The sequence below is a fragment of the Bufo bufo genome, chromosome 1 (genome assembly GCF_905171765.1).
Source record: "Bufo bufo chromosome 1, aBufBuf1.1, whole genome shotgun sequence".
NCBI classification, from domain to species: Eukaryota; Metazoa; Chordata; class Amphibia; order Anura; family Bufonidae; genus Bufo; species Bufo bufo.
Genome location: NC_053389.1, coordinates 35,273,762 through 35,345,850, shown reverse-complemented (window position 1 = coordinate 35,345,850; position 72,089 = coordinate 35,273,762). Strand labels below are relative to the sequence as shown.

The window sequence follows — 72,089 nt, the reverse complement described above, 5'->3', positions numbered from 1 at the left end:
CGGTCACATCTTGCACTCCAAGGATACCGGCACATGGCTCCACAGTGTGGGCTTTTTTTTAACGTTTCAGCTGCTGACGATATTGTTGCCATCTGCAGCCTGTGCTGTCAATGCATAAGTCGCGGTAAGCCCAACACTCACCTAGGGAAGACCGCCTTAAGAAGGCACCTGGCCTCCCATCTCTGAGCCCAGTGGGAGCAATTCCGTCATAATGTACAAAGCCACACTCCCGGAGCTCCACATCCTTCCTCTTCTCCTTCTTCACCTCTCTCCTCCCATTTGTCCTCCACTCCACCTTCCACCATGCCATTGTCGCGTTCATCTGGCAGAAGGCAGGCTTTCGTGGCCCAAATGTTTGAGCGTAAAAAATTGATGACGCCGGATAACCCTCTTGCCCAACGGATGACCGCTGGCTTGTCGGAACTGCTAGCCTGCCAACTACTGCCATATAAACTGGTGGACTCAGAGGCCTTTAGAAAATTTGTGGCCATTGACACACCGCAATGGAAAGTCCCCGGAAGGAAATATTTCTCCCAGAAGGGCATCCCAGAGCTATATGGCCACGTTCAGCGGCAAGTGAATATATCTCTGGCAAACAATGTCGGTTCCAAGATACATCTGACCACAGACATGTGGTCTAGCATACACGGGCAGGGAAGGTACATAACTTTTATTGCCTACTGGGTGAACCTTCTGACGGCCGTCAAGCATGTAACCCGTGGCACCCGTGTGGAATTGGTGTTACCGCCAAGGATTGCATGAAGGCCGGCTTCTTCTTCTCCTCCTCCATCCTCCGTCTCCTCCTAGGCTGACTCCTCCTTTTCCACTGCTACCGCATCTTCCGCTGCACCCCCCAAGCTCCCCAGAACCTATTCAACGTGCCAGGTGAGATGTTGCCATGCTGTGCTGCGGCTGTTGTGCCTGGAATCCAAGAGCCACACCGGTCCTGCTCTGCTTTCAGCTCTGCGGTCACAGGCTGATCAGTGGCTATCCCCGCTCAATTTGACAGTTGGTAAAGTGGTGTGCGACAAAGGTGGTGGCAATTTGCTGAGAGCGATGAAACAAGGCAAAATGACACACGTGCTATGCATGGCACACGTCCTGAACTTAGTCATGCTGCGATTCGTTGCCAAATGCCCTGGGGTCCAGGACGTCTTGCAGCAGGCCAGGAAAATCTCTACCCATTTTAGATTTTACAAGGCCAAGGCTCGCCTTGCTGACGTTCAGCGGCGATACCACCTGCCAATCAGACGTCTGATTTGTGACTGCCCGACGCGCTGTAACTCCACCTTGTATATGCTTGATAGGCTGCTCCATGCAGCAACATGACGTTAACGACTACCTGTACGAACTCTGCAGCAGGACAGAATCTGGGGAGCTTGGTTTCTTTTCACCACGCCAGTGGCTGCTCATGCGTGACGCATGCAGACTTCTGTGGCCATTTGATAAGATCACAAAACTGGTCAGTCGCAGCCAGGGTGCCATCAGTGACATCGTACCTCACGCCTTCTTTCTGGAGGCGTGCATTGCGTTGTGTCATTGATCAAGCCATCGAGGAGCAGGAGCTGGAAGATGAGGACGTCACAATGCTGAATGAATTCGACCGAGGACGACATTCTCCTGTGCAATGAGCAGGAGCCAGAGTGCTCCACCGCTTCCAATTTAGTGCAAATGGGGGCCTTCATGCTCCAGTGTTTAAAGAGGGACCCCTGTATAAAAAGCATAAAGGGCAAGGACCAGCCTCAGGGAACGCCTAGACCGACAGGTGTTCGACTACATCGGGTTAACGGCTGATGTGGACGCTCTGAGAAGCAAGGAACCCCTGGACTACTGGGTGTGCAGGCTTGACCTGTGGACAGAGCTGGCACAATTTGCCATGGAACTCTTGGCTTGCCCCTTCGTCGAGTGTCCTGTCCGAAAGGACATTCAGCGCAGCAGGGGGGATCGTGTCCGATAAGCGCACTCGCCTAGTTCATGACAGTGTGGACTACCTCACATTTCTAAAAATGAATGAGGCATGAAACTCGGAGGAATTCAACACCTGTGACGACCACGTGTAATTGAATTTCCTCATGCCAGCCCACACATATCCGCCACCACCCAGAACAAAGAATGGTCCTTGTCTTACGTATATATAGCGGCATAAAAGGCCTTTTCTGTCAGATGAATGCCTAATTTTTGGGGTCTTTACTCCAGTGGCCTACAGTAAAATTTTTATGCATTGACCGCCTAATGTACTCCAGACACATAATCACCAGTTCTTTTCTGTCAGGTGAATGCCTAATTTTTGGGGCCTGTACTCCCGTGGCCTAAAATACAAATTTTCTAGGCTCCAGCAGGGCACATTTTTGAGAGTTTCCCTTTAAGACGCCAAAAAATTGCCCCTGATTAAAATACATATTTTTTGTGGGAATTTTTGCCATTGATCCCCCTCTGGTATGTCACTGTCCATGTTATTGGACTATTTGTGGACTTCTAGTAAGTATTTGGTGGCTGCAAATATGACCTGAAGGTTTTTCAGCTTCGCCTGCCATTAAAGGGAATGGGGCCCACTGCGAATGCGCGGTTCGCAAACATTCGATCGTGAACGTCCCGGCCGATGTTCGTCCATCACTAGTTATTAATATTATTATTAATGTCAGAGTGACATATATGGCTGTGGGCAAACGAAAAGTAGCTGATCATAATAAACAGCCTGTTTAACCCCTTGGTGATGACCAATACGTATTTTTACAGTGGTTACTACGGGGCATTAGGCTAGGTCACCGCCTGTTTCCAGCGGCCTAGTTTGAGCGCTGTACAAGTCTCCTGTGCAGCAAAGAGCAGGAGATCGGCTTTCACTTTAGAGACAGGTTCCTGTTCTAACAGTTCAGGTCAACAGAAGCATTGATTCAGGCTGTTTAACCCCTTTTATTCAATGGCTAACAGTGACCACAGCCTCTAAGTGGTTTAGAGACAGGGAACTTCTTCTCTCAGGCATCTGCAGCTGGGAGCCTTAACATGGCAGCTGGGAGCCTAATGAAAACCCCCTAGGTCTGTCTACAGTGTACGCCCTAGAAGGCTGTGTTAGAAGCACAACCTGATAGATTGCATGTCAGAATAGTAATGACAATATAATACATTGTACTGCAGAGTTGTGACGGAACTCAATACCGGAAAAGAAAAAACGCTAGTGTGAAAGTACCCTAACAATTACAACTGACTGAACAGCTCTGCATAACATAATATCCCTGAAACAAAGGTAGATCTCCCACCAGATATGCATTTACAAGGATGGTGGAGTTTGAGAAGGAGATATGCATAAGGACAGCTCTGCTGATGTGCCCTGGTGACTGGAGACTTCTCTTTCCCAGGATGCTTTGCACTCCCACAATGCTTTGCACCACCCACAATGCAGCAGTCTTTGTAACAAGAAAAACAAAATGTATTACAACACCACTAGATGGTGCTATAACCACACTAATCACTACAGAAATACCAAAACTGAGGCAGACGTGATCTGTAATGATTCTCAAACTCTTCTAGGCAGAAAAATACCAATGAAAACTACAGGTTGTCTCGCAAAAATCAAGTCCATAGAAAGAAACTGAAAAAAAAAAGTGAACAAAAAAGTGATAAAAAAGTTAAAAAAAAGTGGAAAAAATAAAGTTTTCCCCAAAAAATTAAAAGTTTCAAGTAAAAATAAACAAAAACGTCATTTTCCCCAAATAAAGTAAAAAAAATTTGGTAATAAAAAATAGGGGGGGGGGGGGGGGGGGGGAAGTATACATATTAGGTATCTCCGTGTAAGTATCTACCGGCTCTATAAACATATCACATGACCTAACCCCTCAGATGAACACCGTAAAAAATTAAAAATAAAAACTGTGCTAAATAAACAATTTTTTTGTCACCTTACATCACAAAAAGTACAACAGCAAGCGATCAAAAAGGCGTTTGCCCACCAAAATAGTACCAATCTAACCATCACCTCATCCCGCAAAAAATGAGCCCCTACCTGAGACAATCGCCCAAAAAATAAAAAACTATGGCTCCGAATATGGAGACACTAAAACATCTTTTTTTTGTTTTAAAAAAGCTGTTATTGTGTAAAACTTACATAAATAAAAAAAATATACATATTAGGTATCGCCATGTCCGTATCGACCGGCTCTATAAAAATATCACATGATCTAACCCCTCAGATGAACACCGTAAAAAATGTAAAATAAAAACTGTGCTAAATGAACCATTTTTTGTCACCTTACATCACAAAAAGTGTAATAGCAAGCGATCAAAAAGTCACACGCACCCCAAAATAGTGCCAATCAAACCGTCATCTTATCCCGCAAAAATCATACCCTACCTAAGATAATCTCCCAAAAACTGAAAAAATTATGTCTCTCAGACTATGGAAACACTAAAACATGATTTTTTTTGCTTCAAAAATGAAATCATTGTGTAAAACTTACATAAATAAAAAAAAAGTATACATATTAGTAGAGTTGAATGGACACCTGGATGTTTGGGTTCGGCAGGTTCGGCCGAACTTGAAAAAAAAAATCGGGTTCGTAACCCGAACCCCATTGAAGTCAATGGGGAACCGAACTTTTGAGCACTAAAATGGCTATGAAAATGTCATGGAAAGAGCTAGAGGGCAGCAAAATTTGCTTAAGAGCATGGCAAATAGGGAAATGAATTAAAAAAACATAAAAGACCTTAAAAAAATACAAATTAGGAATGATGTAGGAGGAAGAGGTTGAGGAGGCGGTGACTGGGTGGATGTGGCCGTGTAGACTCAGGTGGCGGTCTAGGTGGAAGCGGCGGCAAAGGAGGAATAGGTAGCCAACACAGATGTGTGTTATTTTGCATTTTTACATAGGGGTATCTCTTCCTCCTCCCCTGCCTTCGCCTTGTGCTTCCACTTGTCCCCCGGCGTCAGTCGAGAATGCTCTCATGAGCACGTCTACCAGCGTGAGCCAGTAGTCGCGCATCTTCCGATCACGCTCCAGTGAGGGAATTAAGGACGGCACATTGTCTTTGTAACAGGGATCCAGCAGGGTGGCCACCAAGTAGTCAGCACACGTAAAAATGTGGGCAACTCTGCAGTCGTTGTGCAGGCACTGACTGTGTGCCAGGCTGCCCAGAGGTAAGGACAAGCTGTCCTCTGTGGGAGGCGTATCGTCTGTGTCCTCTGTATCCCCCCAGCCACGCACCAGTGATGGGCCCGAGCTGCGTTGGATGCCACCCCGCTGTGAACATGCTTCATCCCCATCGTCCTCTTCCTCATCCTCCTCCTCCTCCTCGTCCTCCAGTAGTGGGCCCTGGCTGGCCAAATTTGTACCTGGCCTCTGCTGAGCCACTTCTAAAAGACCGGCCTGAAAGTGTTAGAGATGACCCCTCTTCCTCCTCCTCATCCTGGGCCACATCCTCTTCCATCATCGCCCTAAGTGTTTTCTCAAGGAGACATAGAAGTGGTATTGTAACGCTGATAACGGCGTCATCGCCACTGGCCATGTTGGTGGAGTACTCGAAACAGCGCAACAGGGCACACAGGTCTCGCATGGAGGCCCAGTCATTGGTGGTGAAGTGGTGCTGTTCCGCAGTGCGACTGACCCGTGCGTGCTGCAGCTGAAACTCCACTATGGTCTGCTGCTGCTCGCACAGTCTGTCCAGCATGTGCAAGGTGGGCACGTCGCATATGAGGCGGTGAGCGGGAAGGCCGAAGTTACGCTGTAGAGCAGACAGCTGAGCGGCGGCAGGATGAGAACGCCAGAAGCGTGCACAGACAGCCCGCAATTTACGCAGCAGCTCTGACATGTCGGGGTAGTTGTGAATGAATTTCTGCACCACCAAATTCAGCACATGCGCCAGGCAAGGGATGTGTGTCAAACCGGCTAGTCCCAGAGCTGCAACGAGATTTCGCCCATTATCGCACACCACCAGGCCGGGCCTGAGGCTCACTGGCAGCAACCACTCGTCGGTCTGTTGTTCTATACCCCGCCACAACTCCTGTGCGGTGTGGGGCCTGTCCCCCAAACACATCAGTTTCAGAACGGCCTGCTGACGTTTACCCCTGGCTGTGCTGAAGTTGATGGTGAAGGTCTGTCGCTGACCGGATGAGGAGGTGGTAGAAGAGGAGGAGGAAGCCGAGTAGGAAGAGATGAAGAGGAGGCAACAGGAGGCAAAGAATGATGCCCTGCGATCCTTGGCGGCGGAAGGACGTGCACCAAACAGCTCTCCACCTGGGGCCCAGCCGCCACTACATTTACCCAGTGTGCAGTTAGGGAGATATAGCGTCCCTGGCCGTGCTTACTGGTCCACGTATCTGTGGTTAGGTGGACGTTGCCACAGATGGCGTTGCACAGTGCACACTTGATTTTATCCGATACTTGGTTGTGCAGGGAGGGCACGGCTCTCCTGGAGAAGTAGTGGCGGCTGGGAACGACGTACTGTGGTACAGCAAGCGACATGAGCTGTTTGAAGCTGTCCATCTCCACAAGCCTGAATGACAGCATTTCAAAGGCCAGTAGTTTAGAAATGCTGGCATTCAGGGCCAGGGATCAAGGGTGGCTAGGTGGGAATTTACGCTTTCTATCAAAGGTTTGTGAGATGGAGAGCTGAACGCTTCTGTGTGACATGGTGGAGATGCTTGGTGATGGAGGTGGTGTTGGTGGCACATCCTCTGTTTGCTGGGCGGCAGGTGCCAACGTTCCTCCAGAGGCGGAGGAAGAGGCCGAGGCAGCAGCAGAAAAGGGAGCAGGAGGGGCCTGAGCGCTTTCTTGGTTTTGAAGGTGCTTACTCCACTACAACCCGTGTCTCGTATGTAGATGCCTGGTCATGCAGGTTGTGCTAAGGTTCAGAATGTTAATGCCTCGCTTCAGGCTCTGATGGCACAGCGTGCAAACCACTCGGGTCTTGTCGTCAGCACATTGTGTGAAGAAGTGCCATGCCAGGGAACTCCTTGAAGCTGCCTTTGGTGTGCTCAGTCCCTGGTGACGGTGGCCAGTAGCAGGCGAACTGTTTTGACGACGGCTGCTCTGCTTTTGCACCCTGCTCCCGCTTTTGCTACGCTGTTGGCTCGGTTTCACCACTGCCTCTTCCTCCGAACTCTGAAAGTCAGTGGCACAACCTTCATTCCATGTGGGGTCTAGGACCTCATCGTCCCCTGCATCGTCTTCCACCCAGTCTTCCTCCCTGACCTCCTTTTCGGTCTGCACACTGCAGAAAGACGCAGCAGTAGGCACCTGTGTTTCATCATCAGAGACGTGCTGAGGTGGTATTCCCATGTCCTCATCAGGAAACATAAGTGGTTGTGCGTCAGTGCATTCTATGTCTTCCACCCCTGGGGAAGGGCTAGGTGGATGCAGGGCCGGCCTTTAGGGTGTGCGGGCTGTGCGGCCGCACAGGGCGCCATAGCAACAGGGGCGCCGGGCGGCCGACAGCTCGCAATGTAATATGCGGCAGGCGAGGCGGCACTTGTGTTCTCCCTCGGGGCGGGCCCCCCGCCCCCTCCATCTCCCCCTCCCCAATATTTAGCAGGGGGCGCCCGTTGCGGTTTAAAAAAAAAAAAGTTGCTTATATAAGTTCGGGCGGCCGGCGGCGCCCCTCATGCTGCGCCGCCTGAGCGGCTGAGGCTGAGCGCTTGCCGCTCTAAAGAATCCTGCCTGCGCCTGCTGTTAATGTAGCGTGGCCGAGCTCTGTTCGATCCGCGGTACAGGAGCTTTTGTTTCCTGTACCCGGCCGGACTGACAGGAAGTGCTCACTAAGTGAGCACTTCCTGTCAGTCCGGCCGGGTACAGGAAACAAATGCTCCTGTACCGCGGATCGAACAGAGCTCGGCCACGCTACACTAGAGGTGGAGGTGGGAGTAGAATGAGAGTGACAAGGGGGTAGGGGGGAGGAGGAAATAATGAGAGTGAAAAGTGGGGAGGGGGGAGGAAATAATGAGAGTGACAAGGGGGGGGGAATAATGAGAGTGACAAGGGGGGAGGGGGGAATAATGAGAGTGAAAAGGGGGGAGGGGGGGGAGGAAATAATGAGAGTGACAAGGGGGGGGGAATAATGAGAGTGACAAGGGGGAGGGAAATAATGAGAGTGACAAGGGGGAGGGAGGGGGGGGAAATAATGAGAGTGACAAGGGGGGAGGGAGGGGGGGAAATAATTAGAGTGACAAGGGGGAGGGAGGGGGGAAAAAAATGAGAGTGACAAGGGAGAGGGGGGGGAATAATGAGAGTGACAAGGGAGGGGGGGGGAATAATGAGAGTGACAAGGGAGGGGGGGTGGAATAATGAGAGTGACAAGGGAGAGGGGGGGGAATAATGAGAGTGACAAGGGAGGGTGGGTGGAATAATGAGAGTAACAAGGAAGAGGGGGGGATAATGAGAGTGACAAGGGAGAGGGGGGGGATAATGAGAGGGACAAGGGAGGGGGGGAATAATGAGAGTGACAAGGGAGGGGGGGTGGAATAATGAGAGTGACAAGGGAGAGGGGGGGGGGAATAATGAGAGTGACAAGGGAGAGGGGGGGAATAATGAGAGTGACAAGGGAGAGGGGGTGGAATAATGAGAGTGACAAGGGAGGGGGGGGGAATAATGAGAGTGACAAGGGAGAGGGGGGGAATAATGAGAGTGACAAGGGAAGGGGGGGGGGGGGGAGAGAGTGACAAGGGAGGGAGGGAGATAGGGAGGGGGGGGGGAGAAGAGAGTGACAATGGAGTCCCCAGAGCCAGACTGCAGCCAGAGTCCAGATCATCTTATTGTCCTAGTGGTAAGTAGACAATGCAATATGTTTATTATTTAATTGTTTAGTTATTAATACTACATTGGAAACTAATTTACCTCACATTTAGGGTCCATTCACACATCCGTGTGTGTTTTGCGGATCCACAAAACACGGACAGCGGTAATGTGCGTTCCGCATTTTGCGGACCGCACATTGCTGGCACTCCCGGTGCATGCGCAATGTCGGCCAGTGTCCAGCTGAGAACATCCATCCGATCACTGCGCCTGCGCATTGGCCCATAGTTTTTCCCTACCCTAACCGCCGGCGAGGCTCCTGGCGCATGCGCACTCTGCTGTGAAATTTCCCTAACCTGTCGTTGTGCGCCTGCGCGGCGCTGCACACCTCCTCACGTCATGTTCGGTGAGACCGGAAGTGACGAGGGTAGGGAAATCTCACAAAGTAGGGAAGTATAACATTACACCGGCCTTTGGGGTGTGTGGGCTGGTAACTACTTGGTTGGATAGTCAGCCAGCCTATGCCATGATGCCAGCAACAAGCAGTGTTTTTTTTTTTTTGGGGGGGGGGGCGCCACAAGGTTAGCTCGCACAGGGCGCCTGAACACCTAAGGCCGGCCCTGGGTGGATGCCCTTGGGAAACCCTGCCAGCAGAGTCTTCAAACAGCATAAGAGACTGCTGCATGACTTGAGGCTCAGACAGGTTCCCCTCTATGCACGGAGGTGATGTGACAGACTGATGGGCATGGGTTTCAGGCGCCACCTGTGCGCTTTCTGCAGAAGACTGGGTGGGAGATAATGTGAACGTGCTCGATCCACTGTCGGCCACCCAATTGACTAGCGCCTGTACTTGCTCAGGCCTTACCATCCTTAGAACGGCATTAGGCCCAACCAAATATCGCTGTAGATTCTGCCGGCTACTGGGACCTGAGGTAGTAGTTTAAGTAGGACGTGTAGCTGTGGCAGAACGGCCACGTCCTCTCCCTGCACCAGAGGCTCCACCAACACCACCACCACGACCGCATCCCTTATTAGATGTTTGCCTCATAGTTAGCGTTCACAAAGCAAAGTAAAAAGTGGTTAAGTCGGTTAAAAATAATTAACCGCCAATAAAAACCCTGATGTAGGGTATTGCACTAAAAAAAAATTTTTTTAACTCTATATGGCAGCGGTATTTGTGGCCTAAATTTCACAGTAACTTATGCACGTCTAATCCCAGATGTGCAGCATATCAGAGGGTTTTTTCACCCCAGTAACCAAAAAGCCGTATTTCTGGCCTAAATGTGACAGTCACTTATGCACGTCTTATCCTAGATGTGCACTATACTAGAGGGTTTTTTCACCCCAGTAACCAAAAAGATGTATTTCTGGCCTAAATGTGACAGTCACTTATGCACGTGTTATCCCAGATGTGCAGTATATCAGAGGGTTTTTTCACCCCAGTAACCAAAAAGCCGTATTTCTGGCCTAAATGTGACAGTCACTTATGCACGTCTTATCCTAGATGTGCAGTATACTAGAGGGTTTTTTCACCCCAGTAAGCAAAAAGATGTATTTCTGGCCTAAATGTGACAGTCACTAATGCACGTCTTATCCCAGATTTTGCAGTATATTAGAGGGTTTTTTCACCCCAGTAACCTAAAACATTTATTTCTGGCCTAAATGTGACAGTCACTTATGCACGTGTTATCCCAGATGTGCAGTATATCAGAGGGTTTTTTCACCCCAGTAACCAAAAAGCCATGTTTCTGGCCTAAATGTGACAGTCACTTATGCACATCTTCTCCTAGATGTGCAGTATACTAGAGGGTTTTTTCACCCCAGTAAGCAAAAAAAATTCTGGCCTAAATGTGACAGTCACTAATGAACGTCTTATCCCAGATTTTGCAGTATATTAGAGGGTTTTTTCACCCCAGTAACCAAAAAGATGTATTTCTGGCCTAACTGTGACTAATCTGGGCCTAATCTGGGATTAGACGTGCAGTATATATTAGAGGGTTTTTTCACCCCAGTACCAAAAAGATATATTAAATGTGACAGTCACTTATGCACGTCTAATCCCAGATGTGCAGTAAAATAGAGGGTTTTTTCACCCCAGTAACCAAAAAGATGTATTTCTGGACCTGCAGACATGCAGATAGCTTATGCTGGTGCACTATCGTTGCATAAAATGGCTGCCGATTATGTATTGATATTGACAAACTGAAGTAAAAAAAGTTCGTTTTCAGCAGTAGTTGGCTCAGGGCAGGCTTAAAAAAATTGTGCACTGCACCCACAAAACACTTTTTCTGTAGATCGCTGAGTAAAAAAAGCAGTTCTTGATAAGATTTCTCCCTGATCTCTCCCTCACAGCAGCTACAGCCTCTCCCTACACTAATCCGAGCAGAGTGACGGGCGGCGCTACGTGACTCAAGCTTAAATAGAGGCTGGGTCACATGCTGCAGTTGGCCAATTACAGCCATGCCAATAGTAGGCATGGCTGTGATGGCCTTTTGGGACAAGTAGTATGACGCTTGTTGATTGACTGCTGTGCAGCCTTTCAAAAAGCGCCAAGAAAGCGCCGAACACCGAACCCGAACTTTTACGTAAATGTTTGGGTTCGGGTCCAGGTGCCGAAAAACCTAAAGTTCGGTACGAACCCAAACTTTACAGTTCGGGTTCGCTCAACTTTACATATTAGGTATCGCAGCGTCCGTAATAACTTGCTCTATAAAAATATCACATGACCTAACCACTCAAAAATAAAAATAAAAACGGTGTAAAAAAAACATTTTTTGACACCTTACATCACAAAAAGTGTAATAGCAAGCGATCAAAAAGTCACACACACCCCAAAATAGTGCCAATCAAACCGTCATCTCATCCCGCAAAAATCATACCCTACCCAAGTTAATCGCCCAAAAACTGAAAAAATTATGGCTCTCAGACTATGGAAACACTAAAACATGATTTTTTTTGTTTTAAAAAAGAAATCATTGTATAAAACTTACATAAATAAAAAAAAAGTATACATATTAGGTATCGCCACGTCCGTGACAACCTCGTCTATAAAAATACCACATGATCTGACCTGTCAGATGAATGTTGTAAATAACAAAAAATAAAAAAAACGGTGCCAAAACTGCTATTCCTTGTTACCTTGCCTCACAAAAAGTGTAATATAGAGCAACCAAAAATCATATATACCCTAAACTAGTACCAACAAAACTTCCACCCTATCCCGTAGTTTCTAAAATGGGGTCACTTTTTTGGAGTTTCTACTCTAGGGGTGGGACATGGTGTCAAAAAAACAGTCCAGCAAAATCTGCCTTCCAAAAACCGTATGGCATTCCTTTCCTTCTGCGCCCTGCCGTGTGCCCGTACAGCAGTTTATGACCACATATGGGGTGTTTCTGTAAACTACAGAATCAGGGCCATAAATATTGAGTTTGGTTTGGCTGTTAACTCTTGCTTTGTAACTGGAAAAAAAATATTAAAATGGAAAATCTGCCAAAAAAGTGAAATTTTGAAATTGTATCTCTATTTTCCATTAATTCTTGTGGAACATCTAAAGGGTTAACAATGTTTGTAAAATTAGTTTTGAATACCTTGAGGGGGTAGTTTCTAGAATGGGGTCATTTTTGGGTGGTTTCTATTATGTAAGCATCGCAAAGTGACTTTAGACCTGAACTGGTCCCTAAAAATTGGGTTTTTGAAAATTTCTGAAAAATTTCAAGATTTGCTTCTCAACTTCTAAGCCTTGTAACTAGGGATGAGCGAACCCGAACTGTATAGTTCGGGTTCGTACCGAATTTTGGGGTGTCCGTGACATGGACCCGAACATTTTCGTAAAAGTCCGGGTTCGGTGTTTCGGCGCTTTCTTGGCGCTTTTTGAAAGGCTGCAAAGCAGCCAATCAACAAGCATCATAATACTTGCCCCAAGAGGCCATCACAGCCATGCCTACTATTGGCATGGCTGTGATTGGCCAGTACAGCATGTGACCCAGCCTCTATATAAGCCTGGGTCACGTAGCGCCGCACGTCACTCTGCTGATACAAGTGTACGGAGAGGTTGCAGCTGCGACGTTAGGGCGAGATTAGGCAGTGATTAACTCCTCCAAAAGACTTCATTCAGTGATCGATCTACAGCTGTGGATCATTGAACTGCTGCTATTCAATTGCTCACTGTTTTTAGGCTGCGCAGAGCGTTTTTCAGTCACTTTTTTCTGGGGTGATCAGCGGCCATTTTGTGGCTTGTGGTGCGCCAGCACAAGCTGCCACCAAGTACATTTAACCATCAACAGTGTGGTTATTTTTTGCTATATCCTACATCAGGGTCAAACTGTCATCAAGTGCATTTAACCATCAATAGTGTGGTTATTTTTTGGCCATATACTACATCAGGGGCAAGTTGAGCCTGTCACTAAGTGCATTTAACCATCAATAGTGTGGTTATTTTTTGGCCATATACTACATCAGGGTCAAGCTGAGCCTGTCACCAAGTTATTCTCAATAACTTCACACACACGCTACTGTTCAATTCCAAGTCTAATTCTGTGTGTAAACGTATACCTGTCACCCAGCGCCTAAAAAATAGGCCTCACATTTATATTCATCCACATCTGTCATTACTGCTTTAGCTGGTCAAGTTATTTAGTGTCCGTCAAAGCACAGTTTTTGTTCTGGGTTGAAATACAATTCACAATTTTGCAATTCTCTAAATTAGTGGTTTCTGCTGTATCAGGCCTACTTTAAATCTATCCCTAAAAGGGTATATTAGATTCAAGGTGCTGATAGGGTAATTCTCAATAACTTCACACACACGCTACTGTGCAGATCCAAGTCTAATTCTGTGATTAAACGTATACCTGTCACCCAGCGCCTAAAAAATAGGCCTCACATTTATATTCATCCAAATCTGTTATTACTGCTTTAGCTGGTCAAGTTATTTAGTGTCTGTCAAAGCACAGTTTTTGTTCTGGGTTGAAATACAATTCCCAATTTTGCAATTCTCTAAATTAGTGGTTTCTGCTGTATCAGGCCTACTTTAAATCTATCCCTAAAAGGGTATATTAGATTCAAGGTGCTGATAGGGTAATTCTCAATAACTTCACACACACGCTACTGTGCAGATCCAAGTCTAATTCTGTCCGTAAACGTATACCTGTCACCCAGCGCCTAAATAATAGGCCTTAAATTTATATTCAGCTAAATCTGTCATTACTGGTGTGCCTGTATTAGTGTAATACGGTACCTAAATAGATAGCCAGATAGTGTTAGGTGTCTGTAAAAAAAGGCCTGAATTTGAATTCAATACATTGGCCCGAATAATATTTTTCTTATTGTGGTGAACGGTAACAATGAGGAAAACATCTAGTAAGGGACGCGGACGCGGACATGGTCGTGGTGGTGTTAGTGGACCCTCTGGTGCTGGGAGAGGACGTGGCCGTTCTGCCACAGCCACACGTCCTAGTGTACCAACTACCTCAGGTCCCAGTAGCCGCCAGAATTTACAGCCATATTTGGTGGGGCCCAATGCCGTTCTAAGGATGGTAAGGCCTAAGCAGGTACAGGCATTAGTCAATTGGGTGGCCGACAGTGGATCCAGCACGTTCACATTATCTCCCACCCAGTCTTCTGCAGAAAGCGCACAGATGGCGCATGAGAGCCAAGCCCATCAGTATGTCACATCACCCCCATGCATATCAGGGAAACTGTCTGAGCCTCAAGTTATGCAGCAGTCTCTTATGCTGTTTGAAGACTCTGCTGGCAGGGTTTCCCAAGGGCATCCACCTAGCCCTTCCTCAGGGGTGGAAGAGATAGAATGCACTAACGCACAACCACTTATGTTTCCTGATGATGAGGACATGGGAATACCACCTCAGCACGTCTCTGATGATGACGAAACACAGGTGCCAACTGCTGCATCTTTCTGCAGTGTGCAGACTGAACAGGAGGTCAGGGATCAAGACTGGGTGGAAGACGATTCAGGGGACGATGAGGTCCTAGACCCCACATGGAATGAAGGTCGTGCCACTGACTTTCACAGTTCGGAGGAAGAGGCAGTGGTGAGATCGAGCCAACAGCGTAGCAAAAGACAAAGAGGGAGCAGTGGGCAAAAGCAGAACACCCGCCGCCAAGAGACTCCGCCTGCTACTGACCGCCGCCATCTGGGACCGAGCACCCCAAAGGCAGCTTCAAGGAGTTCCCTGGCATGGCACTTCTTCAAACAATGTGCTGACGACAAGACCCGAGTGGTTTGCACGCTGTGCCATCAGAGCCTGAAGCGAGGCATTAACGTTCTGAACCTTAGCACAACCTGCATGACCAGGCACCTGCATGCAAAGCATGAACTGCAGTGGAGTAAACACCTTAAAAACAAGGAAGTCACTCAGGCTCCCCCTGCTACCTTTTCTGCTGCTGCCGCCTCGGCCTCTTCTGCTGCTGCCGCCGCCTCGGCCTCTTCCTCCGCCTCTGGAGGAACGTTGGCACCTGCCGCCCAGCAAACATGGGATGTACCACCAACACCACCACCTGCGTCACCAAGCATCTCAACCATGTCACACGGCAGCGTTCAGCTCTCCATCTCACAAACATTTGAGAGAAAGCGTAAATTCCCACCTAGCCACCCTCGATCCCTGGCCCTGAATGCCAGCATTTCTAAACTACGGGCCTATGAAATGCTGTCATTTAGGCTGGTGGACACAGACAGCTTCAAACAGCTCATGTCACTTGCTGTCCCACAGTATGTTGTTCCCAGCCAGCACTACTTCTCCAAGAGAGCCGTGCCTTCCCTGCACAACCAAGTATCCGATAAAATCAAGTGTGCACTGCGCAACGCCATTTGTGGCAAGGTTCACCTAACCATGTAGACCAGTAAGCGCGGCCAGGGACGCTATATCTCCCTAACTGCACACTGGGTAAATGTAGTGGCGGCTGGGCCCCAGGCGGACAGCTGTTTGGCGCACGTCCTTCCGCCGCCAAGGATCGCAGGGCAACATTCTTTGCCTCCTGTCTCCTCCTCCTCCTACTCAGCTTCCTCCTCCTCTTCTTCCACCTGCTCATCCAGTCAGCCACACACCTTCACCACCAACTTCAGCACAGCCCGGGGTAAACGTCAGCAGGCCGTTCTGAAACTCATATGTTTGGTGGACAGGCCCCACACCGCACAGGAGTTGTGGGGGGTTATAGAACAACAGACCGACGAGTGGTTGCTGCCGGTGAGCCTCAAGCCCGGCCTGGTGGTGCGCGATAATGGGCGAAATCTCGTTGCAGCTCTGGGACTAGCCGGTTTGACGCACATCCCTTGCCTGGCGCATGTGCTGAATTTGGTGGTGCAGAAGTTCATTCACAACTACCCCGACATGTCAGAGCTGCTGCATAAAGTGGGGGCCGTCTGTTCGCGCTTCCGGCGTTCACATCCTGCCGCTGCTCGCCTGTCTGCGCTACAGCGTAACTTCGGCCTTCCCGCTCACCGCCTCATATGCGACGTGCCCACCAGGTGGAACTCCACCTTGCACATGCTGGACAGACTGTGCGAGCAGCAGCAGGCCATAGTGGAGTTTCAGCTGCAGCACGCACGGGTCAGTCGCACTGCGGAACAGCATCACTTCACCACCAATGACTGGGCCTCCATGCGAGACCTGTGTGCCCTGTTGCGCTGTTTCGAGTACTCCACTAACATGGCCAGTGGCGATGACGCCGTTATCAGCGTTACAATACCACTTCTATGTCTCCTTGAGAAAACACTTAGGGCGATGATGGAAGAGGAGGTGGCCCAGGAGGAGGAGGAGGAAGTGGGGATATTTTTAGCACTTTCAGGCCAGTCTCTTCGAAGTGACTCAGAGGGAGGTTTTTTGCAACAGCAGAGGCCAGGTACAAATGTGGCCAGACAGGGCCCACTACTGGAGGACGAGGAGGATGAGGATGAGGAGGAGGTGGAGGAGGATGAGGATGAAGCATGTTCACAGCGGGGTGGCACCCAACGCAGCTCGGGCCCATCACTGGTGCGTGGCGGGGGGGAAACGCAGGGCGATGACGATATGCCTCCCACAGAGGACAGCTTGTCCTTACCTCTGGGCAGCCTGGCACACATGAGCGACTACATGCTGCAGTGCCTGCGCAACGACAGCAGAGTTGAACACATTTTAACGTGTGCGGACTACTGGGTTGCCACCCTGCTGGATCCACGGTACAAAGACAATGTGCCCACCTTACTTCATGCACTGGAGCGTGATAGTAAGATGCGCGAGTACAAGCGCACGTTGGTAGACGCGCTACTGAGAGCATTCCCAAATGTCACAGGGGAACAAGTGGAAGCCCAAGGCGAAGGCAGAGGAGGAGCAAGAGGTCGCCAACGCAGCTATGTCATGGCCAGCTCCTCTGAGGGCAGGGTTAGCATGGCAGAGATGTGGAAAAGTTTTGTCACCACGCCATAACTGCACCACCACCTGATACGGAACGTGTTAGCAGGAGGCAACATTTCACTAACATGGTGGAACAGTACCTGTGCACACCCCTCCACGTACTGACTGATGGTTCGGCCCCATTCAACTTCTGGGTCTCCAAATTGTCCACGTGGCCAGAGCTAGCCTTTTATGCCTTGGAGGTGCTGGCCTGCCCGGCGGCCAGCGTTTTGTCTGAACGTGTATTCAGCACGGCAGGGGGCGTCATTACAGACAAACGCAGCCGCCTGTCTACAGCCAATGTGGACAAGCTGACGTTCATAAAAATGAACCAGGCATGGATCCCACAGGACCTGTCCATCCCTTGTGCAGATTAGACATTAACTACCTCCCCTTAACCATATATTATTGTACTCCAGGGCACTTCCTCATTCAATCCTATTTTTATTTTCATTTTACCATTATATTGCGGGGCAACCCAAAGTTGAATGAACCTCTCCTCTGTCTGGGTGCTGGGGCCTCAATATATGACAATGGACTGTTCCAGTGGTGGGTGACGTGAAGCCTGATTCTCTGCTATGACATGAAGACTGTTTATTTGCTGACATGAAGCCTGATTCTCTGTTATGGGACCTCTCTCCTCTGTCTGGGTGCCGGGGCCTAAAAATATCTGACAGTGGCCTGTTCCAGTGGTGGGTGACATGAAGCCTGATTCTCTGCTATGACATGAAGACTAATTCTCTGCTGACAGGAAGCCAGATTCTCTGCTATGGGACCTCTCTCCTCTGCCTGGGTGCCTGGGCCTAAATATGTGACAGTGGCCTGTTCCAGTGGTGGGTGACGTGAAGCCTGATTCTCTGCTATGACATGAAGACTGATTCTCTGCTGACATGAAGCCTGAATCTCTGTTACGGGACCTCTCTCCTCTGTCTGGGTGCCATGGCCTAAATATATGACAACGGACTGTTCCAGTTTTGGCTGACGTGAAGCCTGATTCTCTGCTATGACATGAAGACTGATTCTCTGCTATGACGTGAAGCCTGATTCTCTGCTATGGGACCTCTCTCCAATTGATATTGGTTAATTTCTATTTATTTTATTTTTATTTTAATTCATTTCCCTATCCACATTTGTTTGCAGGGGATTTAACTACATTTTGCTGCCTTTTGCAGCCCTCTAGCCCTTTCCTGGGCTGTTTTACAGCCTTTTTAGTGCCGAAAAGTTCGGGTCCCTATTGACTTCAATGGGGTTCGGGTTCGGGACGAAGTTCGGGTCGGGTTCGGTTCCCGAACCCGAACATTTCTGGGAAGTTCGGCCGAACTTCTCGAACCCGAACATCCAGGTGTTCGCTCAACTCTACTTGTAACATCCCCAAAAAATAAAATATCATTCCCAAAATGATCCAAACATGAAGTAGACATATGGGTAATGTAAAGTAATAACAATTTTTGGAGGTATTACTATGTATTATAGACGTAGAGAAATTGAAACTTGGAAATTTGCAATTTTTTTTACAAATTTGGGGTAAATTTGGTAATTTTTTTATAAATAAAATTAATTTTTTTTACTTCATTTTACCAGTGATATGAAGTACAATATGTGACGAGAAAAACAGTCTCAGAATGGCTTGGATAAGTCAAAGTGTTTTAAAGTTATCACCACTTAAAGTGACACTGGTCAGATTTGCAAAAACTGGCCTGGTCCTTAAGGTGAAATAGGGCTGAGTCCTTAAGGAGTTAAAGGGAAAAAAAAGTTATAGCTCTTTTAATGTTTTGATTAAAAAATTGTTTGGTCAATAAGGTCCAAATCAAATTTGGGTAACACACTGCTCTGTTGTATTTATGATATTGGGGGCAGATTCACACCTGTACTTATCCAAAGTAGTGTAAGAAGCAATGGTTTGTTTGTAACAAACAGTACAAAATTATCCCTTTTTGGGGACAACAGATTTGCTATTATTAAAATATATATATATATTGTCCTTGAAAACTATCAATGGTTTTAACAAAAGCTGTCAAAACATTTTGTCATTTTTAGGAACAGTTATAGATTTATTATTCCGGAAACGCAACAGAGCCCATATTAGTCAATGTGGATCTGGTGGTGTCTGGATATGGTACGGTAATTCTGGTAGTACGTTCCTCTACAGGAACAGACTACTGAAATATGGTAACGCAGATGTGGACATTGCATAAATGAAAGGTATTGTGACTGGTTTATCACTGAATTTTATAGTGACAGACCCCCTTAATGGATCTCTTCTCTAATTATCCTCATATATTCTGAATGAAGACATGGGAAGGACGTGCCCAGCCTAAACTAGACCAACACTTTAAATCTCTCTCAATAAATGTACGTGTTGCAAAATTTCATATGCAAAGCCGAGCACTGACATCATTGCAGAAGTAGCACAGAGCAGGAAGAGAACTGAGTGTTGCATTAATTATATGATGTCATATAGCAAAATTAATCTGATATGCAAAGTACAAGCCTACGACACTGCAGACTCAATCATTGCTCTCATGTACAAGGGTTATTACTAGACTATCTTATTATGCACCAGAATATGCAATGTATATTATATTTATATATATACAGTATATTATTATGTCTCCTTATCTCTATTGATGAAACCTGCAATGGAACATCCTGTGAACCTCTCTGTCACCCCTGTACTGGAGTACAAAAATGGGTAGGTGCGCCTAATATACCTTTTCCTCTACCCAAGGTACGGACAAGTCCTGAGGGATCCATGCCTGGTTCATTTTAATGAATGTGAGCTTGTCCTCATTGGCTGTGGACAGGCGGCTGCGCCTGTCCGTGATCACCATCCCTGCCATTCTAAAAACACGTTATGACATTACACTTGCCGCAATGCAGGCTAGCACCTCCAAGGCGTAAAATGGCAAGCTCAGACCTTGTGTCCAATTTAGAGACCCAGAAGTTAAATGGGGCAGACCCATCAGTCAGTACGTGAAGACTTGTGGACACGTACAGTTCCACCATGTTGCTGAAACACTCTTTCCTGCTACTACGGTCCGTATCAGATGGTGGTGCTGGATGTTATGGCTTGCTGACAAAGGTTTTCCACATTTTGGCCATGCTAACCCTCCCTTCTGAGGTGCTGATGGTGCCCCTGCTGCATTGGTGACTTCCTCCTCCTCCTCATGCTTCCACTGAGCCCCCGCTGTCAGGTTGGAACGCCATCAGTAGTGCGTCTACCAGTGTGTGCTTGTACCAATAGTTCGTCTACCAGTGTGCATGCATCTTTCTCCAGTGATGGAAGTAAGGATGGCACGTTGTCCTTGTAGTGGGGATCCAGCAGGGTGGCCACCCAGTAATCAGCACTGGTAACAATCAGGGCAACTTGCCAGTTATTGCGCATGCACTGCAGCATCTACTCGCTCACGAATGCCAGACTGCCCAGAAGCAATAACAAGCGGTCCTCAGTGGGAGGAGTATTGTCTATGTCCTCTTTATCCCCCCAGCAACACTCCAGTGATGCCCGTGAGCTGAATTGGGTGCCACCCTGCTGTGAACACGGCTACTCCTCCTCATCATCATCATCATCATCCTCTTCATCCTCCAAAACTGTGCTCTGGCTGGACAATTGTGTACCTGGCTGTTGTTGGTGCAGGAACCCACCAACTGAGCCACCTGTGGACGACTGGCCTGATAACTGTGTGAATGAACCCTGTTCCTCCTCCTGTGCCACCACCTCATCCATCATCACATAAAGCGTTTTTTCAAGGAGGCATAGAAGTGGGATAGTAATTCTGATGACGGCGTCATTAGCTCTGGCTATGTTGGTGGAGTACTTAAAACAGCGCAACATGGCACACACATCCCGCATGGAGGCCCACTCGGTGGGGAAGTGGTGCTGTTCCGCAGAGTTGGTACCAGCGGCCGATGTGTGCTGCAGCTGAAACTCCACTATCGCCTGCTGCTGCTCACCATGTGCAAGGTGGAGTTCCATCTTGTGGGTACGTCGCATATAAGGCCTTGAACGGGAAGGCAGAAGTTACGCTCCAGCGCAGACAGGCGAGCAGCATCAGGGTGAGAATGCCGAAAGCGCGCGCGACGGTAATCAATTTCTGCAGCAGCTCTGACATCTCGGGGGAATTTTCCAGGAACCTCTGCATCACCAAATACATCACATGTGCAAGGCAAGGGATGTGCGTCACACCGGCTAGGCTCTGCTATTGCACACCACCAGGCCTGGCTTGAGGCTTAGTGGCACAAACCACTTATCTGTCTTTTCTTCTATGCCAGTCCACAGACCCTGCACGGTAGAGGAGGAGGAGGCAACAGGAGGCACAGCAAAACATCCAGCAATGCTTGGTGGTGGTAGGACATGCGCCAAATCGCTTTCCACCTCGGTCCCAGCCACCACTACATTTACCCAGTGGGCAGTTAGGGAGATATAACGTCCCTGCCGTGCTTACTGGTCCACATATCGGTGGTTATGTGGACCTTGCCACTGATGGTGTTGAGCAGTAGTGTTGAGCACGAATATTCGAATAGCGAATATTAATCGCGAATATTGCAACTTCGCAATATTGGTGATGAATCATGTGACGGACCATGTGATGAACGTAGTGACGTTATATAAAAGAAGACAGACGAGATGCCGGCTGTGCGAACAATGGATTAAGGTGAGTTAAATTTTTTTTAATTTTTTTTAACCCCTCCAGCCCTATTGTACTATGCATTCTGTATTCAGAATGCTATTATTTTCCCTTATAACCATGTTATAAGGGAAAATAATAATGATCGGGTCCCCATCCCGATCGTCACCTAGGAACCGTGCGTAAAAATCGCACCGCATCCGCACTTCCTTGCGGATGCTTGCGATTTTCACGCAACCCCATTCATTTCTATGGGGCCTGCGTTACGTGAAAAACGCACAAAGAGGAGCATGCTGTGATTTTCACGCAACGCACAAGTGATGCGTGAAAATCACCGCTCATGTGCACAGCCCCATAGAAATTAATGGGTCCGGATTCAGTGCGGGTGCAATGTGTTCACCTCACGCATTGCAGCCGCGTGGAAATCTCGCCCGTGTGAAAGGGGCCTTAGGTTCCCATCTTATAGAGATCGCCTTGACGTTTGGCAGATGGGCCCAAATAATTTTGTACAAAATGTATTTGCCAAGAATCTCAAATCTGCAAAATAAGTGTAGCATTAGCGCCAGAATGTTTTCTATAATTATGGCATTATTGTACTTTATTTGTGTTTGCAGAGTGCTGCTGCATTGCCTTTTTTTTCTTTTTGTCCCTACACTAGTTAGAGTAGAATGGCGGCACCACACGTGGTCCTGCCTTTATGCAGGCCAGGTCATGTGCTGGGCTGGCCAATCACAGCTATGCCATTCCGATCCCGGTTCACTCATCCCTACTTACATAGAAACATAGAAACATAGAATGTGTCGGCAGATAAGAACCATTTGGCCCATCTAGTCTGCCCAATATACTGAATACTATGGATAGCCCCTGGCCCTATCTTATATGAAGGATGGCCTTATGCCTATCCCATGCATGCTTAAACCCCTTCACTGTATTTGCAGCTACCACTTCTGCAGGAAGGCTATTCCATGCATCCACTACTCTCTCAGTAAAGTGATACTTCCTGATATTACTTTTAAACCTTTGCCCCTCTAATTTAAAACTTTGTCCTCTTGTAGCAGTTTTTCTTCTTTTAAATATTCTCTCCTCTTTTACCTTGTTGATTCCCTTTATGTATTTAGCAGTTTCTATCATATCCCCTCTGTCTCGTCTTTCTTCCAAGCTATACATGTTAAGGAAGACTGCTAGCCATTTATGATTTTGCTGGCTGTGGTTCCAGATGGTGACTATAGATGAAAGGAAATAGCTGGAACCACAAGGGGCCGTGCAGCAACCAGTGTGAGGAAGAATGGTCAGATTAGGTAGCACAACATTAGGAAGCAAGAACCCGGGATGGAAATAGGAACAACTGAGATATTGAGTACTCAGCACTAGGATGTCTGAACCAGGGATGAGCTTGGGACAAAAGTAAGACAGTGTAAACAGTGTAGACACCTATTTGTTGGCTTAGTTTCACTCCAAGAATGCACCTACATTTTGGTGCATTATTTGGCTCATGGCAGTGCATTTGTCATGAGAGAAGTTATAAGGTTAGTAAAGTATTTGAAACATTTGATAATTTAAGTGCCAAGCATATACACCAGATTTTAGTGCAAATGGTAAAACGAAGTGGCACATTTTCAATAGCAAATCTGCCTCAGAATCTTTTTGGCCCTGATTTTATGTACGGCTCTCCATTCTAGGAGGATTGAAGGAAGAGACACAAACATAGTTGAAACAAGGACACAAAAATAAGGTCTCTGGTCTCAGTAATGAAAATGGCTATAACTGCAGTTGTTACCACAGCTATCTCCTTGGCACATTACAGCACAGTCTGCAGTGTATCGGTTGCAGTAGTCTACCTCCCACAGTACAGCACACATTATCGCAACGTATCGTGTTCAGCCTTTCTGGTCTTTAATACAGACCCTGGCACCTTTCTAAGACAAGGCTCTTTTCAGGATGTGGGGGTTGGTTGGCTTCTTTGGTCCCTTATGCCTAACCCTCATCTCCTATGCAGTGCTCAGCAACATTTTATTTCTCTAGGCTTTGAGGCAGTGGACCCTTTTAAATAGTGCTGCTCACCTCTACTTCTAGCTAACTATATGCAGCAATTGCAGCATCTTCCAGCTCAATCTCCCACTGGTTTGTCAGATGCCTCCAACTTCTCCTCCATCTCCTTTGCATGATCATGAGGTAATCTGCACTCTTATTTATTCCCTCCCTTTCCTCCTCTCTCCCAGGGAATATTCAGCTAGCATGACAACGCCAGATACATTGCTCTGATGCTGACCCTATTACTCTGCCCTGCATATTATGTATATCCAAGGCAGTTAACTCTTTTACTGCCATCAATATAAAATTATTTTTAGATTCCTTCCCTCAATGGTAAAAGCCCAGCATGCCAAGAGATTGCAGTGCTTACCCACCCTTGGCACTGCCCCACTGAAAAACAGTAATCCATATTTTCCCTATGTCATCACAAGACATTTACTAGGTATTCAATATTACTAGCAGGAACTTCCTACAATCTAATCTTGGTAACATGTAATTACAATATGTTAATCTGTTTTGAAATTGCTTTTGTACATGTACTTTGCATATCTTATGACTGTTGACTTTTAAATTTCTTGGTCTAATTAGAAAACAATTATATATATATATATATATATATATATATATATATACAGTACAGACCAAAAGTTTGGACACACCTTCTCATTTAAACAGTTTTCTTTATTTTCATGACTATGAAGGCATCAATACTATGAATTAACACATGTGGAATTATATACATAACAAACAAGTGTGAAACAACTGAAAATATGTCATATTCTAGGTTCTTCTAAGTAGCCACTTTTGCTTTGATTACTGCTTTGCACACTCTTGGCATTCTCTTGATGAGCTTCAAGAGGTAGTCCCCTGAAATGGTCTTCCAACAGTCTTGAAGGAGTTCCCAGAGATGCTTAGCACTTGTTGGCCCTTTTGCCTTCACTCTGCGGTCCAGCTCACCCCAAACCATCTCGATTGGGTTCAGGTCCGGTGACTGTGGAAGCCAGGTCATCTAGCGCAGCACCCCATCACTCTCCTTCATGGTCAAATAGCCCTTACTTTCAACGTTTTCCCAATTTTTCGGCTGACTGACTGACCTTCATTTCTTAAAGTAATGATGGCCACTCGTTTTTCTTTACTTAGCTGCTTTTTTCTTGCCATAATACAAATTCTAACAGTCTATTCAGTAGGACTATCAGCTGTGTATCCACCTGACTTCTCCTCAACGCAACTGATGGTCCCAACCCCATTTATAAGGCAAGAAATACCACTTATTAAACCTGACAGGGCACACCTGTGAAGTGAAAACCATTTCAGGGGACTACCTCTTGAAGCTCATCAAGGGAATGCCAAGAGTGTGCAAAGCAGTAATCAAAGCAAAAGGTGGCTACTTTGAAGAACCTAGAATATGACATATTTTCAGTTGTTTCACACTTGTTTGTTATGTATATAATTCCACATGTGTTAATTCATAGTTTTGATGCCTTCAGTGTGAATCTACAATTTTCATAGTCATGAAAATAAAGAAAACTCTTTGAATGAGAAGGTGTGTCCAAACTTTTGGTCTGTACTGTATATGTATATTTGCTGTGTGTATACAGTAATTAGTGTAAGTGCCTATAAATGCTCCTAAATGAGTGATATAAATAGAAGAAAAAACTGCCGGCAGGCAATTAATGCCATTGGTGAAATATGAAACTGAGAATATCTCTATACTAACTTTCACGAAAGGATGTCTATCATATTGCCTAATATTCCTCACTAGTGCTGGTGGTTCAGGCCAGTTAACAGCCCGACCCTTTAAGTCTCGGCTCCAGTCAAGAACTTATGTACATGAATTCCTTATCCTGTACTGATCCTGAGTTACATTCTGTATTATAATCCAGAGCTGCACTCACTATTCTGCTGGTGGAGTCACTGTGTACATACACGTACATTAAATTCCTTATCCTGTATTGATTCTAAGTTACATCCTGTATTTCTTTTATTCAATTTTTAAAAAACAAATAAATAAATAAATACATAAATCCCACTATAATATAACACAACCCAAACCAAATATACAGAACATAATGCAAATCAGCACGGTACAGACAACACTGGTCCAACCCAACTCTCACTCCCCCACAGAACACCAACTATATACAGTATTTACAATTTCAATGTACTAACATTCCTGATCCGGTTGCATTTTACCCACACACAAGAAAATACAACAAAATACAGAAATTTTACCACAATACAAATCAACACACATATAATTAATTTTTATTTTTTTGGGACCTCAGCAGGTATCGCATCCCATGCCCTCAGTACATGATAACAGATGTCCATGAAACAGCCCAGGATTTTAACCACCACCGAACCTAACACTACACCCAACAAAACTAAAATTATTAAATATATAAATCACTATACAAATATACAATATATATACACTACATACCAATATATACATATAAACTAAAATACATGGCAGACCAACCATACCACCCATTGTTAGGCTTTTCAGCCACACAAAACCACTTAAGCCCAAGTTCGGCACCTGCAAGTCCTATATCCTCGTACAGCCACCAAAACAAAACAAAAATCTAGAGAGTTAGCATCAGCCCACCACCGGGAAGGGAGACAACAGGCTAGGGTACCCCAAAGACAAAAACCCTCCAGAGGAGAGAGGCTCTACCCACCCCAACCTCTCATACTCTAGAGAGCGCACCTTCAAAAGGGCTCCGAGAATACGTCTAACTTCCTTATCCAAAGAGAGGATTTTGCGTTGCTTCGAGACTAAATATCGTGCATGCCACGTGTAGTACCTAACCATTAAGTTGACTAGGAATAAAATGCAGCAGTCCTTACCACCCAGGTGTCCAAATGCTCTATAGGCCCATTCCGCACTCACTATTCTGCTGGTGGAGTCACTGTGTACATACATTACATTACTTATCCTGCATTAATCCTGATTTACATCCTGTCTCATACTACAGAGCTGCACTCACTATTCTGCTGCTGGAGTTACAGTAGCCTGAGTGTGACCAGAGTCAATGCCTCACCCAGAGCCTGTTATTAGGATTACGTATATACCACTAACTTGTGATGAACTTTGAATGGATTAGAACTACCGCTTTGCATTGCAATGATTTGTACATCTACTTCAAGCCAAGTTATTCACAAGGGGATGGCAACCTGAGGATTGGCTGGCCGCACAACATTATTTGTGATCTTGCAATATGAGGCTTCTCTCCTCTACACTTACTTTCACTTTCTAACACGTGCAGCCGCCATTTAGGAAAATATGATTCATTACCACAAAGCCCGAGAAAATTTGAATTAATTTAAAATCAAAGTTTTCCTAAACTTTGGACTGAATTCTGCTTCAGATGCTTCGCTTCACTCAACACTACTTATTTACATAAAGTTGCACCAGCTCTTAAAGATCATAATGTTCATGTATTCCTGGTAAAATAATTGAATATTACATAATGACATCAATGACACATTATACACCAAAACTAGGTCACCGATCACACATCCTGAACACACCCATACCCTCAATGTATATATAATAGCGCACCAGTAAGATCCCTGCATCACCAGAAGACAATACACAGTACATCATCCAGGTATGTGCCAAAGCTTCTACTCTTATCTGGAAGAAAAGATATTATATTATTTCACCAATATGATAGGTTTGTACTAACATCACAAAGGGGCCTCACTTTGGGGCTGGTTCATACCTCTACATGCACTTCAATACGAAGGATCCAGAGATTGGTTCTACCAACTCTTAGAGTAGAAAGCAGGATCAGGCTCCCATTGCTGATTCTTATCCGTTATTTTCATCTATTGCCTTTCAAATGAGGAGACAAAGTCCTTTCTAAATTCCTATCACCAACTGGAAAGCAAATTGAAGCCAACCAGAGCTGATAGCTGACTTGTCTTTTCTTGTTTCATTGAAAGGTTTGTCCCATCAGTTGGGGAATATGGATAACATGGAGACTTCTTCATTATGGGGGACTCAGCATGTCCATGTGTTACATGGATGCATATTCACTTGTATTGCTGACATGTAATACCCCATTTCTCCTGAAGTGGCCACTGCAGGGAAACTGAGCGGCCACATTGTGCTTCCCCTACAGATCACCAGAGATTAGAGAAGCTGCACCCACATCCATCAGTAGATTGTGGATGTGACTTCAATCTGAAATGAAGTTGTCATACTTTGAAAATATCCAACTGATTTACTCAAATGTGCCATCATTGTGTGTGTGTTGGGAGTGGGGAAGCAACTTGGTTCAAGAACAAACAAAGTGTGAATCCTATAAGTATATTTGCAGACCTCTGATAATGTTTGATCACTCTAATCAATTCAATTCATTATTTACAGGAAAAAAGTTAGACCTCCCAGTTAAACATGACACGAACAATCACATTGCTGCTGATATCCCTAAGTGAGTTGCACATATGATATATTTGTATACTATTGGTTTCTTACTGCAAATTACATCCCCAAGTAAAAGCATTGGTTTTTACTTTTTATTTTACTAGTATTTCATTGTCACTCGGGTCTCTGTAGATAATGAACAGTTTAGATTTCAGACTCTAGCAGCTCTTTCTCTCCCTTTCAGAGCAGGAAGTCTTAGCACAAACTCAAGAACAATTTATCTGCTAAACTATATGATACCAATCAGCTACATACAACTAAACCCTTACCTCTCTATGTTTCTGAAGCTGATGAATCTTCCTTAGTACTAGCTAGGACCAGCAAGGAATACAGCAGTGTCACCAAGTAGATTGTCCTCAAAAGGTGGAACCCACAAAATCATGGTGAAACTCGATACATTGTAGGAACATATAGTGATGTCCCTTAGGTCATTACCATCTGCTGTAAGAGAAATTTAAGCCTTCCCGTAACAGACCATAGTCGCTCAAAATTTCTAGTAAAATGTTTGCATCCTTACTGGCAGTGGTACAGTCAACGTCTGGTCCTTGGTGGGCAATGAAAGTATTCAGTAGTCTCATCTCTACTGTCTGCTCATTAGAAGACAGATACTTCCAAATTATTATTTAAGGTGAGGCAGGGACATAGCATTATGGATAATTTGCTAACTTTTAACGAGGACCCCTGTGGTGACCAGACCCCATTGTATCTCCTACCTCAGTAGTCCCTCTCATAGCTTTCACTTGTTGGACTGCTGACAGCACTAGGTACCGGTTTCTTAGAAACTCCTTGTGTTCTATATGTTCTTTGAATTTATCTTTACATGAACTTAGCATTTTTATTTTCATTTTGCAGGTGTGCTCCTTGCTCTGGTAACAGCACAATCAATAACTGGTAAGGATTTGTTACTATAAGTATTCGATTTTACTTTCTCTATATCGAGTCTATAGTCCCCGGGTAACAGTCCATTAGTCAAAGTGACAGCTGCTGCTCCGGCCATAAAATGGGCTCAGAATTGTTGTTTCTTCAAATTGAAACCATCATTCCCAATGAGACTTTCTATTAGTGGTGACATTGTAACATACCAATAAACCATTAACTCGCCCTCACAAAACAACAGATGGGATAAAGGCAACCAGTGTATAATACTAAACTATATTATACTATACTGAGTTGATGAAAGTGTCCAAAGAACAAGACTGAATCTTCTACATTATAGTTTAACCACCTCAGCCCCCCTAGCTTAAACTCCCTTAATGACCAGACCACTTTTTACACTTCTGCACTACACTACTTTCACCGTTTATTGCTCGGTCATACAACTTACCACCCAAATTAATTTTACCCCCTTTTCTTCTCACTAATACAGCTTTCTTTTGGTGGTATTTGATTGCTGCTAAGATTTTTTGTTTTTCCGATATTAATTTAAAATAGGCAGCAATTTTCTCAAAAAAGTGTATTTTTAACTTTCTCTGGTTAAATTGTTCAAATATAATTAAATTTCTATAAAAGTTTGTGTCAGAATTTATTGTGCTACATGTCTTTGATAAAAAAAAATCCAATAAGTGTATATTTATTGGTTTGCGCAAAAATTATAGCATTTACAAACTATGGTACAAAAATGTGAATTTCCGCATTTTGAAGCAGCTCTGACTTTCTGAGCACCTGTCATGTTTCTTGAGGTGCTAGAATGCCAGGATAGTATAAATAACCCCCAAATGACCCCATTTTAGAAAGAAGACACCCCAAAAAATTTGTGGTGGGGCATGGTGAGTTCATGTATGATTTAGGCTACTTTCACACTTGCGTTCAGAGCGGGTCCGTCTGATGTCTGCACAGATGGATCCGCTCCTCAAATGCAGATGTTTGGATCCGTTCAGAACGGATCCGTCTGCATTATAGTTTAAAAAAAATTCTAAGTGTGAAAGTAGCCTGAACGGATCCGTCCAGACTTTACATTAAAAGTCAATGGGGGACGGATCCGTTTGAAAATTTAGCCATACTGTGTCAACTTCAAACGGATGCGTCCCCATTGACTTACATTGTAAGTCTGGACGGATCCGCTTGTCTCCGCACGGCCAGGCGGACACCCGAACGCTGCAAGCAGCGTTCAGGTGTCCGCTCACTGAGCGGAGCGGAGGCTGAACGCCGCCAGACTGATGCATTCTGAGCGGATCCGCGTCCACTCAGAATGCATTAGGGCAGTACGGATGCGTTCGGGGCCGCTTGTGAGCCCCTTCAAACGGAGCTCACAAGCGGAGCCCCGAACGCTAGTGTGAAAGTAGCCTTAATTTTTTTTCACAAGTTAGAGGAAAAAAATATTTCTGCTAGCTTCTGGCAAAAAAAATAAAAAATATTTCTGCTACGGACTCACTATGCCACTCAGTGAATACCTTGGGGTGTCTACTTTCCGAAATGGGGTCATTTGTGGGGTGTGTTTATTGTTCTGGCATTTTGGGCGGGGCTAAATTGTGAGCAACCCTGTAAAGCCTAAAGGTACTCGTTGGACTTTCGGCCCCTTTACGCACCTAGGCTGCAAAAAAGTGTCACACATGTGGTATCGCTGTATTCAGGAGAAGTAGGGAAATGTGTTTTGGGGTGTATTTTTACATATACCCATGTTAGGTGAGAGAAATATCTCTGTAAATTGACAACTTTGTATAATTTTTTTTTTAAAGTTGTCATCTACAGAAATATTTCTCACACACAGTATGGGTATATGTAAAAATACACCCCAAAACACATTGCCCTACTTCTCCTGAGTACGGCGATACCTCATGTGTGACACTTTTTTGCAGCCTGGGTGCACAAAGGGGCCAAAATTCCAATGAGTACCTTTAGGATTTCACAGGGCATTTTTTACGCATTTGGATTCCAAACTACTTCTCACGCTTTAGGGCCCCTAAAATACCAGGGCAGTATAAATACCCCACAAGTGACCCCATTTTGGAAAGAACACACCCCAAGGTATTCCGTGAGGGGCATGGCGAGTTCCTAGAATATTTTTTTTTTGGCACGAGTTAGCGGAAAATGATATATATTTTTTTTCTCTTACAAAGTCTCATATTCCACTAACTTGTGACAAAAAATTAAATTTTACATGAACTCGCCATGCCCCTCACGAAATACCTTGGTGTGTCTTCTTTCCAAAATGGGGTCATTTGTGGGGTATTTATACTGCCCTGGTATTTTAGGGGCCCTAAATCGTGAGAAGTAGTTTGGAATCCAAATGTGTAAAAAATGCCCTGTGAAATCCTAAAAGTACTCATTGGAATTTGGGCTCCTTTGTGCACCTAGGCTGAAAAAAGGTGTCACACATGTGGTATCGCCGTACTCAGAAGAAGTAGGGCAATGTGTTTTGGGGTGTATTTTTACATATACCCATGCTGGGTGAGAGAAATATCTCTGTAAAAGACAACTTTATCTCTAGCCCAGCATGAGTATATGTAAAAAGACACCCCAAAACACATTGCCCTACTTCTCCTGAGTACGGCGATACCACATGTGTGACACTTTTTTGCAGCCAAGATGTACCTTTTAGGAAGGCATTTTTAGGCATTTTGATTCCAGACTTCTTCTCACGCTTTAGTGCCCCTAAAATGTCAGGGCAGTATAAATACCCCACATGTGACCCCATTTTGGAAAGAAGACACCCCAAGGTATTCCGTGAGGGGCATGGCGAGTTCATAGAAGATTTTTTTTTTTTGCACAAGTTAGCGGAAATTGATTTTTTTTGTTTTTTCTCACAAAGTCTCCCTTTCCGCTAACTTGTGACAAAAAGTTCAATCTTTTATGGACTCAATATGCCCCTCAGCGAATACCTTGGGGTGTCTTCTTTCCAAAATTGGGTCATTTGTGGGGTGTTTGTACTGCCCTGGCATTTGAGGGTCTCCGCAATCATTACATGCATGGCCAGCATTAGGAGTTTCTGCTCTTCTCCTTAGGCCTCATGCACACGAACGTTGTTTGGGTCCACATCCGAGCCGCCGTTTTGGTGGCTCGGATGCGGACCCATTCATTTCAATGGGGCCGCAAAAGATGCGGACAGCACTCCGTGTGCTGTCCGCATCCGTGGCTCCGTTCCGCGGCCCTGCTAAAAAAATATAACATGTCCTATTCTTGTCCACCAGTATTTATATTGCCGGTGCCTGTTCCGCAAATTGCGGAAGTCAACACGGGCGCCTTCCGTTTTTTGCGCATCCGTGGTTTGCGGACCGCAAAAAACGACACGGTCGTGTGCATGAGGCCTTATATTGAGCATTCGGGTAATGAGATTTTTTTTTTTCGTTCAGCCTCTGGGCTGAAACAAAAAATGAACGGCACAGATTTCTTCATTCGCATCGATCAATGTGGATGAAAAAATCTCTGCCAAAAAATGTGCAAAAAAAAGAAGAAGCTGCGATCGCTAATAAAGTGATCTTTATAACGCCGCAGCGATTTTACGTTGTTTCTGCAGTGATCAGAAAAAAAACATTTCTGTCACTGCGGTGGGGCGGACTGAACGCAAGTGTGCGCACAAGATCAGGCCTGATCGGGCGAACACTGTGTTTTTTGTAGAGCCTAAGGTGACCCTATAGATCTGATTGAGATCAGTCTTGATCACTTACAGATACTATATAGTACTAGTGCTGATTAGCAACAGCGATGACGCTAATCAGCAACTAATCAGTGACTGCGGTGCGGTGGGCGCTAACTACCTAACAAGTGGCTAACTAACTGGCGGTGATAAGGGACCCTTAGGCCCCATTCACACGTCCGCATTTCTATGGGGACAGACTTTGTCCCGCTCGGATCCGGAATTGCGGATCTGCACTTCCGGATCCGCACTTCCATTCCGCAAAAATATAGAACATGTCCTATTCTTATCCGCAATTGTGGACAAGAAAAGGCATTTTCTATATAGTTCTGGTAATGTGCGGATCCGCAAAATGCGGAAAGCACATTGCCGGTGTCCGTGTTTTGCGGATCCGCGGATCCGTGGATCCGCAAAACACATACGGACGTCTGAATGGAGCCTTACAGGGGGGTGATCAATGACAGGGGGGTGATCAGGGAGTCTATATGGGGTGATCAGGGGTTAATAAGGGGTTAATAAGTGCAAGGGGGGGTTGTAGTGTAGTGTGGTGCTTGGTGCTACTTACAGAGCTGCCTGTGTCCTCTGGTGGTTGATCCAAGCAAAAGGGACCACCAGAGGACCAGGTAGCAGGTATATCAGACGCTGTTAACAAAACAGCGTCTAATATACCTTTCTGGGGTTAAAAAAATCGCATCTACAGCCTGCCAGTGAATGATCAGCGCTGGCAGTCTGTAGTTCAACTTGTTTACTTTGCGATCCTGTGAACGCGCGCTCCTGTGAGCGCGCGTTCACAGGAAATCTCGGGTCTCGCGAGATGACGCGTATATGCGTCCAGGAGGAATAACCCGGCCGCCCGCAGGACGCATCCCTGCGTTAGGCGGTCGGGAGGTGGTTAAGGGGTTGTCCATGTTCAGAGCTGAGCCCGGACATAACCCCTTCTTCCCTCATTCACCATGAATGAGTGGAGCATCGGAGCATTTCACGCTCCAATGTTTCCCCTTGTCCTGCGGTGCATAGCGCAGGGCAAGGGCTTTTTCTTTTCCTCCGGTGAGGTACCGGGTCTCACTATGGGTATCCTAGGCAGAGACTTCCACCTAGCAGTGAGCCCGGTGACGTCACCAGCACTAATGGCCGGTCTTTACTTCTTCTCTAGCACATGCAGGTGAATTACATCACTAGGTATGGATAGTTGGTTTGGTCTTACCTTTTATGAACCATTATATAAGAAACATCTTCCTTCATAAAGATCTTTAATAAAACAAGAACTTTCTGCTGAAGGATGTGACTCGATCAACTATCCGTACCATATACCTACCATATAGGCAGACCACGCAGCTGCTATGGGGCCCGTGAGAAAGAGGGGCCCGCAGTGGAGGAGAGGCCCCGCCCCCTAATTGCTCATGTCTATCTTTCTAAAGCTAAAGGACCTTTGATGATGTCTTCACAGGTCCTGTAAGGGAACTGCGCAGTGTAAAGTGTATTCCCAGGTTAGAACAGTGCACCTGCCAGGACCTGTGATGACATCATCTTCAACATCACAGGTCCTGCAGGATCTAGCAAAGGAACTGCACCAAAAATGGTGTAGTTCCTAGGTTTGAAAGGTACATCTGCCAGGACCTGTGATGACATATAGTAGTATATACAGCAGTGGACTGATATGTGAGGTACGACCTGTAATTTATACCTCATGCCTCACGTCAATACACTGCTGTATATAGTATAAATCTGTACACACTGCATCTATTATACCTTTTTTGTGTGCCAGGGCTGTTTTGTAATCCCAATCCGGCCCTGATGGCATAAATTATAAAACGCAGCAGCAAGAATAGTTCATGGAATAAAGAGAGAGGCCTGGAATGGGTAGTGGGAGGGGCTATACAAGGGGAATGAGGGCCCAATTTCGATTCTTGCTATGGGGCCCAATGATTTCTATGTACGCCCCTGATCCGTACCTAGTGGTCTCACACCTCTGGTGTCTCGGAGCAATGCTATCAGCCGAGGCCTCACACTATTCCTGGATTCCTTGGTTTATATATCTGGACTGGCATTTCAGCACACACCTGGTTTGCCAGATAAAGGAATGCAATGGGACGATCCTTGCTCTTTGGACACTTCCATAGCAATTCGGCATATGTGCATATTGTACATTGTTTGCCGTTATCACCTACATTATTTTATTAGTTTATTGTTTAGTTTTTTTGATTACTTAAAGGGGTTTTCCAATCCCACCTAATTTACACCAGGTTTGGGAGAGTGTGTAAATGAAAGAAAAAGAGCCACAGACGGTGTCCCTAAGCTGCACATCAACAGCCAATGGTCCGACTGATACTATAAAACAAAGGCTGCTTTAAGAAACAGCGCCCCCTCCTGTCCATGGAATAGAGCTGATACTACAAACAGGGGCGTAGCTAGAAATGCATGGGGCCCACAGCAAAAAAATTTATGGGCCCCCCCGTACCATCCACAGATCCCCCTCCCCTAAACAGTGCCATCCACAGATCACCCCCCTAAACAGTGCCATCCACAGATCCCCCTCCCCGACGCTCACAGCAGTATATTTATAAACTAATCAGTAACTAATTTAACTTTAATCATTGCTCATTGCTGAGCTCTTTACTTGGATTATTTGGATATCTTACTCTGTCTTAGCTCCGGTAACAGCAGGCAGTGCGGGGGGCGGCGCTCACTCACTGACGTCACGCGCCTGCGCCACCTAGTGGGAGGAGTCAGTGTGGCAGGGAGGCGTGTGACGTCAGTGTGTGAGCGCCGCCCCCCGCACTGCCTGCTGTTACCGGAGGAGCTAAGACAGAGTAAGATATCCAAATAATCCAAGTAAAGAGCTCAGCAATGAGCAATGATTAAAGTTAAAGTAGTTACTGATTAGTTTATAAATATACTGCTGTGAGCGGCGTTGCCCTGTATATTCTAACCCCCAGGCAAGCGTCCCCGTCACCATGGGAACGCCTGGGGGTTAGAATATATCATCGGATCTTCTGAGTCTCAGTGGCCTGGCTGGAGCCTCCCCAGTCACTGTGTCGGCCCTGCGTGCGCCCTGCTCCAGTCCTGACTCCTCACCAGCCAGGCCCGAGCTAGTCTAGTGTAGTGAGCGGGCGGTCCGCGGCTCGGGCCTGGCTGCCTGTGTGTGGTGTGTGTGTAAATAAAAAAATAAAAAAAATCAACAGAAGGCGGCCCAGACGGGCCCCCAGTGGCGTAGGGCCCCATAGCCACTGCTATGGTTGCTATGGCGATCCCTACGCCACTGACTACAAACATCCTCTGGAAAGGCGTGACACTACACTTTTGGAAGGAAGCAGCCATGTTTTCCTAATCCCAGACATTCTTTTAACTTGTTCTTAACTCTTCTTTTGCAGACTGTACAGATGGCAAAGTATATACTGATTGTGGGAGCAACTGTCCACCAACCTGCGATAACCCGGATCCTATATGCAATCATATGTGTGTTCCAGGTTGTTTCTGCCCAAAGGGCACTGTAGAAAATATCTGGGGTGAATGTGTTCAAAAGGATAAGTGCAGACTCTGCAGCGGGAACACAACATATTCCAATTGTGCCAATAACTGCCCTGGTGTTGTATCTCCCCCAAGATGCCTTAAAATAGCCTGTAGGCAAGGCTGTGCATGTAAACCCAACTACGCGCTCGTACCTAACAGCAAGAGATGTGTCCTTCCAAAGGATCTCCCCAAAGTTGGCTCCAACAAGTAAACCATCCCATGTGTGTCTTATTAGCAATAATCAAATTTAAAGTGACCTCGTCCTATTATATAGAGATGTGTCTGATGAAAATAAAATGATTGCTGACATTGTTTTTATCTATTTTCATTGATTCATTAAAAAGCGATCTGGGATCTTTGACACTGACCAATCTCTGACCAATCAGATCACAATCAGTCTATATTGTTGTGGAATTGATCTACTGATCTGATTGTGATGTGTCTCATTTTGCAAAGCAGCATACAGATGAAGTCGATAAGTGGGTCCTATTTTTAAACAAATCAATATAATAATAAACTAAAGAACCCTTAAAACTATAGATTTTAATGATACATTTAATTAAAATGACCTACACCAGTCAACCAATAAACATATACCCTAAATAGGATGGAAAAAGGTCCAGGATTAAGTAAACCAGAGGATATCAATAGTTACAGGGACAGTACTATCCCTATTATATTCCTGATTAATCCTCAGCCCAGCGGTATGACCTGATGGATGGTGGTGACCCCCCGTCCTCGTACCTATCCTGGATTACCCTGGTTAGCCCTAAAGCAAGTACCCTGTCACCCTGACGTGTTTCCCCCACTCGTTAGGTTCATCAGGGGGTAAAAAAGACGGGTGCTCGGGTAAAACAAAAAAGTGGGCTTGTAGATAAGGTGGGGCTGGTGAAAAAAAAAAAAAAAAAAATATATACCTGTAGTGGGATAGTTCACTGATAAGATGATACATTTAGATGTCCCACTGACCGGCGTCCAACCCCACCGAGGTCCAGGATATCTGGTCGGCAGATATCCTGGACCTCGGTGGGGTTGGACGCCGGTCAGTGGGACATCCAAATGTATCATCTTATCAGTGAACGAAATAAGTTTCACAGTGGCTCACCAGTTTAGTAGTGTGAAAAGAGGTGCTCTGTCATCGGAACACCCAAAGGCCGTAAGGTGTAGGAGAATAATTGAAGATAGGTATGACAGGCACACTCTCATATGTTGCTGCACGGAATAAATACAGAGACGGTGATGAAGTTTAAAATTGTGTGTTTATTTATATCTAAATATTATGAGAAGTAAAAATTTGGCAAAAATGTTGCTGGGGGTTGGGTGTTTTCTTTCTTGGATGGCTATGTTGGGATTTTGGATGGATATTCAGTTGGAATGTATGAGAATATAGTGTTTATCTGTAATTGTCTGCCATATTCATCTTCGCTGAATACATAAAATACATAAAATACATAAAGTGTCAAGTGTTCAGTTTAGTGCTGGGTGGGTTGAGTATACAGATGTATAAAGGTAACCTTATGCTGGATACATAGAGTGCCGGATTTGGCGTGTAGACGCTGGATAAAGTGTCTAGTTTTTGTTAAAGTGCTGAGTGCATGGATACTTGTGCCGGATGAATCTTGGCTGGGTATTGGTTGGGTATTGGGTGTGATAGAACTTCAGTGCAATATGTGAACTTCAGTGAGAATGTGTACATACATATAAAGAGGTTTGATTTCAAATATTTCCTGAGGATGGTTGGCCTGGTAGTAGAATTCGTATGTCAGTCTTATAGTGATCATAAAAAAGTCATCTAAAATGTCCCATCAGTAAGAAGTTGTAGAGAGGTGAAAAAATATGAAAAAGGTAAAATATATAATTATAAAAATATAAGAATAGAAATGAAAGTGATATATTTAGTTCCGCTTTGTGTCGGTTAAAATGTTGAATTAGTAGTACTTTACCGCTTCGCTGTGTGTTTTTCCGATGTCCGATCGCTTTCTTTGCCCTGCAAGGACCTACGAGGCGTCCCACGTGTGCCGTTGCGGGTATGTTGTGGCGTCTCACGTGACAAGGCGGGGCAACACGTCACTCCTGGCGGTGCTTGTGATTCGTCCCTATAAATGGAGAAAGTACAGCACTGCTGCTACTCTCCCTGGGAGTGGCCGTCTTGTAAAGATGACTGCAAGAGCACAGCGCAGACTGCTCAATGAGGTGAAGAAGAATCCTAGAGTGTCAGCTAAAGACTTGCAAAAGTCTATGGCATATGCTATGGATAACGTATCTACGATACGTAAAACACTAAACAAGAATGTATTTCATGGGAGGATACCACAGAGGAATCCACTGCTGTCCAAAAAAAACCCATTGCTGCACGTTTTCAGTTTGCCCAAGAGCACCTGGATGTTCCACAGCAGTACTGGCAAAATATTCTGTGGACAGATGAAACCAAAGTTGAGTTGTTTGGAAGAAACACACAACACTATGTGTGGAGAAAAAGAGGAACAGCACGCCAACATCAAAACCTCATCACAACTGTGAAGTATGGTGGTTGGGCCATCATGGTTTGGGGCTGCTTTGCTGCGTCAGGGACTGGACGGATTGCTATCATCGAAGGAAAAATGAATTCCCAAGTTTATCAAAACATTTTGCTGGAGAACTTAAGGCCATCTGTCCACCAGCTGAAGCTCAACAGAAGATGGGTGTTGCAACAGGACAACGACCCAAAGCATAGAAGTAAATCAACAACAGAATGGCTTAAACAGAAGAAAATACGCCTTCTGGAGTGGCCCAGTCAGAGTCCTGACCTCAACCCGATTGAGATGCTGTGGCATGACCTCAAGAAAGCGATTCACACCAGACATCCTAAGAATATTGCTGAACTGAAACAGTTCTGTAAAGAGGAATGGTCAAGAATTACTCCTGACCATTGTGCACGTCTGATCTGCAACTACAGGAAACGTTTGGTTGAAGTTATTGCTGCCAAAGGAGGTTCAACCAGTTATTAAATCCAAGGGTTCACATACTTTTTCCACCTGCACTTTGAATGTTTACATGGTGTGTTCAATAAAAACATGGTAACATTTAATTCTGTGTGTGTTATTAGTTTAAGCAGACTGTGATTGTCTATTGTTGTGACTTAGATAAAGATCAGATCACATTTTATGACCAATTTGTGCAGAAATCCATATCATTCCAAAGGGTTCACATACTTTTTCTTGCAACTGTATGTCCCGTAAAGAGGTTTATTGTACTCACAAAGTTACACTTGTAATCAGTATATCAGAAAATCTCCACGCTGCCCAACCCGGGTTTCACTGCTTGAGCTTCGTCAGGGGCGTCTACTTAGGGCTAAGTACAATAAACCTCTATACGGGACATATATGTGAATGTGCTTTACTATTCTGCGACAACTTAGTTTTTATAGGTTTGGATGAGGGGGAGGAATTCTATGAGTACTTACATTTCTTCCCGTGCTTGGATCTGATGGTGTAAAACCACATGGTGGATAGAGGACTTCAGGAATATCTGCCGCCCGATCCTATTTTCATACAATTTAAAGTAACCTTGACCCACATCACTATACTAGGATCTGCAGCATAAAAAGTCCAGGTAACGTATCAGAGACCTTTTTTTTCCTTTTTTCTTTCTGCAGTAGACTGAAGACTGTTTGATATAACCATATTGAGCTTTATGGAGATAGAGTCCATATAATGCAATGTATAACTATTGGAGCTGCACATGGCATTATACCTTCCAGGAGCTCACAAAGCAAAATAAGGTTTACCGACTGAGAGATCCTAAACATGTACTATGGCTTGTTTGCTAATTCTCATTTTGTCTGTATACAGGAGCTCTGTATTCCTGATAAATTATGTACTTTTGGCTGCCTCCACTGGGGGGAGCTAACTGCATTTGGATGTATACAACTAGCATTGAACTCATCGGCGGCTGTATATATATGAATGCTGGCATTTCCCCCTAGTGGTGAATGCAGATACCTGCAGTCACATTGTCTCAGCAAGAAAAGGAGCAGTTTATTGATGGGCACTTTATGGCCATGGGATCCAGTGCAGTTTTGTGCTCTACTTCTATTCCTTCTGCCTTAGCAACACCATAGAGCTATAGGGTTTGGTTCCTAAGTTAGGTTCGACATGTCTGCTGCAGTTGCTAAAGGCTTCAAGCAGAATTTGAAAACCTCAGAATCTTAGGGATACAATTGTTGAGAACGGTTCCAGAGTCACAGGAGCGGTCATACTTCCCTGTGGCTCCGATGCAGAGTGTTTACAGAAGCAAGCTGCATACAGTAGAGCATGGGTAGGCAACCTCTGGCTCTCCGGGTGTTGTGAAACTACAATTCCCAGGGGACATCCTAAAACAGTTAATGTGAAAATGGCTTAATGTACCATAATGTGCCTAAACCTCAATCAATTGCCTTGAAACTTTGCACAACCTCAGATCTCAGCTTCCCAAACCTATCCTGGAAGTTTCATGGATACCCACAAGGCAAATGAGTGACATTAAGCTTGTTTTTTGGGGAGCTTAATGTGGCCTAACGTACAAAAAACAACTCAGATGTTAACCAATTTCACCCAAACTTACCATCCTACTAGATTCTCTCTCAGCACTGAGGAAGGGGTGCTGTTAACCCCGAATCGCATCTGGTATCAAACAGTGAGGGAATAAAAGACTGCGGTTCCAACATTACAAACGCTGGATTATTTAAACAACATCTCCCCTGACGTGACATGGGAAATCTCTTGAACCTGTAAGAGTATGGGATTGAACTGCTCAGCCTGCCTCCCAAGTCATATGGGGGATCTGTAAACCATGTGGGACACTCTGCAGGTCCTGGAAGTGCAAAGCAGCAATCCTATGCTACACCTTAATTTAACTGGATCCCGCTCTAAGCCAGCGTTCTCTAGCCAGACCAGACTGTAGAAACAAATACAGTTGAAGACATCTGACTAGTAAAGTACAGCACTGCCAATTGGGAAGTTTCCATAGCATATGATGCATATTGGTTTGGTTGCAGTTGAGAGACAGTGACTACCATCTACAGTGGAATTCACACATCCAGTGCTATTACGTACTATAAGTGAAGCACACTGTCTGCTCAACGGACTTTGTATACGAAGCTCTCTGGCTTTTAGGGCTCTATATAAGACTCCTAAATAGGGACTCTTTCTGGCCACAATAGTGATGGAAAAGTTGTTTCAAGGGGACTAACACCTGGACTGTGGCATGCCGGAGGGGGATCCACGGCAAAACTCCCATGGAAAATTACATATTTGACGCAGAGTCTGGTTTTAATCCATAAAGGGCATAAATCACCTAACATTCCTAAATTGTTTGGAATAACGTGCTTTAAAACATCAGGTATGATGTTGTATCGATCAGGTAGTGTAAGGGTTACGCCCGCTTGACAGTGACAGACCAAACTCCCCGTTTAACGCTCCGCAAACAACTGCAAACAGTCAATTTGCACAACCGCAAACTCCCCATTTGCACAAGGTTGGATACCAAGCTAGTCATGTCCCGTTCCTTGTCCTCACTGATGTCATTGAAGGTCTCTTCCTCCACCCAGCCATGTACAACACCAAGGGTCCCCGAAAGGTGACAACAAGCCCCCTGGGATGCCTGCTGTGGTTGGTCTTCCACCTCCTCAAAGCCACCTTCCTCCTCTGACTCCTCTTCTTCAGACTCCTCTCTCTGCGTTGCCTCTCTCTGCATTATTATAAGGTGTGTTAAGTAGTACTATTCTTATCAGTTTAATCACTGTTACGTCCCCTATCAGGGGATGTGTATATGGAATCGATTTTAGGAACCGGGAGATGGAAAAAGATGCTTGGTCGGTCCTCCTACTTCCAATTTGGGGCACTGCGCGTGCAATCTACTGTGCCACCAGATAGGAGTGGTGTGTTAAGTAGTACTATTCCTATCAGTTTAATCCCTGTTACGTCCCCTATCAGGGGATGTGTATGGAATAGATTTTAGACAAACGGAAAGAGTTGTCAATAGTTGACACACTCATGACATAAATTTTATACCTCTATGCGTCAATCTTGGTGTAGTGATGACTGTGCGCACGTTTGGGAGATTGCAGGCGATGGTTTTTTTTCAAAGCCTATGGTTGTGCTGAGGTAGTTCAGTGACAGTTAAGTGACCCAGAAAACAATGATTCTGCAGTGTAGGCCCATTGTTGGCCTAGTAGGCTTTAATGATCACCTTAAAATTAATGTTTTTTCTATGCAAAATTATCCAGCCGATCGCTTTTGGTCTGTTCACAATGAAGCAACGACCTTATTATGTGGGGAGTGCCAACATTGCCATTGCCAACACACTCATAGAGGTGATCGCTTCATTGTGATACACAAGCCCCTTCACCACAACAAGGTAACGATCACGAAGGGGCATTGACACATGTATGTGCCTTTTTTTTGGGGGGGGGGGGGTCTGAAGCCACAGTGCAGCCCCAGAGGCCAGAAAAATTAGGCATGTACACATTCCTGAAAAATCCGGTACTGTTGCAGCCGCTGCTATAGCAGCAGCCAGAAAAATTGATGTTTCCCAGGCAGAAAGAGCACTAAAACATTGCGGCTTGAACCCTAGTTGGTGGCGGATAAGTCACGCAAGTCATCCGGCATTCAGAGATAAAATACAGCAGCGTGTGGAGCATTTTTAGCCCAAGGCAGCTCATCAGGCCTTTTTTAGTCTAATGTATCGCCCACTGTCAGTCCCTTCGGGATCCATCCCTCATTCATCTTAATAAAGGTGAGGTAATCTAGACTTTTTTGACCTAGGCGACTTCTCTTCTCAGTGACAATACCTCCTGCTGCACGGAAGGTCCTTTCTGACAGGACACTTGAAGCGGGGCAGGCCAGAAGTTCTATCGCAAATTGGGATAGCTCAGGCCACAGGTCAAGCCTGCACACCCAGTAGTCAAGGGGTTCATCGCTCCTCAGAGTGTCGATATCTGCAGTTAAGGTGAGGTAGTCTGCTACCTGTCGGTCGAGTCGTTCTCTGAGGGTGGACCCTGAAGGGCTGTGGCGATGCGTAGGACTTAAAAAGCTCTGCATGTTCTCCATCAACAACACGTCTGTAAAGCGTCCTGTCCTTGCCGGTGTGATCGTGGTAGGAGGAGGATTACTTTCACCTCTTCCCCTGTTAGATTCCTGTTGTGCTGTGACATCACCCTTATACGCTGTGTAAAGCATACTTTTTAATTTATTTTGGAACTGCTGCATCCTTTCCGAATTGCGGTAATTTGGTAACATTTCAGGCACTTTCTGCTTATACCGGGGGTATAGTAGCGTGGCCACCCAGTACAGGTCGTTCTCCTTGAGCCTTTTTATACGAGGGTCCCTCAACAGGCACGACAGCATGAAATACCCCATTTGCACAAGGTTGGATGCCGAGCTACTCATGTCCCGTTCCTCGTCCTCAGTGATCTCACTGAAGGTATGTTCTTTTTCCCAGCCACGTACAACACCACGGGTACCAGATAGGTGACAACGAGCACCCTGGGATGCCTGTTGTGGTTGTCTTCCTCCTCCTCCTCAAAGCCACATTCCTCCTCTGACTCCTCTTCCTCACACTCCTCTTCCAGTGTTGCCGCAGGTCCAGCAAGCGATGCTGATAAGGCTGTTTCTGGTGGTGATGGTGACCACAACTCTTCCTCTTCACGCTCATCTACGGCCTGATCCAGCACTCTTCACAGGGTACGCTCCAGGAAGAAAACAAATTGGATGATGTTGCTGATGGTGCCTTCGGTGCGACTGACTAGGTTTGTCACCTCCTCAAAAGGATGCATGAGCCTACAGGCATTGCGCATGAGCGTCCAGTAACGTGTCAAAAAAATTCCCAGCTCCGCAGAGGCACCCCGGTCATACAAATACTCGTTGACGGCTTTTTCTTGTTGGAGCAGGCGGTCGAACATTAGGAGTGTTGAATTCCAACGTGTCGGGCTGTCACAAATCAAGCGCCTCACTGGCATGTTGTTTCGCCGCTGGATATCTGAAAAGTGCGCCATGGCCATGTAGAAACGCCTGAAATGGCCACACACCTTCCTGGCCTGCTTCAGGACGTCCTGTAAGCCTGGGTATTTATGCACAAAGCGTTGTACGATCAGATTCAACACATGTGCCATGCACGGCACATGTTGTTGTGCTTTTTCATAAGTGTAAACAGTTATATCTACTTAATTTAGTTATAATGCGTATTCATTGCCTTTAAGAGCAATGTTGATTTATATTCACTGTTTTGTATGGATTTTCATGTAGGCCAAAGTAAGTCCATGAGAAGATTACTGTGCTGTTCAAAAGCTAGTGTTATAGTAACAATATATTATACATCTAGACAATTCTCACACTGCGGAATTCATGTTCAGATAGGAAAAACAATGAAGCCTTAGAATCTGCAGGTGCAGTGTATCTTCTAACTTTCTAAATGTATAATATATTGTTACTATAACACTAGCTTTTGAACAGCACAGTAATCTTCTCATGGACTTACTTTGGCCTACATGAAAATCCATACAAAACAGTGAATATAAATCAAGATTGCTCTTAAAGGCAATGAATACGCATGACAATGTGTCAACTTGCCCAAATTCAATGCCGCCAACAAATTGCTTCCGTTTGTCACACACCACTTTGCCGATCTCCAGTTGGTGCGGAGTCAGCCACTGATCCACCTGTGCGTTCAGGGCGGACAGGAGTGCTGGTCCGGTGTGACTCTCTGCTTTCAGGCAAGTCAACCCCAAGACAGCGTGACACTGTCGTATCCGGGATGTGGAATATCCCCTGGGGAGCTGGGGGGGTGCCGTTGATGTGGTGCAAGACGCAGCAGCAGAAGAGGACTCAGCCAAGGAGGTTAGCGAAAAGAATGGAGTAGGAGGAGTAGAGAAGGTGGCAGCAGGCCTGCCTGCAAGTCGTGGCGGTGTCACCAACTCCTCTGCAGAGCCACGCATTCCATGCTTGGCAGCCGTCAGCAGGTTTACCCAATGCGCAGTGTAGGTGATATACCTGCCCTGACTGTGCTTTGCAGACTAGGTATCAGTGGTCAGATGGACCGATCTCTGCCTGCCACGTATATGCTACTTCCGCCCTTCACCTGAGTCCAATGCAGAAAAGTGCAACCTCCCGCACCTAAGTGATGTAGGTTTATTTATTTATTTATTTTATGCACTTATATTCCGCAGCACTTTACAGACATTAGCATCCAACTGTCACCAATGGGGCTCACAGTCCATCAGTATAGGTAACCCAATCATCTCCAGACAGTAAACCAATTTATTTTATAATGCTTTAAAAAGTACCCCAAAATCCAAAATATTCCAACAGACAAACAGAGAGCTTCTGTTACATGGCTCCCTCTCAGTGGAACACGCTGGCAGACCCATTTTGACCCTTTTTCAGGGCAACTTGGGGCTGTCCAGTCTGTTATTCGGTTCTAGCTTAGGCCCTGGTCGCCACAGGGTGTGCAGCTGCTGTAGAGGTGGAGACGTAGGCAGAAGTGAGGGGGCCCAAATCATTGCCCCGAAGGACTTCTGCAGGTAAGTTATCCATTATGCCAACTTTCACTACACCGAATCCGGCTCCCCAGTCTAGGTGAATGCGGGGATAGGCAGGCAAAATACGTCACCCCAGCCACTCGAACAACTACGGGTTGGCCCGTATGCTTATGGGCTGGAACCAAGTGCCTCTGTACCAGTGTAATGGTAGCCCCAGTGTCCCGTAATACTTGGGCGACCTGTCCGTCGAGTTTGACCTCTTGTCGGTGCTGCTGTCTATTATCCCCGGAATCAGCATGAATAGGATTGAACTCATACAATACCCCCAGAAATTCCTCAGGGTGAGTGTCCGTGTCCATGCAGTGGACAGCCTGGGTACGGGATGCAGCAGGGGTTGACACAGGGGATGAGTTGTTCCAGGAAGGTCGGAGAGGGCCAAAATGGCAATTGGCCACTAGGTCTCCTGGTTTGTGGTATCCGTGACATTTCACCTTGGAATATGCTGAACTATTCCTGGAAGGACCAGCAAAACGAGGGGGGCTGGGTGGAACAGAGGCCCCAAACTCCACTCGTGGAGCGGGTCTGGATACAATGGGGACCCGGGCACTGGCTCGAGGATTAGGTCATTATAACGCTGGGTCCAGTCGCCTGGAATACGCATACTCATCGGCCAGGTGTGCCTCTTGTGTCAGGGTGTGGGGACGTCGATCTCTTACCCAGTTGCTTAAGTCCTGCTGTAGATTATTGAAGAAATGCTCCAAGATAAAAAGTTATAGCACCTCCTCGGCAGATACGGCCTGGCAACCATTAATCCAATGGGTAGCGGTGCGGTGCAACCTGTTAGCCCATTCCATATGGGTGTCACATCCCCGCTTTTTGGCATCCCAGAATTTCCGCCGGTATTTCCGGAGTTATGGCATTCCATTTAAGTAAGGTGTCTTTGACAAGGTGGTATTGTTTTACCTCGTCCTCTGGGATGGCCCAGAAGGCTTCTGCTGCTCTCCCGGATAGCTTGCCGGATAGAATGGTAACCCATTCCTCTGGGGATACCTGGTTAAGTATAACACTGCTTTTCAAAGTCCGCCAAATAGCTGTCGATCTCCCCTCTGCCTCCCGGAACTGTTTAAATGCAGCAAATCAAACCTTCCGCTTTTCTATGCTTGACAGAGAAAGGGTGAGTGGGGGTGGCACTGGAGGTCGCTGGGCAATAATTAGTTGCAGCTCGTATTCACTCTGTTCTCGAGCTTCCACTGTTACCTGGGCAAAAATCTGTGCAATCCGTTCCTCAGAGGGGTTTGGCCCATAGATAGCCAACCGCTCCCTCACTATGCGAGCCATTTAGTCTCCAGATGTGGTAGGGGGTTTCAGCCATGGCAGAATTCATATCCAGCTGCTGTAACTCCGCAATCATCTCCCTCTTAGGTCGGTTGCTGGCACTCCCTCCACAGCTTTCCAGTAGATCCTTGAAGGTCGTCCTTTTTAGCTGCTCATATCAGCTTTCCATTCAACCTGCACGCTTCCTGGGGTAGAAGGACCATCCCACCGCTGCCACCAAATGTAACGGTATCTACCGTTGGCGACGTCCTTCTCCCCTGGTCAGCGTGGCGCTGTAGAGCTACTCCAGAGATTTCCAAGCTGAGTTGCAATTTCCAGCAGCTGTGCAGCTCTTTCAAGAGGTAGTAGTGATATAGCTGTTCCCTACAACACGAGACAAGGCTGCGAGTTGTGGGTAAGAAGATCAACATTTATTGGTGCCACCCTTGGCCTTATATACCAGTCTTTATGGAAGGGGATCTCCCCTGGGGACCTGATGGAGAACTGCGTGACAAACACAGAGACCAATGGAAATAATCACACAATCCGGGACACTCCCACACAATGTCTCCCCCCTGCCTGGGAGATAATCAGGTTAGACACTGTAGGTAACCTAATCATCTCCAGACAGTAAAACCACATTGTGTATAAAGACTCCCATACAGGACGTACAATGTCTCCCCTATGACTGGGAAATAATTAAGTCAGACACTGTAGGTAACCCAATCATCTCCAGACAGTAAACCACATTTTTTTTATAACGCATTAAAAAGTACCCTAAAATCCACAATATTCCAACAGACAAACAGAGTGCTTCTGTTACATGTGTAGGTTGACGTTGTCTGTGTCTCATCTCCTTGGAGACTGGCAGAAGCGCCGTGGCAGGGAGACTCCCCATACGCACATAGCCATATTATTAATACTGAGGGAAAGAACTTTTAAAAGAAGGGCAATAATTAAAACTATATATAGTATCCTCAAAAACAATTAGATAACTTGCAGGATAACAGGCCAAACTGGATGGACAGATGTCTTTTGTCGGCCTTATGTACTATGTTACTATGTTACTATAACGAGTTATAAACATATTTATCTCTATGAAAGGGGTTTTCTCCTTATAAAGTGCATTATTTACTTATAAAGTGCTAAACGTGCTGTAATAAACTAATATAAATATCTGTTAATAGTTAATTATTAGTCCAATGGTACAATAACATAATTATGTGTGCATGATTAAAATTAAAACAAAATTCAATCATTTTTTCATACCCAAAATCCAGTGTAATTCATACCACAATAATAAACGTGATAAATGTATATTAAAATTCTGTGACACATTATTCAATAATTGTGAATACAGAGTTAAATGTGCATTAATGAAATCTCTGACCCTGCATTCCCTGCACCTTAAACCCTATACCATCAAGGGCACCTCAACCAACATCTGGCAGGAGATTCCTTAACACCAGAATGTGCCCCGAAGTAATTCCTTCTCATCACTGCACGCCGGCCCAGGGAGCTGCAGAAACGTGAGTACCAACTACTACACCCATCAGACCACCACACTCACACATTGCCCCTGCGGTCAAGGTAGCAGCAATATGGCTCTGCCTAGCTGTGACATCACAAGGGGATGGCAACCTGAGGACTGGCTGGCCGCACGGCATTATTTGTGATCTTGCGTTATGAGGCTTCTCTCCTCTACACTTACTTTTACTTTCTAACACGTGCAGCCGCCATTTAGGAAAATATGATTCGTTACCACAAAGCCGGAGGAAATTTGGATTAATTTAAAATCAAAGTTTTCCTAAACTTTGGGCCGAATTCTGCTTCAGATGCTTCGCTTCACTCAACACTAGTGATTTACATAAAGTTGCACCAGCTCTTCAGATCATAATGTTCATGTATTCCTGGTTCACTAATTACATATTACATAATGACATCAATGACACATTATACACCAAAACTAGGTCACCGATCACACACCCTGATCACACCCATACCCTCAATGTATATATAATAGTGCACCAGTAATATCCCTGCATCACCAGAAGACAATACACAGTGCATCATCCAGGTATGTACCAAAGCTTCTACTCTTATCTGGAAGAAAAGATATTATATTATTTCCCCAATATGATAGGTATGTACTAACATCACAGAGGGGCCTCACTTTGGGGCTGGTTCATACCTCTACATGCACTTCAATACGAAGGATCCAGAGATTGGTTCTACCAACTCTTAGATTATAAAGCAGGATCAGGCTCATATTGCAGATTCTTATCCGTTATTTTCTTCTATTGCCTTTCAAATGAGGAGGCAAAGTCCTTCCTAAAATCTTATCACCCACTGGAAAGCAGTTTGAGGCTAGCCAATATATAAAAAATACAAAGTATCCAATATGTGAGAGAGAATCTAAATCGCACATCCTCATTACTATGCTTTTAATATAACAACTGTTTTAAATTTCAGCATGATAAAACATGGCTATACAGCACTATTATAAATCTATTGCTATGCACTATTAGGAGGCATTAGTATACAGTTTGATCAAAGAGCATAGGCCCACTTACCACGACAAGGTTGCCTCTTTAAAGTGGGGACCTACTCTAACTTTGGCGCGGCACCGTGCGGCGATCATCGCGCCCCCACACCGCTCCAGCAGGCAATGGGACCCAGTACCCACACAGCACCCACTGTGCAGAAAAGCCACCAAGGCCCTGGGTCCCATTACTCCACCAGCACAGCACAAAGGTAGCGACGGCCACCGTCCAGCACCGCATGTGAACTGGTGCAAAGAGCTCACCTGTTCACAGCCTCTCAGGAACACCAACTGAGATGTGGTAGGAATTTTAAACCCTTTGCAGACTTCTGCTAGTTAAAAGCTGTGAGGCTTCTATGGCAAATTGTGCAAGCTCTGGCCACAGGTCAAGCCTGTACACCCAGTAGTCCAGGGGTTTCTCTGGCTGCGACTGATCAGTTTTGTGGTCTCATCAAATGGCTGCAGAAGTCTGCATGCGTCGCTCATTAGCAGCCACTGGTGCAGAGAAAAGAAACCAAGCTCCCCAGAACCTGTCCTGCCGCAGAGTTAGTACAGGTAGTCGTTAACGGCACGTTGCTGCTGGAGCAGCCTATCAAGCATATACAAGGTGGAGATCCAGCGTGTTGTGCTGTCACAAATCATACATCTGATGGGCAGGTGGTGTCGCCGCTGAACGTCAGCAAGGCGAGCCGTGGCCGTGTAAGATCTTCTAAAATGGCCAGAGATTTTTCTGGCCTGCCGCAAAACGTCCTGGACCCCGAGGTATTTGGCAACGAATCGCTGCACAACTAAGTTCAGGATGTGTGCCATGCATGGCACGTGTGTCATTTTGCCCTTTTTCAGCGGGCTTAGCAGATTGGCACCGTTGTCGCACACCACTTTACCAACTGTCAAATTGAGTGGGGTTAGCCACTGATCGGCCTGTCACCGCAGAACTGAAAGCAGTGCAGGACCGGTGTGGCTCTTGGCTTCCAGGCACAACAGCTGTAGCACAGCATGGCAGCGTCTCACCTGGCAAGTCGAATAGGTTCTGGGGAGCTTGTGAGGGGCAGCGGAAGAGGCGGTAGCAGTTGAAAAGGAGGAGTCAGCCGAGGAGGAGACGGAGGATGGAGGAGGAGGAGGAGAAGAAGAGGCAGGCCTGCATGCATTCCATGGCGGGAACACCAAATCCACACGGGTGCCACGGGTTACATGCTTGACGGCCGTCAGAAGGCTTACCTAGTGGGCAGTAAAAGTTATGTACCTTCCCTGTCTGTGTAGGCTAGAACATGTGTCTGTGGTCAGGTGTATCTTGGCACTGACACTGTGTGCGAGAGATATATTCACTTGCCACTGAACGTAGCCATGTAGCTCTGAGATGACCTTCTGTGAGAAATATTTTCTTTCGGGGACTTTCCATTGCGGTGTGCCAATGGCCACAAATTTTCTAAAGGCCTCCAAGTCCACCAGTATATATGGCAGTAGTTGGCGGGCTAGCAGTTCCGACAACCCAGCAGGCGTCATCAACTTTTTACGCTCGAACATTTGGGCCACGGAAGCCTGCCTTCTGCCAGATGAATGCGACGACGGCACGGTGGAAGGTGTAGTGGAGGACAAATGGAAGGAGATAGGAGAAGAGGCAGGACGTGGAGCGCCGGGAGTGTGGCTTTGTGGGTTCTGACGGCGTTGCTCCTACTGGGCACGGTGATGAGAGGCCAGGTGCCTTCTTAAGACAGTCGTCCAAAGGTGAGTGTTGGGCTTACCGCGACTTATGCGTTTACAGCACAGGCTGCAGATGGCAACACTATTGTCAGCAGATGACACGTTAAAAAAAGCCCACACTGCGGAGCCATATGCCGGCGTCCTGGGAGCGCAAGATGTAACCGTGCATGGTGGATGGCTCGCTACAGATTCATTTGCAGTCTGCTTTTTGCCTCCTGTGCACTGCGAGTTCTGCCTGCTTCTCCTCCTTCTCCTCCCTATCTTCTGCTCTGTCTCTCCCTCTGAACTCCCCACCTTTTCCTCTCTTGTGGGCACCCATGTGACATCCATTGACACATCTTCATTGTCAAATTCACCACCACTGACATTAGATATCTCGGAGTAGGCAGTAACAGCGGGGACCACCCTTCTTGGCTGATCTGGGTACTGTCGTCAGACCGCTGGATGGCGGCCGTTGCTACCTCCTCTAAATCATCCGATGCCAATAATGGCTGAGCATCGGTAAGGTCTGAGAATGAATGTGAAAATAATTCCTCTGACTCGAGTGGAAAGGCTATGCTGGTGGTGGTGGTGTCTTTGGGGGTGCACACAGCAGATAGTGAGGAGGGTGCAGATACAGAGGATAAGGAGGGTGCAGAAGCGGAAGGCTGAGTGACCACTAAACCAACCCCGGTGCGTCCTTTGACATAATCATACGCACCTTCTCCAACTTCCCACTTTGGCTCTGGCCTGTTGCACCTGCCTCATCCTCTGCCTGTCATTTTCAAAATGACCCTATGCCAAAGTCCCTAGAGAAGAGCAGTATTTGTGGAAGCAGGTATATCGCAAGCCTCAATCAGTATATGGTTGAAGCCGGTATATCACACCCCTCAATCAGTATTTTGTGGAAGCAGGTATATAGAACACCTTAATCAGTATTTTGTAGAAGCAGGTATATTGCACCCCCCAATCAGTATTTTGTGGAAAAAGGTATATAGAACACCTAAAACAATATTTGGTGGAAGCAGATATATCGCACCCCTCAATCAGTATTTTGTGGAAGCAGGTACATCAAACCAATCAATCAGTATTTTGCGGAAGCAGGGATATCGCACGCCTCAATCAGTATTTTGTGGAAGCAGGTATATAGAACCCCTTAATCAGTATTTTGTAGAAGCAGGTATATCCCACCGCTCAATCAATATTTTGAGAAAACAGGTATATAGAACACCTGGATCAATATTTGGTGACAGCAGGTATATTGCACCACTTAATCAGTATATTGTGGAAGTCGGCATATCAAACCCCTTAATCAGTATTTTGTGGAAGCAGGTATATCGCACCTCTCAATCTGTATTTTGTGGAAGCAGGTATAATCAAACCCAGTGGCGACTCTAGGAACAATATATGGGGGCACAAAGATACCACAGTCAAAAATGGGGGGGCAAAAACAAAATAAGTATATATAAATAAGATTACAAAATACGAGAGAATTTCGGTATGCAGGGATACATTTATAATAAAACAATTTACTTACAAAAGAAGCTATTCAGTCGTCTGCTGTGCCGTCCTCTGCTTGCTTCCGCGGATTCTTTCCCCTTATTTCTGTTTCTCATCAGTGCGCAGGCGTACTGTTATGGTGGATCTGTGGAAGACACACTGTTATGGGGGCATCTGTGGATGACACTTATTATGCCTCTCATCATTAGCCCCCATATGCCTCTCATCATTAGCCCCCATATGCCTCTCATCATTAGCCCCCTTATGCCCCCAGCAGCCACATTTTTTATAAAATAAAAAAACACTTACCTCTCCTGCTCCTGGATGCCGCCTGCTTCTCCTCAGTCGACTGTGCTCTGAACTGGCACATACAGCGTGCACAGCCGACAGCCGAGGACCAGGAAGTGGTAAGTGCAGAGCGTTCATCACTTCCTGGTCCTTCGGTACTAATGAGCGGTTCCATAATGGAAGCGCTCATTAGTATTCACCTGGGGGAATCAGCGGGTGGGGCACCAATATTTGGTGGAAGTAGGTATATCGCACCCCTTAATCAGTATTTTGTGGAAGCCAGTATATAGAACCCCTGAATCAATATTTGGTGGAAGCAGGTATATCACAACCTTTAATTAGTATTTTGTGGAAGCCAGTGTATCGCAGGCCTCAATCAATATTTGGTGGAAGCAGGTACATCACACCCCTCATTCAGTATTTTGTGGAAGCAGGTATATAGAACCCCTAATCAGTATTTGTAGAAGCAGGTATATTCCACCCCCTATCAGTATTTTGTGGAAACAGGTATCTAGAACACCTGAATCATTATTTGGTGGAAGCAGGTATATCTCACCACTCAATCAGTATTTTGTGGAAGCATACATATCAAACACCTTAATCAGTATTTTGTGGAAGCAGGTATATCACACCCGTCAATAAGTATATTGTGGAAGCAGGTATATAGAACCCCTCAATCAGTATTATGTAGAATCAGGTATACCGCACTACTCATTCATTATTTTGTGGAAACAGGTATATAGAACAACTGAATCAATATTTGGTGGAAGCAGGGATATCGCATACCTCAATCAGTATTTTGTGTAAGCAGGTATATAGAACCCCTTAATCAGTATTTTGTGGAAGCCAGTATATCGCAGGTCTCAGTCAATATTTGGTGGAAGCAGGTATATCGCACCCTTCAATTAGTATTTTGTGAAAGCCAGTGTATCGCAGGCCTCAATCAATATTTGGTGGAAGCAGGTACATCGCACCCCTCATTCAGTATTTTGTAGTAGCAGGTATACAGAACCCTTTAATCAGTATTTTATCGAAGCAGGTATATCGCACCTCTCAGTCATTACTTTGTGGAGACAGGTGTATAGAACCCCTGAATCAATATTTGGTCGAAGTAGGTATATATCACCCCTTAATCAGTATTTTGTGGAAGCCGGTGTATTGCAGGTCTCAATCAATATTTGGTGGAAGCAGGTATATCGCACCCCTCAATCAGTATTTTGTGGAAGCAGGAATATAGAACCCCTTAATAAATATTTTGCAGAAGCAGGTATATCGCACCACTCAATCATTATTTTGTGGAAACAGGTATATAGAACACATGAATCAATATTTGGTAGAAGCAAGTATATCGCACCACTCAATCTGTATTTTGTGGAAGCAGGTATATCAAACCCTTAATCAGTATTTTGTGGAAGCAGGGATATCGCACCCCTCAATCTTTTTTTTTTTTTTGTGGGTTAACAGGTATTTCACACCCATTGCAAATAGTTGTTCCAATAACGCTTGTCCCTCTATATACCTGTGGTATCGCAGCAGAACCGCACACAACTGCTGCACAATACAAATGCACTATAATATACTTTCTATGTTAGAAAGTGTATTATAAGTATATCACACCCCTCAGTATATCACACCTATCGGTAGCACACCTATACCAGTCCTTAATAGGACTTTTGTGGCCCCATTAGCTAGCGTTTGGTGTCCCTAACAGTCTGTCCCTGCTCCACAAAGCAACCTCTCCCTACACTGTTAAATCACAGAATGTAAAGTGGCTGCCAGATCGGGTTCTGTTATAGGGTGAGTGTATGTCCATGTGCTGAAACGTCTCAATTGGCTGTCCTGTCCCACCTGATGGATGTGTCATGGGTCAAAGTTAGGCGCAGTGCAAAAGAATATTGCAATATGTTCGCATGTTCGGTGAATAGCGAACGAGCAAAGTTTGCCGTGAAACGACCGCCGGGCGAACTGCAAGGCCATTTCTAGATGCATATTCACTTGTATTGCTGACATGTAATACCACATTTCTCCTGAAGTGGCCACTGCAGGGAAACTGAGCGGCCACATTGTGCTTCCCCTACAGATCACCAGAGATTAGAGAAGCTGCACCCACATCCATCAGTAGATTGTGTATGTGACTTCAATCTGAAATGAAGTTGTCATACTTTGAAAATATCCAACTTATTTACTCAAATGTGCCATCATGGTGTGTGTGTTGGGAGTGGGGAAGCAACTTGGTTCAAGAACAGACAAAGTGTGATTCCTATAAGTATATTTGGAGACCTCTGATGATGTTTGATCACTCTAATCAATTCAATTCATTATTTACAGGAAAAAAGTTAGACCTCCCAGTTAAACATGACACGAACAATCACATTGCTGCTGATATCCCTAAGTGAGTTGCACATATAATATGTTTGTATACTATTGGTTCTTACTGCAAATTACATCCCCAAGTAAAAGCATTGGTTTCTACTTTTTATTTTACTAGTATTTCATTGTCACTCGGGTCTCTGTAGATAATCAATGAAGAGTTTAGATTTCAGACTCTAGCAGCTCTTTCTCTCCCTTTCAGAGCAGGAAGTCTCAGCACAATCTCAAGATCAATTTATCTGCTGAACTATATGATACCAATCAGCTACATAGAAATAAACCCTTACCTCGCTATGTTTCTGAAGCTGATGAATCTTCCTCAGTACTAGCTAGGACCAGCAAGGAATACAGCAGTGCCACCAAGTAGATTGTCCTCAAAAGGTGGAGCCTACAAAATCACAGATTTGTGAACCTCACTACATTGTAGGAACATATAGTGATGTCCCTTAGGTCATTACCATCTGCTGTAAGAGAAATATAAGCCTTCCCGTAAAAGACCATAGTCTCTCAAAATTTCTAGTAAAATGTTTGAATCCTTACAGGCAGTGGTACAGTCAACGTCTGGTCCTTGGTGGGCAATGAAAGTATTCAGTAGTCTCATCTCTACTGTCTGCTCATTAGAAGACAGATACTTCCAAATTATTATTGATGGTGGGGGGGAGGGGCTATAGCATTATTGTCAATTTTATAACTTTCAAGAGGACCTTTGTGGTGGCCAGACCCTATTGTAGCTGGTACCTCAGTAGTCCCTCTCATACCTTTCATCTTGTTGGACTGCTGACACCCTTATATACCAGTTTCGTTATAACCCCTCACGTTGTATGTGTTCTTTGGATTTTACTCTATATGTACTAAGAATTTTTCTTTTTCTTTTTGAAGGTGTGCTCCTCGCTCTGGTGACCACAGAATCAGAAAGTAAGGATTTAATTGTCCCCAGATTTTGTTCTATGTGATATTCTACATTATATAATTACTATTGCTATATAAGCATTAGATTTAGTTTTCTCCATATGGAGTCTCTAGTTCCCGGGTAACAGTCCATTAGTCAAAGTGACACCTGCTGCTCCGGCCATAAAATGGGCTCAGAATTGATGTTTCTTCCCATCACTCACTTAAAGGGAACCTGTCATCAACTTTATGCTGCCCATACTAACGGCATTATAAAGTAGAGACAGGTGAGTTGATTTCAGAGGTCTGTTATTTAAAAGTTAAAGGTAAGTGGTTGCCGAGAAACAACAGGACAATAATTGCAGACCGGGCCTGGAAAAGAGTCACGGCCACCTGAGAAGAGTCATGGTTATTCATGAAGTCCTGCTCTCCCTGCCCATCTGCTGATGACTGACAGTCTTCTACCTAGTTATCTCTCTTTCTCTCTAGGAGACAACTGCCTATCATCAGCAGATAGGTGAGAGAGCAGAAGATTAGGAATAACCATGACTCTTCACAAGTAGATCTGACTCTTTTCAAGGCCTGTGCTGCAATGATTATGATGCTGGTCCTCAGCAACCACTTACTTTTAGCTAATGACATCACGCTGAAGCACTTCTGTCACTATTTTATGCTGCCCTCAGTGCGGTCAGCATAAAGTTGATGACAGGTTCCCTTTAACAGAAGGGGAAGGTAAGTGTAGGCAGAACATCTGACCAGGGTAGGAAGCATCTGGATGCAGCTTCCATCACAAAATGGGACTCTGAAATGCCAGTTTAGGGACTATTTTCTTTCTTAAAGGGACACGTCAGGCCTAATTGGTTTGCTGCATTATGCCTAGTTGCATGGGTTCAAATGAATCTCCGTGTCATGCTTTTCATGTAAAGTCCCCAGACCCTGCACTAGGCATAATTCGGTTTTACTTGTAGTGTTCCTTCTTATTAAAAATCATCATTCCCTTTCAGACTTTCTATTATTGGTGACAAACCAAAAACAACTAACTCGTCCTCACAAAACAACAGATATGATAAAGGCAACCGGTGTTTAATATTTAACTGTATTATACTCTACAGAGTTACAATGAAAGTGACCAATGATGAGGTTTGCCTCATAAATGGAATTTCCCGTTAAATTCCTTTATCTGCTGATCAGGATATGTAATCTAAGGAAAATCCAAGTATAACATGTACCACCAGAAAGTAATGCATAGATGGAGTCTCACAACGGAGAGGCCTCGGTTAATAGTGCTGCTCTGACATACAAAATCCATGAGGTACTTAGTGCCAGGTGAGTGACGCCACTAGGTATGGATAGTTGGTTGGGTCATGACATGTTTCTGAAGAAACATCTTCCTTTGTAAAGATTCCTGATGAAAGAAGAACCTTCTGATGAAGGATTTGATCAGATTAACTAGACCTCACACACCAGTTTTCTCAGAGCAATGCTTCTGACAATGTCCTCTATGTTATGAAGCCCTGTGTGAATTATTCATTCTCGTTGCATACACTATAATTGTAATAATCTTGGATTATATACACAGTATCTCACAACACTGAAGATCTGACAATTTGATACAATATAAAGTAGTCAGTATACGACCTGTTTAACAGTGTAAATTTGGTGTGCCCTCAAAATAACTCAACACACAGCCATTAATGTCTAAACAGCTGGCAATAAAAGTGAGTACGCCCCTAAGTAAAAATGGCCAAATTGTGCCCAATTAGCCATTTTCCCTCCCCAGTGTCATGTAACGCGTTAGTGTTACAAGGTCTCAGGTGTGAATGGGTAGCAGGTGTGTTACATTTGGTGTCATCTCTCTCATACTGGTCACTGGAAGTTCAACATGGCTCCTCATGGCAAAGAACTCTCTGGGGATCTAAAAAAGAATTGTTACACAATAAAAGATGGCCTAGGCTATGAGAAGATTGTCAACACCCTGAAACTGAGCTGCAGCACGGTGGCCAAGACTATACAGCAGTTTAACAAGACAGGTTCCACTCCGAACAGACCTCGCTATGGTCGACCAAAGTAGTTGAGTGCACGTGCTCAGCGTCATATCCAGAGGTTGTGTTTTCAAAGTAAACATGCTGCCAGAATTGCTGCAGAGGTTAAAGGGTTGGGGGTCATCCTGTCAGTGCTCAGACCATACGTCGTACACTGCATTAAATTGGTCTGCATGGCTGTCGTCCCAGAAGGAAGCCTTTTCTAAAGATGATGCACAAGAAAGCCCACAGTTTGCTGAAGACAAGCAGACTAAGCACATGGATTACTGGAACCAGGTCCTGTGTCCTAATGAGACCAAGATAAACTTATTTGGTTCAGATTGTGTCAAGCATGTGTGGCGGCAAGCAGGTGAGGAGTACAAGGACAAGTACAGTTGCAAGAAAAAGTATGTGATCCCTTTGGAATGATATGGATTTCTGCACAAATTGGTCATAAAATGTGATCTGATCTTCATCTAAGTCACAACAATAGACAATCACAGTCTGCTTAAACTAATTACACACAAAGAATTAAATGTTACCATGTTTTTAATGAACACACCATGTAAACATTCACAGTGCAGGTGGAAAAAGTATGTGAACCCTTGGATTTAATAACTGGTTGAACCTCCTTTGGCAGCAATAACTTAAACCAAACGTTTCCTGTAGTTGCAGATCAGACGTGCACAACGGTCAGGAGTAATTCTTGACCATTCCTCTTTACTAGGGTTGAGCGAACCCGAAATTTCAGTAAAAGTTCGGGTTCGGGTTCGGTGTTCGGGTAATATTAATATACCATCAGATCGGAGTTTTCTCCAATCCGATGTTATATTTTAACTTGAAGCATCCCCATCACCATGGGAACGCCTCTATGTTAGAATATACCATTGGATTTGAGTTAGATTGTGAAAACTCAGATCCGACAGTATATTCTAAACAACGAGGCGTTCCCATAGTGATGGGGACGCTTAAAGTTAGAATATACTGAAAACTGTGGACATAACAGCCCCCTGCTGCCTGGCAGCACCTGATCTCTTACAGGGGGCTGTGATCCCCACAATTAACCCCTCAGGTGCCGCACCAGACCCCCCTCCCTCCCCAGTATTAAAATCATTGGTGGCCACTGCGGCCCCCCTCTCCCTCCCTCCCCAGTATTAAAATCATTGGTGGCTAGTGCGGCCCCCCCACCCCCACCCACCCCAGTTAAAATCATTGGTGTCCAGTGCGGCCTCCCCTCTCCCCCCCTAATTAAAATCATTGGTTAACAACCCCCCTCTCCCCCCCATCATTGGTGGCAGTGGAGCGGCAGTTCCGATCGGAGTCCCAGTTTAATCGCTGGGGCTCCGATTAGCTACAATGGCACCCAGGACGCTACTGCAGTCCTGGCTGCCATGGTTACTTAGCACTTTTAGCAGCATTATACTTACATGCGCTGTCTGTGGCCGGCCGGCGCACCTCCTACTGGTAAATGAAAGGTCTGTGCGGCGCATATCTTTTAGCACAGACTTGTCACTTAGGAGGAGGAGCGCCCGGCTGGCCACAGACAGCGCATGTAAGTATAATGCTGCTAAAAGTGCTAAGTAACCATGGCAGCCAGGACTGCAGTAGCGTCCTGGCTGCTTGGTAACCGATCAGAGCCCAAGCGATTAAACTGGGACTCCGATCGGAACTGCCGCTCCGCTGCCACCAATGATGGGGAGGGAGGTTGTTAACCTGTGGCCACTGCCACCAATGATTTTAATTAGGTGTGGGGGGGAGAGGGGAGGCCGCACTGGACACCAATGATTTTAATAGAGGGGGGCCGCACTAACCACCAATGATTTTAATAGGGGGGGTGGGGGGGGGCGCCGCACTGGCCAACAATGATTTTAATACTGGGGAGGGAGGGGGGTATGGCCCCTGCTGCCTGGCAGCACCCGATCTCTTACAGGTGGCTGAGATCTGCACAATTAACCCCTCAGGTGTTAATTGTGCGGATCACAGCCCCTGTAAGAGATCGGGTGCTACCAGGCAGCAAGAGGCAGTTATGTACACAGTTCTTAGTATATTCTAACTTGAAGCGTCCCCATCACCATGGGAACGCCTCTGTGTTAGAATATACTGTCGGATCTGAGTTTTCACGATCGTGAAAACTCAGATCTGAAAAAGCTAATACTATTATTTTTCATTATAACCATGTTATAACGGAAAGCAATAAAGTGAAGTTCGGGTCCCCATTGACTTCAATGGGGTCCGGGTCCAAATTCGGATCAAGTTCGGGTCCCGAACACGAACTTTTTTTAAAATTTCGGTCGAACTCCCCGAACATCTAGGTGTTTGCTCAACTCTACTCTTTACAGAACTGTTTGAGTTCAGCAATATTCTTGGGATGTCTGGTGTAAATCGATTTATTGAGGTCATGTCACAGCATCTCAATCGGGTTGAGGTCAGGACTCTGACTGGGCCACTCCAGAAGGCGTATTTTCTTCTGTTTAAGCCATTCTGTTGTTAATTTACTTCTATGCTTTGGGTCGTTGTCCTGATGCAACACCCATTTTCTGTTGAGCTTCAGTTGATGAACAGATGGCTTAAGTTCTCCTGCAAAATGTCTTGATAAACTTGGGAATAAATGTTTCCTTCGATGATAGCAATCAGTCCAGGCCCTGACGCAGCAAAGCAGCCCAAAACCATGATGCCCCCACCACCATACTTCACAGTTGGGATGAGGTTTTGATGTTGGTGTGCTGTGCTTCTTTTTATCCACACATAGTGTTGTGTGTTTCTTCCAAACAACTCAACTTTGGTTTCATCTGTCCACAGAATATTTTCTCAGTACTGCTGTGGAACATCCAGGTGCTCTTGTGCAAACTGTAAACGTGCAGCAATGTTTTTTTTGGACAGCAGTGGCTTCCTCTGTGGTATCCTCCCATGAAATCCATTCTTGTTTAGTGTTTTACATATCGTAGATACGTTATCCATAGCATATGCCAGAGACTTTTGTAAGTCTTTAGCTGACACTCTAGGATTCTTCTTCACCTCATTGAGCAGTCTGTGCTGTGCTCTTGCAGTCATTTTTACAGGACGGCGACTTCTAGGGAGGGTAGCAGCAGTGCTGAACTTTTTCCATTTATAGACAATTTGTCTTACCATGGACTGATGTACAGCAAGGCTTTTGGAGATACTTTTATAACCCTTTTCAGCTTTATGCAAGTCAACAATTCTTAATCGTAGGTCTTCTGAGAGCTCTTTTGTGCGAGACATAATTCACATCAGGCAATGCTTCTTGTGAATAGAAAACCCAGAATTGGTGTGTGTTTTTTATAGGGCAAGGCAGCTGTAACCAACACCTCCAATCTCATCTCATTGATTGGACTCCAGTTGGCTGACACCTCACTCCAATTAGCTCTTGGAGATGTAATTAGTCTAGGGGTGCACATACTTTTTCCACCTGCACTGTGAATGTCTACATGGTGTTTTCAATATAAACATGGTAACATTTAATTCTTTGTGTGTTATTAGTTTAAGCAGACTGTGATTGTCTATTGTTGTGACTTAGATGAAGATCAGATCACATTTTATGACCAATTTGTGCAGAAATCCATATCATTCCAAAGGGTTCACATACTTTTTCTTGCAACTGTATGTCCTGCCTAAAGTCAAGCATGGTGGTGGGAGTGTCATGATTTGGGGCTGTGAGTGCTGCCAGCTGTGAGGAGCAACAGTTCATTGAGGGAACCATGAATGCCAACATGTACTGTGACATACTGAAGCAGAGCATGATCCCCTCCCTTCGGAAACTGGTCCGCAGGGCAGTATTCCAACATGATAACGACCCCAAACACACCTCCAAGACAACCACTGCTTTGCTAAAGAATATAAGGGCAAAGGTGCTGGATTGGCCAAGCATGTGCAGCAGAAGGAGGGACGGTGGTGGTGCGCCCTGGGGGTCCCTTTAAGATGGTATAAGTGTTTGTTGTGATGCCAGTTGCATTGCAGCAACGAGGGCACAAGGCCCACTTTTAGTGATATGGTGGTACCCAGGTGTAGGAATGCCAGAGTGGTGTAAGGGTAGCCTATAGTGTTGAGCGAGCATGCTCAGCCGAACTGCTGTTCGGCTCGAGCATCGCTATGTTAGGCACATGGCGGTACTTGGCTGAGTACCGCATGTGCTCGAGCACCATGCTCGAGTCTAAAACCCGCACATTTTGCGGCTGCTATGCAGCCAATAAACGTGCAGGTAAGTACTGCCCTCACTGTCATGGCAGTAGCCTTGTTGGCTACTGGCATTATAGTGATTGGCTGGCCGTAACACGTCACCGGGTGCTATATAGCACCCGATGGCGCATGTTCGGCTCATTTGTAGTCAGGGAGAGCTGCACTTAGGAAGGGACAGATAGTGTAGGGAGTGTGATCGCAATCTATTTAGTTGAAAAACGTTTCAAAGACCCAAAGGTCTTTTTAAGGACTATTGTGTGTGGTGGCAGGCTGGCAGCAATATAATGTAGCCATCATTTTTTCCCCCCATCATTTTCAATACTTTTTCTATAGAGGGTGTCTGCAGTGACTTGTGACATCTGTGCAATACCTTCTGTGTGTCAGGGCCAGAGATAGGAAAAATATAAGTGAAAACTAGTATATTTTTTCCATCATTTTCAATACTTTATCTATAGAGGGTGTCTTAAGTGACTTGTGACATCTGTGCAATACCTTCTATGCGTCAGGGCCAGAGATAGGAAAAATATACGTGGAATCTATTTTCCTTTTTCCATACTTTTACGTACTTTTTCCATATACTGTGCTTGCTGTGAACTGTGACATCCGTGCCACATCTTGTGTGTCAAGTGTGCATATAACATTTAATATGAATAAGGCGAGCATTAAGGGACAGGTAAGTCTGTGATGCTGATGGTTCATGCAGAGGCCGTGGCCCTGGGCTCGTTGAAACTGTGCCTGCTGCCAGAGCACAAGAAAAACAATCATCCACGATACCTAGCTTCATGTCCCAGGTTGCAGGGCGTCGCAGGACAAAACTCTTAAAGTCAGACCAGTGCGACCAGGTGGTCGGTTGGATTGCGGCAGATAATGTTTCCAATCGGTTAAGCAGCACCCTGTCTTCCACCAAGTCCAGTCTCAGTAGCCAAGAGTCTGGTCAACAGAATCCTCCCCCTGATCCTCCTTCCTCCCACCATGGAGAGTCTGGCCAAACAAGTGATCACACACTCGGAAATTCCAAGGAGCTCTTTTCATCGCCCTTACTTCATTGTGCCCTCTCGCCAAGCACGCTTGAAGAGGGACATTAAATTTTGTGCCCTGATTCCCAACCTCTTAAGCATCCACAATCACAAGACCATTACAGTGGGGAACGGCAATTAGTGTTTAATGAGGTGGATGATGATGAGACACAGTTGCCAATGAGTCAACCGCAATTACTGTCTCAAGTTGTTGATGAAGAGGATGAGACACAGTTGTCAATCACTAAGTTTGTTGTTAGGTCAACAAATCAAGAGGATGATCAGAGTGAGGAAGTGGAAGAGGAGGTGGTGGACGATGAGGTCACTGACCCAACCCGGGAAGGTGGAAAGCCGAGTGAGGACAGCAATACAGAGGGGGAGGGATCTGTAGCACCACAACAGGCTGGAAGAGGCAGTGGGGTGGCAAAAGGGAGAAGGCGTGCCACACCACACAGGCCCGCAACTGTTCCACGGAGAACCCCCTTGCGGAAATTTTCCTTGCCAAGGGGTAGGTGTTCCACGGTATGGCTCTTTTTTGAGGAAAGTGCGGACGACAAAACAAATAGTAGTTTGCAACCTGTGCCACACCAAAATGAGCCGGGGCGTGTAGTGAACACTAGCAACCTCACCCCCACCATCATAATCCGACACATGGCATCCACGCACCGTAATTAATGGGACGAATGCCTGGGTCCACAATCTGTGTCTGCGGGTCACACCGCTGCCTCCTCTTCCCCTAATGGTACATGCTGGCCAATCACCTGTCGAAGGCGCAGGTGAGGATGCTTCCTGCCCTGCACCTGGACCTTCGCAAGCACCATCAGCGACCACATCCACTTCCCTGTCCCAGCGCAGCGTCCAAATGTCATTACTCCAGGCATTTGAACGCAAGCGCATATACCCTGCCACCGACCCACAGGTCATAGCACTAAATGAGCACCTTTCAAAATTACTGGCCCTGGAAATGTTGCCATTTAGGCTTGTGGACTCTGTCCCCAGCTGCCACTATTTTTCAAGGTGTGCCATGCCCGCCTTACACCAACATGTGTCCCGAAACGTCACACGTGCTCTGACCTACACAGTTACTGGGAAGGTCCACTTAACCACGGACACATGGACAAGTGCATTTGGCCAGGGACGCTACATTTCCCTGACGGCACACTGGGTGAACATTGTGGAGACTGCAAGCGAGTCGTACCCTGGGATGGCACAGGTGCTACCGACGCCGAGGATTGCGGGCCCTAATTTCATCAGGGTTTCCGCCAGCACCTACGTTAGTGGTTCCAACCCCCACTTCTCCTCCTCCGCTTCCACCTCCGAATTATCCGCGTGCAGCACCAGTCAGCCATCAGCCGGTACCTGGTAGCAGTGTAGCACTGCAGTGGGGAAGCGTCATCAGGCCGTGCTGAAGCTGATATGCTTAGGAGACAAACAGCACACCGCCACAGAGCTGTGGCAGGGGATAAGAGACCAGACTGAGCTGTGGCTCTGTCCACTCAACCTACAACCAGGCATGGTTGTGTGAGATAATGGCCGTAACTTGGTGGCGGCTTTGGAGCTCGGTAAGTTCACACACATCCCATGCCTAGCCTACGTTTTAAACTTAGTGTTTCAGCGGTTTCTCAAAACCTACCCCCATTTTCCTGATCTACTGGTGAAGGTGCGCCGTGTGTGTGCACATTTACGCAAGTCATCGACAGTTTCAGCCGGTCTGTCAACGCTGCAGCAGTGCTTTAACTTGCCAACTCATCGGCTGTTGTGGGACGTGAGCACGCGCTGGAACTTGACGTTCCACATGTTGGCCAGACTTTTTGAGCAGCAGAGGGCAGTAGTGGAATACCAGCTGCAACATGGTCGTCGCTTTTCCAGTCAGCTTCCGCTAATCAGGAGCGAGGAGTGGGCATGGATGTCTGACCTCTGTGAGGAATCAACACAGGTGGTGAGCGACGATAACGCTATTATCAGCGTAACCATCCCACTTCTGTGTCTACTCAATAGCTCGCTGCTCACAATTAAGGAGGACGCTTTGCATGTGGAAAAGGTGGAAATGGGGGAAAAGACATTACACAGGGTGATAGCCAGACCACCCTCCGTCCATCTTGGACAATGGAAGAGGAGGAGGAGGAGCAGGAGACAGTTGCCTCCGCTACATCAGCGGAAGTTTAATTTAATCTGTTCAGCGTGGGGGGGCAGAAAAGGAGGAAGAGGATGAGGAGATTGAGAGTGATCCTCCTGATGACGATAGCGAAGTCTTGCCTGTTGGTACTCTGGAACACATGGCTGACTTCATGTTAGGCTGCCTTTCCCATGGCCCGCGTGTTATACGCATTTTAAACTACAGAAATGACTGGTTGTTCACCCTTCTCGACCCCCGCTACAAGGAGAACTTCTTATCTCTCATTCCTCAAGTGGAGAGGACGAGCAAAATGGTGCAATACTTGAAGGTCCTTGTTGAAAAATTGCTCCAAAAATTTCCATCTAAAAATGCTGGCGGCAGAGTCCATAGTTCCTTGGGCAACCAAGAGGCAGGGCAACACTCTCCAAGGCATGGGACAGTTTCATGACACCCCGCCAGCACCCTCACCCTGATGCGCAGTGTCACAAGGAGGGAAAAGTTTTGGAAGATGGTGGAGTACATAGCAGACCGTGTCAGCGTCCTCAGTGATCCCTCAGTGCCTTACAACTACTGGGTGTCCAAGCTGGACATGTGGCACGAACTGGCGCTCTACGCCTTGGAGGTGCTGGCCTGCCCTGCCGCCAGCATTTTGTCTGAGCGGGTATTTAGTGCTGCTGGTGGCATTATAACTGATAAGCGTATCCGCCTGTCAACTGAAAATGCTGATAGGTTGACTCTTATAAAAATGATCAAGGCCTGGATTGCCCCAGACTTCTCGACTCCACCAGAGGAAAGCGGATAAACAAAGGCACTTTAAATGTGTTATTTAAAGGGGTTATCCCACTTTGCGTTTTTATACTTACCTGCTGCCACCGCGCGTTCACTTCCTGGATTCTGGCTGGGGGCGGGCTTCATCTTGACTGAAGTCTTCTCCCGGCCGGGCCGCGCACTGGACTGAACGCGCACGCCGCTGCGCATGCGCCATGTGACTTATTTCTGGTCAGTATAGTACAGAGCCGGCGTGCGCGTTCGCAACTCTGTACTATTCTGGCCGGGAAGAAGTCACCGTCGCGCATGCGCGGCAGTGTGCACGTTCAGGACAGCGAGTGGCCCGGCCGGGAGAAAAGAAGGAGTCTTCTGGGCAAGCGCGACCATCGGGATTTTGCAGAAGAGCGGTGGTCGTAACCAGAGGAGACCGAGTCACAACAATAAGGTAAGTGGGGATGAATTTTATCCTAATCGGTGGGAATTTGTTAATAAAGTATATTTACAAAAATGATCACTGTCAAATCATTAACAGATTTAACAGTGATCATTATGATGGGATAACCCCTTTAATGTACTCAATACACTGTATTCCCATGCACCCTTTCTACCACAAAAAAGGGTATATAGTTAAATCTTCCTTTTCTCATCCTCCTCTTCCATCATATCAACATGCTTATTTGTCGCATATAATGCCCTCGCATATAATTTTTTACAGGGTCAGCTCACCTGCAGGCCCTCGCATATAATGTTTTACAGGGTCAGCTCACCTGCAGGCCCTCACCTACAATCTTTCACAGGGTCAGCTCACCTTCTGATGACGACAGTGAAGTCTTGCCTGTTGGTACTCTGGCACACATGGCTGACTTCATGTTAGGCTGCCTTTCCCACGACCCGCGCGTTATACGCATTTTAGACAACACGGATTACTGGTTGTTCACCCTTCTTGACCCCCGCTACAAAGAGAACTTCTCATCTCTCATTCCTATGGTGGAGAGGACAAGCAAAACGGTGCCATACCAGAAGGTCCTTGTTGAAAAATTGCTCCAAAGTTGATAGGGCAGGCATCCAAATGGATTGTCGCCGTCACGGGTACGTGCGATCGCCTAGAAGTTATCTAGAGTCAACAAAGTGGCAGAAGGCCCTCACCTACAAGTCCAGTCTCATTAGCCAATAGTCTGGTCAACACAATCCTCACCATGACGGCACACTGGATGAACGTTGTGGAGGCCAGGAACAAGTTGGCTGCTGGCACCAGACTTGCCCTCCAATAGATCCTTGTTAACAGAAAGTGTACTCATTCCAATAACAGGGCTCCTTGTTATTTATCGTCACTACCTCCCCGAGTCGGAAGTGGGTAATTGCCACGCACCTGCTGCCTTCCTTGGACGCTTGTGCTTTAATATCTTGACCCACCCTCTCTGGGTGGTTCACAATTAGGAAAAAAGGGGCAAGGCAACAACAGCCAATCTGATTTCAGCCATTGAACTTCCCCCGATACCCGTGATCACCATGGTAGGCGCAGAAAAGAACATCGAAAGTTGATAGGGCAGACATCCGAATGGATCGTCGCCGCCACAGGGACGTGCAATAGCCCAGAGGTTATCTAGAGTAACCAATGCGGCAGCAGGCCCTCGCCCCTAATGTTTTAGATGGTCAGATCAGCAGGCCCTTGCTCCAAATGTTTTGAGGGTCACCGGCAGGCCATCAATCATAATTTTTCAAGGGTGTGTATGATGCTCTCCTTTATGTGTAACAAAGGGAGTTTTGGACCACCGATTCCTTGTAATTTTTGGCAGCCCTTTCACTTAGTGCATAGGCTTTATGAGTGTAGGAGTCCCACTACCTGAACAATTGTACCACAATGAGAATGAGTCCCTCCATTATGTGATATACAGGTTGTATCGGAGTACCTCTTCCTTGTAATTTTTAGCAGCACTTGCACTTTATATACAAGTAAATATACAGGAAAGAATGTTTCTTAACAATTTTTCCTCTAAAATTGTTTTTTTTCAGTTTTGTGTGTATTATTGTCATTCTGTAAAAGTGGAGTACTACTCGGACAACATGGTTCCCACAGCGACCTAGGTGTCCAAAATGCATCAAGACATCCTCCCCATGCTGTTCCCAAACCATTTTAGTGGTGTTTCCATCAATTTCTGAACTTTTCCAATGAATCAGTCACCCTCCCCTATTCAGAGCAGGGGGTGCCTGGTTTATTGTTCGGGTTCTCCCATTGACTTACTCGGGTGCTCGGTAGAGAACCTGAGCATCCCGATGTGTTCGGCCCGAGCACCCGAGCACTTTGGTGCTCGATCTACACTAGTAGCCTATACTGTCCCTTTAGATGAGGCAGTGCAATTGTCACATTGCTCCTACCTGGATACGCTGGAACCCCAGGCGTGGCCGTCCGTTGCAGAAAAAGGGGTAGTTGAATGGTGGTGGGATGATGAAATAAATTGAGTCCAGACCTTGTGATGAACTTGATAACCGCTTTACTTGAATGAACTTTCATCAGGCAACAATCTTCCAACTTTATCTTGGTCACCAGCAGGCTTTGGCATGAATTCTGGCAGGCAAACACACTCGGCTCTGCTACATCTGTTACTCTCTGTCTCTGCTGTGCTGACAGGATTATATAGGAATCTTTTCCTTTGCTGTATGCTGCAACTTAACTTTGTCATCTGGTCTGTCTCTAGCTTTCTTTACTTAGAGGAGATGTCTCTCCCTGGCTCTTGAGGCTTGTAGCATGGGCCTACAGGTCCAGCAGAGCTGAGGGTGCTCTGCTGGCTGGCACACAGCCTTCCCCCTTGAAAGGGATACTCCACACTGACTTTCACTAACTAAACTCCTCCCTCTCTACAGAGGGCTAGAATGGAACAAAAGGCTCCATTCCAGGTAAACTAGTTTTGCCAATACTGCCGCCATCTGCTGGTGAACCAGGCACAGTACATCAAACATGGAAATAAATATACACATTTGACAGGATCTGGAGATTAATGCAAAGAATGACATTATATTAACCATAAGAGATAGTGGAGAGGCGCATCTGTGGGATATCCTCAAACGGAAATGGAGGAGCGCAAGGTCGCTAACATCCACCAGCTCCGTGATGTCGTCATGGAGGAGTGTAAGGGTATTCCAGTGGAACCTGTGAAGCTCTAGTGAACTCTATACCCAAGAGAGGTAAAACAGTGCTGGAAAATAATGGTGGCCACACAATATATTGACACTTTGGGCACAATCTGGCCATTTTTCCTTAGGGTTGTACTCACTTTTGTTGCCAGCGGTTTAGACATTAATGGCTTCGTGTTGAGTTATTTTGAGGGCACAACAAATTTACACTGTTATACAAGCCGCACCCTGATTACTTTACATTGTATCAAAGTGTCAGATCTTCAGTGTTGTCCCATGAAACGATATAATAAAATATTTACAAAAAGGTGGTGGGTGCACTCACTTTGTGAGATACTGTATCTGGACTGGCAGATAAGCACTAGTGTTGAGCAAAGCATCCAAAGCCGAATTTGGTTCTAAACAAATCCAAATTCCTCGCGCTTCGTGGTAACAAATCATTTTGGGGTTCACATTAATGTTTCAGTTTCCATAGCAATCCATTCAAATCTGGATAAAACGGAAAATAACGGAATTTCCAAAACAGAGAGTGATACAGAACACTTTAAATGGAATTCCGTTTTGTCCACCCTCATAGAGTTCAACTGATATTTTGAACAGAAACCTGATGAAAAGCTGCTTTCCGTTAATTGAACTCCATGAGGATGGATCAAAATGTAATGCGTTTACAGTGTTCAGTTTTGCTTTCCGTTTTAGCAATTCCATTATTTTCCATTTTAACCACATTTGAACATCAGTAAAATGGAAAGCGATCTGTGATGAAGTAATTCATAACAAATCAAGTTTCTTTGTGAACTTCGGCAAAGCTGCCAAATCAAATTTTTCATTTTTCAACTTCGCTCGTCTCTAATCAGCACAGCAGATAAAGGAACGCAACAGGACCATCGTTGCTGTTTGGTCACTTTTATAAGAACTCAGTATATTTACATATTGTACATTGGTTGCCTTTATTACATACATTTCTTTGCGGGTTTATTGTTTTTTTCTGTTGGTTAGTTAAAGGGGTTTTACAACCCCAACACAAATTCAATCCAGGGCTGGGAGAGTGTCTACAGGAAAGAAAAACAACCACTCACATATTCAATGGTGCTCTGTTCCAACAACGAGGCTCCAGTCTTTGCTTTATCTGGTCTCCTGTGGGCCAGAAGTTTGATGTCCCGTCCATGGTCCGCTGTAGTTATTGTCTTGCCTTATTAAAGTCGTGTCCTCAAGAGTCATGTGACTGCTGAGCCTCTATGGTAGGCAAGGGTCTGACCAAGAATACAATGGCTGCTTTCAGAAACAACCCCCTCTTGTACATGAATTGTGTCTGGTATTACAGTTCAGCTTCATTGATGTGAAAAGTCTTGATAGTACAAACATCCTCTGGAAAGGTGTAGGCTGTTTTTGGGTCATCCCTTTAACTTTCTCTCCTTCTTTTGCAGTCATCTGTGCTGAAGACAAAAAACGTGATTATTGTGGGAGCCCCTGTCCACCAACCTGCGATAACCTGAGGCCTAATTGTGCCGAAAAGTGTGCTATAGGATGTTTCTGCAAAACCGGCACTGTAGATAATGGCTTAGGTGAATGTGTGGAAACTGACAATTGCAAGCTCTGCAGTGGCAACACAACATATACCTCATGTATCAATCGCTGCCCTAAAGTAAAACCTCCTTTAAAATGCCTAATTGCCTGTCTGAAAGGCTGCACCTGTAAACCCACCTATGAGCGCCTACCTGGCAGCAACAGATGTGTCCTTCCTCAGGATCTCCCCCAAAGTGGCTCCAACAAGTAAACTGTCCTATTTGTGTGTTATTAGTGCTCATCAAAATTTAAAGTGTCCATATCCAATTATATTGAGATGTTTCTAATGAAAATAAAGTGATTGCAGTAATTGTTTTTCTCTTTTTTTATTGATTCATTAAGTGATCAGGGTCTCTGACCACTCACTGACCAACCTTTGACTGATCAGGTCACAGTCAATCTTTATTGATGTGGAAATGATCTACTGATCTGATTGTGATCCTTCTTATTTGTAACAAAGTCTTTTTGTCTTAGAATCTGTCAGCAGTTTTCTCGATACAAAACTGCTGACAGACCAAGTTAGTGGACGAGGACAGGTAGTGATGCATAACTTTCTCCTTTAGTTTAGTGATATAGTTCTGAAAATATAAATTTTGAATCCTGCAGACGGCACTCTGGCAAGTGTCCTCCACAAAGACCAAAGCAATAGGCAAACAACAGAAATGTAAAGCGTAACATAGGGTGAGTACGTATGACTTAGATGGTTACATAGTTGACAGAAAACCCCCAATTGGAGGCTCACTTTGTGGAGTTGTGCTATGTATAGGTACAACTCTATTGCAGGCATATAGAGATGGCCTTGCGGTTCGCCGGGCGGTCGTTTTGCGGTGAACTTTGCTTGTTCGCGATTCGCCGAACGTGCGAACATATGGAGATATTCGCGCCCGCCATATTCTTTTACATTGTGAAGAACTTTGACCCAT

At 45.7% G+C, this 72,089-nt stretch overlaps 1 protein-coding gene across 1 annotated transcript; it reads left to right on the top strand.

The window, feature by feature from the left end:
• The first annotated feature begins 49,122 nt into the window (after positions 1-49,122).
• LOC120993263 (cysteine-rich venom protein 6-like) lies at positions 49,123-71,481 on the top strand. Its single transcript, XM_040421816.1, has 4 exons — positions 49,123-49,165; positions 55,427-55,490; positions 56,348-56,383; positions 71,028-71,481. Exons 2-4 carry the CDS (start codon positions 55,454-55,456, stop codon positions 71,375-71,377), a joined length of 423 nt encoding a protein of 140 aa, XP_040277750.1. The 5' UTR covers positions 49,123-49,165; positions 55,427-55,453; the 3' UTR covers positions 71,378-71,481.
• Positions 71,482-72,089: the final 608 nt, after the last annotated feature.

Bases quoted from the DNA above. Each gene is read 5' to 3' on its own strand.
- LOC120993263 (XM_040421816.1), top strand. From the start codon at position 55,454: ATGACACGAACAATCACATTGCTGCTGATATCCCTAA. The intron at 55,491-56,347 runs GTGAGTTGCACA...TTCTTTTTGAAG, and splicing joins ATTGCTGCTGATATCCCTAA to GTGTGCTCCTCGCTCTGGTG. The intron at 56,384-71,027 runs GTAAGGATTTAA...CTTCTTTTGCAG, and splicing joins GGTGACCACAGAATCAGAAA to TCATCTGTGCTGAAGACAAA.